Source organism: Procambarus clarkii, chromosome 80 (genome assembly GCF_040958095.1).
Source record: "Procambarus clarkii isolate CNS0578487 chromosome 80, FALCON_Pclarkii_2.0, whole genome shotgun sequence".
NCBI lineage: Eukaryota > Metazoa > Arthropoda > Malacostraca > Decapoda > Cambaridae > Procambarus > Procambarus clarkii.
Window position 1 is genome coordinate 25,419,231 of NC_091229.1, and position 72,089 is coordinate 25,491,319.

The 72,089-nt window shown below is 42.0% G+C and overlaps 1 protein-coding gene across 1 annotated transcript; it reads right to left on the bottom strand.

The window, feature by feature from the left end:
- Positions 1–26,873: 26,873 nt before the first annotated feature.
- LOC123746345 (zinc metalloproteinase nas-4) lies at positions 26,874–37,871 on the bottom strand. Its single transcript, XM_045727800.2, has 8 exons — positions 37,593–37,871; positions 37,017–37,187; positions 36,754–36,844; positions 31,841–31,958; positions 31,070–31,268; positions 30,702–30,857; positions 29,411–29,591; positions 26,874–27,610 (listed from the first exon to the last, which is right to left on the bottom strand). The coding sequence occupies exons 1-8, from the start codon at positions 37,698–37,700 to the stop codon at positions 27,492–27,494; spliced, it is 1,143 nt and encodes a 380-aa protein (XP_045583756.1). The 5' UTR covers positions 37,701–37,871; the 3' UTR covers positions 26,874–27,491.
- Positions 37,872–72,089: the final 34,218 nt, after the last annotated feature.

Here is a 72,089-nt window from a genome sequence, read left to right on the forward strand (position 1 = left end):
GAGAGGTTATGTTGGTCCAGATGTGATCTAGAGTCGTAGCAGTACTATCAGTGATTCTAGTTGGTCTAGTGATTAAGGGTATGAGGAAGCAGGAATTCATACAGTTGAGGAAGCTAACAGCAGTAGGGTGTTCAGGCTCGCAGAGGTCAATATTAAAGTCCCCTGCGATAATTAGATGGTTTTTGTTCAATCTGTTATCTAGTATTAGATTTCTAAGGTTTGAGTTGAATTCAGACACATCAGTGTTAGGAATTCTATAGACTGCACCCACAGACAGGACAGACTCGGCACCCTTGACTCTGAAACTGGCGAAGATATACTCCCCACAGCAGTCTCTAGTTCTAATTATTTTTAAGCATGTTAGTTCTTGGTGGTAGTAAAGAGCAGTACCACCACCTCTCTGCATTTGACGACAGTTGTGAATTGCCGAGTAGTTAGGCATGTTAAAGAGTTGAGTATTATCCTCTTTCAACCACGTTTCAGTAAGTATAATAAAAGAGAATTTGTTGTCAATAGTTTCAATCAAGGCACTAACATCATCGAAGTGTTTACCTAGGGATCTAACGTTCAAGTTGATTACAGAGATATTGAGATTATCTGTTAATACATTGTTTACATCATGTGCTGTAAAATATCAGCAATTTTGATCATTGAAGTGATGATTGTCATAGATAGTGGATAAGAGGTTTAGTTCTGGGTCTATACTTGTCTGCATAAAAAGGCTGATTGCAGGAAAACAAGGTAAGAATGGCAAATTACAAAATAGAAAACAAAGAAAAAAGTAGATTAAAAATTCTAAAGTAAAATAAACTTAATGGTAATTTTAAGTAAAAAGAAAAAAAAAAAACTTAATGGGAACTAGGAATGTAAAAAATTAACTAGAATAATTAATAACAATAGATGACCAAAAAAGTAAAAAAAAAACAATTATGAGATCTATAAGATGAAAAGCTTGCTTACTATGCTATTATAAGTACACTATAGTTGAATACTAAAGTTACACTAAAACAAACTGAGGTAGTTTAAATAGAGATACACTCAGGAACACTGGATAATGAAGTTAATACTAGAGGACACAGGCAAAGCCAGTGTACTATGGAACATGGGAGTAAAAAGAAAAAAAAGACAATAATAAAGATGACAACATTATTTTTTTTTTTTTTTTTTTAACTAAAGTTAAAACCTTTTGAAGGGAAAGGCAGAGCTAGAGTACACAAAGGTAGTTATATGAGATTATAATCTGAATTCAGGCTATACAGCAGCTATCCCACAGTCACTGAGGAAAGAATTAAGGTGAGCTTCTGTGGTTATTGAATAGGTTTTTCCAGTGTCAGTCCTCCTAGCTATAATTTTACCATCTCGCACAAAACAGTGTTTAATTGTAGGGGAATTTTTGCAGAAGCCACGCAGTTTAAAAAAGAGATTTTGCCTGCACCTGGTCAGACATTCATTCACATAAACAGTGGATTTACTAGCAACTGCAGATGAGATAAGATCAGTCTTGCGGGAGCAGCTATCTAATTTTAAACGAATTCGCCTATTATTAGTACCAGATGATTTGGTACCCACTCTATAAGCTGCTTTGATGTCATTTTTTTGGATCGAATAATTTAACTTATCCTGCAATACTTTGATCACAATGGCAGCACAGTCTTCACCATCAGTTTCTTGGGGAAAATCACGTGAAGAGATAATTATAGACTCAAGTAGTTTATGTTGGTCTGTCTCGTCTTGGGTAACAGTGTGTTGTTGTTGTAGGTTGTTCAGATGGTTCTCAAACTGTTGCAATATTTCTTCCTGTTTTTTAGTGGTTGCATCTGGATTAAAGTTTGTAACTGTGTTCTTGAGAATGCTTAATTCTTGTTCGAGGTTGACGACTTTGGTAGATAGATCTTGATTGTTCTTGTGTAAGTCTACAACTTCATTCTGCAAAGATAATAATGAGCCTTGCAGGTTCATTATTAAGGCCAACTGCTCTTTGATTACTGTCATTTGATCTTCATGTACTTGAGTTAATAACTTGAGCCAAGGGTTATCAGCAAAGCGCTTGAAGTCAGAAGTCAGTTTTTGACTTTGACAAGCGCTTGAAGTCAGTTTTCTTCAAACAACTCTTAGCCTTTATAATACCCACTGTCCTATGCTTACAAAACAAGTCACAACCAAAAGGCTTAACAATCCCTGGCTTACAAAGGGAATACTTAAATCTATTAATAAAAAACGTGACCTTGAGAAGAAGTATAGGTTAGGAATTGTCTCCAAAGAATTCTCAAAGAATTACTCATTATTGCTATCTAAGATAATTAGACGAGCCAAAACTAAATACTACGAAGATAAATTTACCCAAATAAAGAGCAACATTAAACAAACTTGGAGAACAATTTCACAAATAATTGGGATCAAAGAAGTCTATAAATAACAAACCGACTCTCCTGTCTAATAACGATGGTCAGCTTTCAGCCTCTGATTCTGCTATTGAGTTCAATAGGTTCTTCTCTTCCATTGGTTCATCCCTTGCTAATGATATTCCATCTTCCAGTACTGACATTAAGGACTATCTTACAGGTAACTATCCACAGTCTCTGTACCTAAAGCCTATTAATTCCATTGACGTCAATGAGATAATCCTTTCCCTTAAAACCAAGTCTGGTGCCCTTGAGGAGATACCAACTTTAATCTACAAAAAAGCCTCCAGATCTTTAGCCCCTGCTATTGCTTTGCTCTTCAACAAGTCACTTGAACTCCAAACCTTTCCAGATATTCTAAAAAAAGCGAGAGTAACGCCTGTCCACAAATGTGGTGATCTCACAGATGTTAACAACTACAGACCTATATCAATCCTGCCAAACTTGTCAAAAAATTTTGAAAAACTAATCTATAAGCAGCTTTACTCATATCTAGCCAAACTCAATATACTTAGCCCTTGCCAATATGGCTTCAGGCCCAAAAAAAGCACTAACGATGCACTTATTAGTATGCTTAACTCGATTCATACAGCTCTTGATAAAAATGAGTTCCCTGTTGGGTTATTTGTGGACCTGCGTAAAGCTTTCGATACTGTCAACCACCAAAACCTTCTTCTTAAATTACATCATTATGGTGTCAGAGGACACTCCCTGCAATACCTCAAATCCTACCTTACTGACAGGCTCCAATGTGTTTCTGTGAATAATACAATTTCTCCCACCCTACCCATCAACATTGGTGTTCCCCAGGGCAGCATACTTGGCCCTCTCCTCTTTCTCATCTACATTAATGACCTTCCAAATGCCTCCCAACACCTCAAACCAATTCTATTTGCTGACGACACAACCTTCATTTACTCCAGTCCTGATCCCCTTGCTCTAAATGCCACAGTAAATACTGAGCTTAATAAAGTCCATCTGTGGCTAACTGCCAACAAACTCACCCTTAACATTGACAAAACTTTCTATATTCTGTTTGGCAATAAATCCTCTAATCAAATAAATCTCAAAATAAACAATACCCAAATTTGTAACAAATTAGATGGCAAATTCCTTGGCATTCTCATTGACCTCAAGCTGAATTTCCAGGGACACATTCTAAATATATCAAAAAAAGTTTCAAAAACTGTCGTCATTCTTTCTAAGATCAGATATTATGTACCACGCCCTGCCCTGGTGACTCTCTATTACTCCCTTATCTATCCATATCTCAACTATGGTATTTGTGCTTGGGGCTCTACTACCCAAAATCACTTACGTCCTCTAATTACTCAACACAAAGCTGCTATTAGGACAATATCCAATTCTGGCCCCAGACATCACTCGGTACCCCTACTCAAATCTCTGAATATGTTAGACATTAAGCCACTGCACATTCTCTCATGTGTATTATACATATATAAAACGCTAAACTATAATGCCAATCCTGATCTCAAAAGCTTCATAGAAGGTTGTAACAGAACCCACGAGCACCACACCAGAAATAAATACAGTTTTGATATTCCTAGAGTACGACTTAATCAAACCAGAAATGCTCTACAAATCAAGGGGCCCAGAATGTGGAATGACCTTCCCAACCATGTTAAAGACTGTACCTCTCTCAACCAGTTTAAGTTAAAAACGAAGCTATACCTAATAAATTCCCTGTAACCTACCTTACCCCTCTATTGTCAACCCATGTATGTTTTTTTGTGTTTTTTTGTTTTTCAAATCAACGCTGTTTGAATGTAATTTTCTGTAATAATTTGTATTTGTATATGTGCTGCTTTTTCAACAATGTTCCCCCCTCTTTTACCTCTATTTTTATTTGTACTCAACACATCTTATTCTTTTTACCCATTAGTTTTAAGCTTTAGTCATTAATGTTTTTCCTGCCCGAAACGCTTTGCGTAATAGTGGCTTTAGGCATTGTATGTACTAGCTCTATCTATAAAGCCAACAAACTTTGTAAAATCTCTTTATGTATGTACCTTACCTAAATAAAAATTATTATTATTATTATTATACTAGGTACGACATATATATATATATATATATATATATATATATATATATATATATATATATATATATATATATATATATATATATACCATGCTTCATGGTACCCATGTAAAAGTTTGCAAACAGAACACCTAGGGGAGAACCCATGGTGATCCTTTAGTCCAAATGGACACATGTATAAGCAAGTAGATGGGGTCGCCATGGGTTCTCCCCTAGGTGTCCCGTTTGCAAACTTCTACATGGGTACCATGAAGCAGAGGGCCTTAGTTGACATGGACTTGAAACCGGCCATATACTGCAGGCATGTTGACGACATTTTTATGCAGGTACCTGATGTCAGACGTCTGCAGCAGCTGAAGGAGGCATTTGAACAGAATTCTTTGTTGAGTTTCACGTACGAGTTGGAGAATGATGGGAAGCTGCCCTTTCTAGATGTAACAGTCACGGAATGGAACGGAGGCTTCCTCACACTGCAATCTACACTAAGGAAAGAAACATAGGAATGTGCCTCAATGCCAATAGTGACTGCCCAGGCAGGTACAAGAGTAGTGTTGTCAACGCTTATGTCGACCGTGCTCTCAGCCACAGCTCAGGATGGAAGCAAGTCGACGAAGAACTCTGGAGGGGAAGGCAGGTCCTAGTCAACAATGGCTTCTCTAACGGTTTTGTTGAAGACGTCATAAAAAGAAAGGTGAAATGCCATGCATCCTCTGAAGAGTCAACTAACATAACACTTGTACCCCCCTATTAGACTGTTTTTACAGGAACTTTTTTTTCGACGACTCATAAAATGGAGGATAGGGTCCTGAAAGACATTACTGATAAGAACGTTATCCCTACAGACAAAAATCAGAAAATCCAATTGACAGTTTACTACAAAAACAAAAAAACGACTAATCTACTCATGAAACACTCCCTAGATACCAAACAGAACGCCCTGAAGGAAACCAACGTCGTCTATGCCTTGACATTCCCGCTTGGGGACTGTAAGTCCCAAAGAACTCAGTATATAGGCAAGACAACAACGTCTCTTTCTAGGCAATTAACTATGCACAAACAACAGGGCTCCATCAAGGAACATATAATCTCTTCTCACAATCAGACTATCACCAGAGAAATCTTAACAAGCAATAGAGAAATCATCGATAAATACAGCGATAGCAGGAAACTCAACATAATCGAGGCACTACACATCAAAAAGTCAACATCAGCTATCAACAGCTAATTAATGCACAACTATATTCTACCCACTTCAAGACCCTGAACCAACATAGAAGCAGCAAGAGGAAGTATGGGCCAATAGGCCTTCTGCAGTTACTTCCATTCTTATGTTTTTCATACCCAATTTGTACCCATTGTTTCGTGTTCTGGCATATGTTCAGTCACCTCACCCAAAACTTTTGTACCATATCACCTCACCCAAAATGAGTATAAGTATGATGTATTTTACGTGTAAACTAAGTCTTTGAAAATGTAATAAGCATTACGAAATGTAATAAATATTACAGACCAGAAATAAAGAATGAATTTTGGAGAGTTAATTTATCAATTACCCTCGGCAGTGAAGAAGAACGTAAGAAATATTGAAAACATTGGTGTTAGAATTATTAATCTTACCCTTTCGGTCATATTCAACAACATATGTTTACAAGGAAGACTGCTACCAAAATATACTAATCCAACTCAATATAGCTCCCCCAATACCATGAGCCTCTATCTTTTTAATCAGGTTTTCATGTGGCACTGTATCAAAATCTTTGCTAAAGTCAAGGTACACAACATCGCAAACCTTACTACTATCAACTGCCTTAACTATGCTGGACTAAAAAGATTGCAAATTTGTTAATCATGAACGGCCATTTGTAAAACCATGTTGTGACTCGTTTATTAATTTATGTTTTTCAAGATGAAGACGAATGGTATTTGTAATTATCGATTCAAGTAACTTATAAAACAATAGACGTTAGGCTAATTGGCCGATAGTTTGATGCAAGTGATCTATCTCCTTTCTTAAAAATTGGTACCACAATAACAACCTTCCACGACTCTGGCACTCTGCCTGACTATAATGATTTATTAAATATGGTATACAATGGCTCGCAAAGCTCCTCTTTGCATTCTTTAAGCACCCTGGCAAATTCTTCATCCGGCCCTGGGGATTTGTTTGAGTTTTACTATTTGTTTAATAACATCATCCCTGGTAACTGTTACACTAGTCAACCTGTCCTCGTCCCCACCCACATAGACTTGTTCGGCTGAAGGCATAGAGTTAGGTTCTTCTTTAGTAAATACAGAGACAAAATATTTATTAAAAATACTACTCATCTCTTCGTCATTATCCGTTATCTGACCTGTCTCGGTTTTTAATGGACCTATCCTTTCCCTAACCTTTGTTCGATATAACTGAAAAAAAAACTTTAGGATTTGCCTTTGCTTGGCCTGCTGTACGAACTTCATAGTTTCTTTTTGCTCTCCTTTTCTCTTTTTTAACATTTCTAACCAGTTGGGAGAATTCTGGTTCTTAACTGACTTCCCCATTCTTAATCCTTTTGTACCAAGCTTTCTTTCTACCTATAAGGTTTTTCAGATCCTTTGTTATCCATTTCGGGTCATTTGTATTTGATGTATTCAATTTATAAAGTATACTACGTTCCTGTGCTTTGCATGGAATACTTGTAAATAAGTTATATTTTGAATCCAAATCGAAATCCTCCTTTACATCACACATCGCTGAGTTCACGTCTTGCTCCAAGACCGGCCCACCACCTATGCCCAAGACTTTCCAATCTATTTGACCCAAACAATTTCTTTGGATATTAAAATTAGCCTTACGAAAATCTGGCACTAACAGAATTTTCTCCTACAGATCTTTTCCATTTTATGCTAAATCTGATTTCTTTGTGATCACTGTTCCATAGTGCACTCCCAATTTCGATGTCATTAATCTGTGTTTCCCTATTAGTTAACACTAAATCTAAAATATTATTTTCCCGCGTTGGTTCCTTAATGTGTTGCGTAAGAAAGCAATCGTCAATTAATTCTATAAAATCTTCTGCTTCGTTATTCCCTGTTCTGTTAATTCAGTTTATTCCACTAAAATTAAAGTCACACATGACACAAATACTTTTAGACCTAGATGTTCTAGACATTTCATCCCATAGATGCTTTGCTTCCATTCTGTCTAAATTTGGTGGCCTATATATAACTCCTATTATATGATTATTTGCTTTTTCGTTTAATTCTATCCAAATAGTTTAATTCTGTGTGTGGCTCAGGTTTGATTCCCTCTTTGAGACTACATTTCAAATTGTCATTAACATATATGGCTACTTCCCCTCCTCGTCTAATATATCTATCTGTGCGAAATAGTTTAAATCCATTTATCTGATATTCAGCTCATAGTTCTCTATTTTCTACATTCATCCACGTATCGGTAAGTGCAATAATATCTATTTTTCCTGTAGAGACAAGAGCATTTAATTAGTTTATTTTGTTTCTTAGACTAATACTGTTAGTGAAATATACCCTAAGTGTATTGTTATTTTGAGGCCCTTCTCTTTCCCTGATCATTTTGCCAATTTCTCTCTCCCACAAACACATACTCCTTCCTCCATATCAATTCCCATACCACTACCTACTAACAGTTTAAACCGAAACAAATGCCTCCAACCACTGGTTCCAACGAGTTCGCAACAGCAACAACCCCAGCCCTCGATAGATGCACCCCATCCCGAGCATACATTTCATTTCCTCCATAGAAGTTTTCCTAGTTATCTATGAAAGTGTTCCCAGTTATCTATGTTTAAATTCTTACTAATCATAACTCCCAAATCCCTTTCGCAATCCGACTTCGCAATCTCAACACCATCTAGCTCGTATCTTGTAACTCTATCATCATTACTTAGCGTCAGAATTTTACCTTTATCAGCATTAAACTGCATCTGGCAATCTTTTGACCATTTCAAAACCCTTGTTAGATCAACTTTTAGTAATAGTGAGTCTTTTTCCGTGTTAATTTCCCTACCGATTTTTGTATCATCGGCAAATTTGCAAATGTTGCTACTCAAACCTGAATCTAAATCATTTATATATATTATAAACAACACAGGTCCCAAGGCAGAGCCTTGAGGCACTCCACTTACAACATTTTCCCACTCTGATTTAACCCCATTTATACTAACTCTTTGTTTCCTTTGGTATAGCCATGCCCTAATCCAACTTAATATAGCACCCCCAATACCATGAGCCTCTATCTTTTTAATCAGTCTTTCATGTGGCACTGTATCAAAATCTTTGCTAAAGTCAAGGTACACAACATCACAATCCTTACCACTATCAACTGCCTCAACTATGCTGGACTAAAAAGATTGCAAATTTGTTAATCATGAACGGCCATTTGTAAAACCATGTTGTGACTCGTTCATTAATTTATGTTTTTCAAGATGAAATGAATGGTATTTGCAATTATCGATTCAAGTAACTTTCCCACAATAGACTTTAGGCTAATTGGCCAATAAATTGATGCAAGTGATCTGTCTCCTTCCTTAAAAATTGGTACCACATTAGCAACTTTCCACGACTCTGGCACTCTGTCTGACTAATGATTTATTAAATATGGTATACAATGGCTCGCAAAGCTCCTCTTTGCATTCTTTAAGCACCCTGACAAAAACTTCATCCGGCCCTGGGGGATTTGTTTGGTTTGAGTTTTACTATTTGTTTAATAATATCATCCCTGGTAACTGTTAGACTAGTCAACCTGTCCTCGTCCCCACTTACATAGACTTGTTCGGCTGAAGGCATAGAGTTAAGTTCCTCTTTAGTAAATACAGATACAAAATATTTATTAAAAATACTACTCATCTCTTCATCACTATCCGTTATCTGACCTGTCTCAGTTGTTAATGAACCTATCCTTCCCCTAACCTTTGTTCGATATAACTGAAAAAAAACCCTTTAGGATTTGCCTTTGCTTGGCCTGCTGTACGAACTTCATAGTTTCTTTTTGTCCTCCTTATCTCTTTTTTAACTTTTCTAACCAGTTGTGCGAATTCTTGTTCTAAACTGTCTTTCCCATTCTTAATCCTTTTGTACCAAGCTTTCTTTCTACCTATAAGGTTTTTCAGATCCTTTGTTATCCATTTCGGGTCAGTTGTATTTGATCTATTCAATTTGTAAGGTATACTAATTTCCTGTGCTTTGCTTAGAATATGTGTAAATAAGTTATATTTTTAATCCAAATCGAAATCCTCCTTTACTTCACACATCGCTGAGTTCACGTCTTGCTCCAAGACCGGCCCACCACCTATGCCCAAGACTTTCCAATCTATTTGACCCAAACAATTTCTTAGGATATTAAAATTAGATTTACGAAAATCTGGCACTAACAGAATTTTCTCCAACAGATCTATTCCATTCTATGCTAAATCTGATTTCTTTGTGATCACTGTTCCGTAGTTCACTCCCAATTTCTTTATTATTGTTACGACCCTGGGTTCTTATTTGAAAACCAGAGGGCAAATTGAGTTTAAATAATTACTATACATTAATTGTTAGGATTTGATCATGTGAGAAGGATATTTAATTACAAAAACATTTACATTCATAGTGCCTGGAATCCTGGGTGCAGCTTTGTTTCCATCTTCCTTGACAGACATAAGACGAATCTTGTTACTCACAAAACATTCAGACTCTGAGCTTGTTGATTATTAAATATAATATTGACCTAATTATCAGCTATTCTTAGAATTGTTAAAGTAACTAGTAATGAAAGTCGGTGAAGACTTGTAATGATTGTGGCTGTACGATCAGTTAGGTACCTTCCCGGCAGCATACTTAAGAGAGCTCGGAGGCTATTCTCTTCCTTCTCTGGGTGGCTGCTGTTGTGTTTACACCTTCCCTGTGGGTCTGTTCTCCTCCTCCTTTCTTCTCTCTCTATACCCTATGTCCAAGTACCTTTCTGTATTGTTACCATGCTATTGGCTAGGTGTATGTGTAATTATTTGTGTAGACTAAACCAGTGTTTGGTATCTCTAAGTGTACTCTAGGATGACTAGTGAAACCACGTGTGCTAAAGTTTACCAAGGCTACTTTAAGCCTTTACAAGTGCCTTTCAAGAAAGTAGTCTTTACCCTAGTTTGCAATTATAAACCTTGCATCCTGCTTATGTGGGCCAAGTATTTAAAGTAAAGTAGAGTGGTAAAGTGATTTATTGTAGTTTGTATATAGGGGGTTATTAGAGGGTTTAATAAATAAGTTTAGAGTTTTTGGGAGTAACCGTTCATCCTGTTGAAGTGGAGTAGATGATTACCTACTAGACTGCAGATCTTACTTTAATGCAAGTATTCATTGCTGTGAATATTCTTCCCTGGAGAATGGGGCCTATCTATTGTCCACTATTTTAGGAACTCCTTTCATTTTAACTATTGGCCCTCTCAGTACAACCACCTGCCCCCCCTTAACAGTCATTAATCTGTGTTTCCCTGTTAGTTAACACTAAATCTAAAGTATTATTTTCCCGTGTTGGTTCCTTAATGTGTTGAGTAAGAAAGCAATCGTTAATTAATTCTATAAAATCTTCTGCATCGTAATTCCCTGTTCCGTTAATCGAGTTTATTCCACTAAAATTAAAGTCACCCATGACGCAAATACTGACGTATATGGCTACTCCCCCATCTTGTTTAATATATCTATCTGTGTGAAATAGTTTAAATCCATTCATTTGACGTTCGGCTAATAGTTCTCTATTTTCTACATTCATCCACGTTTCGGTAAGTGTAATAATATCTATTTTTTCTGTACAGACAAGAGCATTTAAATAGTTTATTTTGTTTCTTAGACTCTTACTGTTTGTATAATATACCCGAAGTGTATTGTTATTTTAAGGCTCCACTCCTTCCCTGATCATTTTGCCAAGTTGTTTCTCCCACAAACACATACTTTTATTACCTCCTTTCTCCATATCAATTCCCATACCACTATCTACTAACAGTTTAAACCCAAACAAATCCCTCCCACCACTGGTTCCAACGAGTTGGCAACAACAATAACCCCAGCCCTCAATAGATGCACCCCATCCCTAGCAAACAAATCATTACTTCCATAAAAGTGTTCCCAGTTATCTATGAAAAATATTGCATTTGATTTGCAATATTTTTCAAGCTGGCAATTTACACCAAGTGCTCTCGACAACCATTCATTTCCAACTCCCTTTCTTGGAAGAATGCCGCATATGAGCGGGATTCCTCCCTTGCTCCTAACTAATTCTATGGCTTTTTTAAACCTCTATATCAGTTCCTCACTTCTAACTAGTCCAACATCATTTCCACCTGCACTGATGCAAATAATGGGCTTGTTCCCATTTCCTGCCATAATATCATTCATGTTGTTAACAATATCACCAATTCCAGCTCCCAGATAGCAAAACCATAACCTGTTCCCCCTATCTCTGGCACAAAACGTTCTATCCAAATACATTACCTGGGTGGCATTAATAGGGTATTAATTTCATCAACACAAGACAGAACAAGAGGTGGCATTAATAGGGTATTAATTTCATCAACACAAGACAGAACACGAAACAATGGGTATTGAATAGAAGTGTTTGTAGAAAGCCTATTGGTCTATATTTCTTGATGCTTCTATATTGGAGTCTTGAGGTGGGTAGAATATAGTTGTGCATTAATTGGCTGTTGATTGCTGGTGTTGACTTCTTGATGTGTAATGCCTCGCAAACGTCAAGCCGCCTGCTATCGCTGTATCTATCGATGATTTCTGTGTTGTTTACTAGGATTTCTCTGGCGATGGTTTGGTTGTGGGAAGAGATTATATGTTCCTTAATGGAGCCCTGTTGCTTATGCATCGTTAAACGCCTAGAAAGAGATGTTTTTGTCTTGCCTATATACTGGGTTTTTTGGAGCTTACAGTCCCCAAGAGGGCATTTGAAGGCATAGACGACGTTAGTCTCTTTTAAAGCGTTCTGTTTTGTGTCTGGAGAGTTTCTCATGAGTAGGCTGGCCGTTTTTCTGGTTTTATAGTAAATCGTCAGTTGTATCCTCTGATTTTTGTCTGTAGGGATAACGTTTCTATTAACAATATCTTTCAGGACCCTTTCCTCCGTTTTATGAGCTGTGGAAAAGAAGTTCATGTAAAATAGTCTAATAGGGGGTATAGGTGTTGTGTTGGTTGTCTCTTCAGAGGTTGCATGGCGTTTCACTTTCCTTCTTATGATGTCTTCGACGAAACCATTGGAGAAGCCGTTGTTGACTAGGACCTGCCTTACCCTACAGAGTTCTTCGTCGACTTGCTTCCATTCTGAGCTGTGGCTGAGAGCACGGTCGACATATGCGTTAACAACACTCCTCTTGTACCTATCTGGGCAGTCGCTTTTGGCATTTAGGCACATTCCTATGTTCGTTTCCTTAGTGTAGACTGCAGTGTGGAAACCTCCGCTCTTTTCCATGACTGTTACATCTAGAAAGGGCAGCTTCCCATCCTTTTCCATCTCGTAAGTGAAATGCAGCACGGAACTCCGATCAAATGCCTCCTTCAACTCCTGCAGATGTCTGACATCAGGTACCTGTGTAAAAATGTCGTCAACATACCTGCAGTATATGGCCGGTTTCATGTTCATGTCGACTAAGACTTTTTCCTCGATGGTACCCATGTAGAAGTTTGCAAACATGACACCTAGGGGAGAACCCATGGCGACCCCATCTACTTGCTTATACATGGGCCCATCCGGGCTCAAGAAGGGTGCCTCTTTAGTACAAGCTTGGAGTAGTTTCCTTAGAATGTTTTCTGGTATGTCAAGAGGAGTACAGGCTGGATCACGATACACTCTGTCGGCTATCATCCCGATATATATATATATATATATATATATATATATATATATATATATATATATATATATATATATATATATATATATATATATATATATATATATATATATATATATATATGCGAACAAGCCTGAATGGCTTGTTCGCATATATATATATACTAATATTATATATATATATATATATATATATATATATATATATATATATATATATATATATATATAATATTAGTATATTTTGGTAGCAGTCTTTCTGCTACCCCCAAAATAAATAAAGCACCCCCAAAATAAATAAATAAATAAATAAATAAATATATATATATATATATATATATATATATATATATATATATATATATATATATATATATATATATTTATTTATTTATTTATTTATTTATTTATTTTGGGGGCGCTATATTAAGATGGATTAGGGCATGGCTATACCAAAGGAAACAGAGAGTTAGTATAAATGGGGTTTAAGTCAGAGTGGGAAAATGTTGTAAATGGAGTGCCTCAAGGATCTATATTGGGACCTCTGTTGTTTATAATGTATATAAATGATTTAAGTTCTGGTTTGAGTAGCAACATTTGCAAATTTGCCAATGATACAAAAATCGGTAGGGAAATTAACACGGAAGAAGACTCACTATCACTTCAAGTGATTCTAAATCGGCTTTTGAAATAGTCAAAAGATTTGCAGATGCAGTTTAATGCAGATAAATGTAAAGTTCTGAGGCTTGGTAATGTTTATAAAGATACGAGCTAGATGGTGTTGAGATTGCGAAGCCAGATTGCGAAAGGGATCTGGGTGTTTTGATTAGTAAGAATTTAAAACCAAAGGATCAATGCATGAATGTTTGAAGTAAGGCAAATAGGACACTAGGATTTATTAATCGAAGCGTTAGTAACAAGACACCTGGTGTTGTTCTTCAGTTATATCTTACTCTGGTTAGGCCCCATTTAGATTATGCAGTTCAGTTTTGGTCGCCGTACTATAGAATGGATATAAATTCACTTGAACGTGTCCAGCGTAGGATGACAAAGTTAATTCCCCAAATTAGAAATCTTTCATATGAAGAAAGATTAACAGAGCTTAAATTGCATTCACTGGAAAGGTGAAGAGTTAGGGGTGACATGTTAGGGGTTTACAAGTGGATGAATGGACATAACAAAGGGGATATTAATAAGGTATTAAAAGTATCAACATGTCACATGAATCCCCTGCATAGCAGTGGAACTTCCTTTTCCCCTCACTTTCAATGCCTCTGCACTGGAAGTATACATCTACACCAGCTCAGATGAGTCATCAGCACCAGTTAACCCAGTGAGCCAACTGCACGCTGACTTTGTCTCCAGTAGCACAGAGCATCACCTTCACTCACCAGACCACTCCACAAGTGATCATTTTGAATTTCATCATGGAATTCCAATTGAATTATAATCGATCCAGCAATGCTGCTCAGTGTAGGAAAAGACCATCGATACGGGATACAAGTTCTGAAAGTGACGGCGAGTGGCATCACGTGAATAAGGCAAACAGGATAAGCCACTCCATGACGACCCATCGCCCATTAATCTCTCCAGCTTCTCCAGCTCTCCCAGCGCCTCAGACTAGATCTACGCTTCCAATCTTCAAAGTGCAGCACACCGAAGGTAAGTCTTCCTACGCTACTGTAGTGGACCTGGAAAAAGAGTCCCCCCAGCTCCAGGTCAGAGCAAAACCTAATCTCAGAGGAGAATACATTCTGAGGCCTAAAGACGAGTCGGCCGCTACGATTCTAAAAAATTACGCAAAATGTGAGGAACTGAAACCAGAGGATAAAATAAGTAAAATCATTGTCCTCCACTATCCCTTGCATATGGCCCTTGGCCATCTCGAAAAGCTGAACTATGTGGTGTCAGCAGAGAGATGCCAAGTACGAACCACAAAACAGGAAACTCGACAAGTCCTTCTCACAGTAAGAGGACGGATCCCAGAGAAACTTGACCTTGGAATCTGGGGCGTGTTCCAACACAGGCCTTACACCCCAGAACCCCTAAGATGCTTCAGATGTCAGAGATTCGGGCATCACAAAGATAGCTGCCAACGCCCAGTGAGGTACGGAGTCTGCAGCCAGCCCCATGACAAAAACATGTATTGATAAACTCAAGGCAAACCACCCTGTTCAGGCAAAATGCCCAAATTGTTCCAAGGCACATCATGCCTGGAACTTGAAATGCCCTGAAAGGCTCAAAAGGCTTCAAACGAACCCCACCACGCCTACAGCGGAGCCGAAACCCCCACCAAAACGAATACCAGCTCCCATGCCCACTAAAACCGCGTGGGGTTTACCCATTCAGGAAGAGGGGGCACACGGCCCTTCGCCATCGGTCATGGTGAAGGGTGAGAAGACAGTACAGGAATGTACTGTACAGTACAGTACAGTACAGGACAAAAAGAAAGATGGAGGACACAAGAATCATGTTCAAAGCAGTCGGCCTCCCATTTCATCCAGCAAGCACACTGGGGCCAATAGGAGTAGCAATTCCAGTGTCAAAGTTACCACCAAGAAGGGTCTAAAAGCTACTAGGCCCCAAACCTGCACAGCATTAAATGGTGCTCCCACTGAACTGGACGCTCTCTGGCCAATGCTCAAAACTTTGGTCACTGAGTTGACCGAAAGTCTGCTGTCATCACATGGAATCAAGCAAACCACAGAGACTCGGAAGACAATTGAGCACAGGCTCAAGAAATTCGAAGATGTAATATCCACACCGTCAAGACAGCAGGGCAGGAGACACCCCCATAAAAAACAGATAGAGTCCAGCTCGTCGGAAAGCGACATTGATGAGTCAGTTTCAGGTCCACTAAGAACCTATACACCAATTGCAACTTCCATGGCGTGTTCATCAGACTCCATGGATACCACGGAATTATCAGCAAATTCCAAGAACCTACAGGTCTAAAGATCCTGCAATGGAATGCGCAAGGACTGCGCACTAAATTGCAACACTTGCAATGCATAGCAGCAACCAAGGGCATAGACATCCTGATACTACAGGAGAGCTTGCTTCGAGCCGGATTAGAACCTAAAATCTCAGGCTATCGAGGCTTCTTCCTTCCATGGATCAATGGGCAATCCAGGGGATGTGCAATCTATGTAAAATGTGACCTGAACTCCAAGTCCATAACCAGCCCACCCAATTGTGGAGCAGGGACAGAGGTAATGGGAGTCACCATTGAGCTAAGACACGACAAACTTGAAGTGTTTAATGTGTACAGGTCTCCACAAGCCGAAATGGATCTCTCTGTGTTATTTGGACACGCGACAACAACAAACACAATCATTTGTGGAGATTTTAATGCCCATCATCGATTGGCACTGGGCTCGAACACAACAAATGAAGCCGGCATACACATTACACATCTACTGGACCAGCTTCCAGAAATACAAATCCTAAACAAGAATGAACCTACCCACATCCAAGGAGGCAGATTAGACCTAACCTTCGTTTCAGCCTCCCTAAGAGATGCAGCAACATGGTCAGTTGAGCCCACACTCACAAGCGACCACTATGGGGTCCAAATTGATCTTCAGTTAGACCTACCCACCCCACCTCCGCCTCCATCTGAAGCCTGGAACTTTGCTTTAGCAAACTGGGACCGATTTCAAAACCTCATTTCAGAGTGGCAAAGAAACTATGATCTTCCCGAAGACATTAATCAGGCAGAACAAGAATTTGTCAAAGCGATTCAAAGTGCAGCCAACCACTCAATCCCACTGAAAAAACAGTCCACCGGACCATAAAGATCATTGGTACTATTGCGAACGTGTCAAAGAACTCAACCATACACTCAACAGAACAAGAAAGCTATACAAAAAGCAGCCAAGTGACCGCAACAGGATCTTACTTTGTGAGGTCAAGGAACATGTGCATCGAGAGACCAGACAAATAAAAGAACAAAAGTGGCTGGAATGGTGTTCACACCTGAATGAACACACCTCTCTCGGAGAGATGTGGCAGCAAATTCACCGAGCCAAAGGGAATAAAACACCTAAAGCTCCACACCCAAAGGATCCTCAACAGGAAGCCGAAGTACTGGCAACCAGGTTTGCAGAGAGAGCAGCCAGCAATCAACTTCCACCAGATGTATTAGCAGTACAGACCGGACTAGAGGAAGAAAGGTGGCACAGAATCCTTACAGCATGTGAAGAAGTCTCTGACACTAATGCCCCCTTCACACTGGATGAGCTCAATCGGGCTAAGAAAAACTCCAAGGATACATCCCCTGGAGCCGACAAAATAACCTATAAAATGATTAGAAACCTCGGCCCAGAGGGAGACGCTGCATAGCTAAGTTTAATAAATTTAGCCTGGACTTCTCAAACTATACCTTCTGCTTGGAATAGAGCAGACATAGTGTCGATCCCAAAACCCAAAGATCCAGCTAATCCCAGGCCCATCTCTCTCCAAAGCTGTGCAGCCAAGACGGCTGACAGAATGGCACTCAACAGACTGGAGTAGAAAATGCCTAAACTGCACCATGATATGTATGCCTATAGAAGAGGGGTTGGCACAGTGGAATGTATTACAACTCTGTTAGCCCACTTGAATGACAGACCAGGAATGCTGATATTCCTGGACCTCGAAAAAGCCTTTGAACTGGCTAGCGCCCCAGCTATTCTCTGCTGCCTCATTGACAAAGAGGTCAGAGGCAACCTGCTCTCCTGGACCAAAAACTGTCTCATAAACAGAGAAGCAAGAGTAAAACTTCATGGCACAGTCTCTGAGTACAAAAGACATGAAAATGGTACACCGCAAGGAGGTATTCTCAGCCCTCTTCTCTTCAACTGTTTAATGGAAAGAATAATGAGGTTGAAACTCCCACATCAGTGCAGGCTGCTAAACTACGCGGACGACTTTGTCATCATCATAAAAGGAAGGGATGCGGCGCGCCTTGCACGCAAATGCTTAGACTGCATCAGTAAAGAGGCAAAACAGATTGGGATCAAACTCAACCCCTCAAAGTCAAAGGCCATGCCCATAAAAATAGCGAAGCCCAACATCCAACTCACAGTACAGGGTCAACCAATTGAATGGGTCGACACCTATCAGTATCTAGGAATCATCCTGGACACACACATGAATTTTAATGCTGAGGTTGCTTACTTGAAAGAGCGAACTGCGGCCCGGACGGCAATTCTCAGGTCGCTAACTTCCCTTTCTGGAGGAGCCAATCTGCAAGTCCTTCGCACATACTATGTACAGGCAGTCAGATCAGTGATCGATTATGCCGCACCTGCACTCACAAATCTATCACACCAACAGTGGAAAAAGGTTGAAGTTGCCCAAAACAATGCTATGAGAGCTGCACTGGGAGCCCCCATGTGGACCAGGCTTGAAACTCTTAGACTGGAGACAGGTTTGCCCTCTCTAGAAGAAAGAATATCACAAAGGACAGCTACAATTATCAGTAAGATAATTATTTCTTCTGATCCAATCCCAGTACGGCAGGCCTTGGTAGTTGGACTAGGCCAAAACAGTGGAAATTCTTGGGCTGCAAGAGCAGGAAAAGTCCTAAACAGACTACATTTAAAAAGCCTGGGAGACTGGGAGGAATAGTATCATCAACCCAAACTGAGCTGTTTGCCATACAACAGGCATTCGCATATGTGATTGCACAAAACACTCAAAATGAAATCATACACACAGACTCAAAAGCTGCACTTCAAATACTAGGACAAAAACAGTGGAAATATAATGTGGAAATAATTACCACCATTTTGTATCTTGGAGCAGTCGCTAAAGGCAAACGACTCAACATAACTTTAAACTGGATCCCATCCCATATTGGAATCCCATTAAATAAAAAAGCTGATGAAATTGCTAAATTGGCAACTCGTCATCCAGTGATACATAAACCAATTCAACCCAGCCTAGAGAACATAAAAAACATCATCACCAAAAAACTCTTACATCTCAACAAAGCCGACCTGCACCAGAGAATAGCTGAAGGTTCGCCATCTGCAACATGGTATCTTCAGGCAACCAAATTAGAAAGGTTAAATATCCCAAAAGGAATCCACAGGGAAATAGCAGTTACGTTATATAAACTACGTCTAGGTTACAGATGCAACTGGGAGATTGGTGAACCCCGACAGAGAGAGTGCATCTTCTGCCAAACTGTCACATGAAAGCCATTACTTCACTATCTTCTGGAATGTGAAGCAACCAATTACCTTAGAAGAGCTTTAAGAGTTCCTGAATCATGCAGTGGCCACCCTGAAGCCATCAACACAGCCACTCTCCTGGTCAACAAAGGTGTTCAGCAGCTGGACACCCTCATAAAGACTGTGAAGCAGTATCCTCCCCCGCGATAACAGCTTGATGGTTAAATGCAAACTCAGAATACTGAGAAAAAAAAATTGTACCACTTACGGGCTATTCATGCCCGTGCCACCTCTTGGGTGGCTTAATCTTCATCAATCATCAATCAATTGAAAACTTTGCTGTGTACTAACCCTATTCTCGCCTCTCCAGATGTGAAACAACCCTTCATCCTTAATGTCGATGCCAACAGCACCGGCATTGGGGGCTGTCCTGATGCAGCAAAGAGGGAGGAAAGTCCTACCAGTCAGCTACTACAGCTACAAGCTGAAGCCTCACCAACAAAACTACAGCACTATAGAGAAGGAGCTACTCGCCATCGTCCTATGCTTGCAACGATATAAACCTTACCTTCAAGGACACCAACTCATCACCATCTATTGCGATCATAATCCTCTTCGTTTTGTACAACAAGCCCAATTCTCCAACCAGCGTCTACTTCGTTGGGTCTTGTACCTACAAAACTACAACGTTCAGATCTTCTACATTAAAGGATCAGACAACATAGTTGTCTGATCCTATCAGATCCTATCAGGACGCACTATCACGTGTTCATGAAGTGGAACCTTCCGCTTCCACACTCCTTCCAGCATCGACATCTCAGGCATTAGGAAAAGGCTTCGGGGAGGAGCTGTCACGTGAATCCCCTGCATAGCAGTGGAACTGCCTTTTCCCTTCACCTTCAATGCCTCTGCACTCGAAGTATACATCTACACCAGCCCAGATGAGTCATTAGTCTTGCCACTTCTCCATACCCCCCAGGGCCTGGCACGGCCTGGTACGACTCAGAGGCAAGCCGAACGCCACTGCTAACCGGTAGTTTGCCCCCACAAACAAGCAGTTAGCCACCTTCAACTGGCAGTGGTGCAGCTCAACACAAAGGCACCGCCAGCCACAACGAGCATTTTGCTAGTTGACCAGATGTCCATCTTGCGTTGACACTAGATGAGTCATCACCGCCGGACTATATAAAGGGCGCTGCCTCCCTGGAGAGCGTCTACGGGCTCACCATAGCCTGTGTTACTTGGAACTCTGTCCCAGGTAGCGAATCTTTAACAACAACAACCCTGGAGAGCAAGTCTCTCCCTTAGTCCGTCGTCCGCCTCCAGCCAACGTCGTGTGACTGATGCCATGGTGGTATGGTAGCGGTCTTCAGTACACCAGTATATCTTTATGCTTTTATTCATTGCTTATACCATAGTTTATTTTTGTATTAAAGTCATATTAACTTGTTCACCTTTGCATTACATGATAGCCAAGTATTTTCAGGGGCATTTATGTTCATTAATATTTCAGTAAATTGTTTAATGATTTATTTGATGATTTTCATTTGTTTCCACCTACGACTTACTCACTGCAAGGCCAATAGCAGCATTTTTTTTATTTATGTGAGGGAGAGCCATACCATCTTGGTTCAGTATAGCTGCGATACCACAACCCGTCACAAACACAAGACAGAACACGAAACAATGGGTATAAATTGGACAAGTTTAGATTTAGGAAAGACTTGTGTTGAGGCTTTGTGCCGAAGAACGTGTTGGTGACACAGAGACCATGAAGGCAGCAGAGAACTCTGCTGCCGTCATGAGTGACCTGGCCGGTCACCACCCTATTATACACTCTGCTTTATAGCCCCTCACCACTCACTCCTACAATGCGACCATCCGGAGGCTTTGTTATCACCATAAACAACAGCAGTACAGTTCTTATATATAACAGCAGAACAGAACACACAGTTCTTCCCTGTACTCACCTAGTTGTACTCCCCTAGTTGTGCTTGCGGGGGTTGAGCTCTGGCTCTTTGGTCCCGCCTCTCAACTGTCAATCAACAGGTGTACAGGTTCCTGAGCCTATTGGGCTCTATCATAGCTACACTTGAAACTGTGTATGGAGTCAGCCTCCACCACATTGCTTCCTAATGCATTCCATTTGTCAACCACTCTGACACTAAAAAAGTTATTTCTAATATCTCTGTGGCTCATTTGGGCACTCAGTTTCCACCTGTGTCCCCTAGTGCGTGTGCCCCTTGTGTTAAATAGCCTGTTTTTATCAACCCTGTCGATTCCCTTGAGAATCTTAAATGTGGTGATCATGTCCCCCCTAACTCTTCTGTCTTCCAACGAAGTGAGGTTTAATTCCTGTAGTCTCTCCTCGTAGCTCATACCTCTCAGCTCGGGTACTAGTCTGGTGGCAAACCTTTGAACCTTTTCCATTTTAGTCTTATGCTTGACTAGATATGGACTCCATGCTGGAGCCGCATACTCCAGGATTGGTCTGACATATGTGGTATATAATGTTCTGAAAGATTCCTTACACAAGTTTCTAAAGGCCGTTCTTATGTTAGCCAACCTGGCATATGCTGCTGCTGTTATCCTCTTGATATGAGCTTCAGGGGACAGGTCTGGCGTGATATCAACCCCCAGGTCTTTCTCTCTCTCTGACTCTTGAAGTATTTCATCTCCCAAATGATACCTTGTATCTGGTCTCCTGCTTCCTACCCCTATCTTCATTACATTACATTTGCTTGGGTTAAACTCTAACAGCCATTTGTTCGACCATTCCTGCAGCTTGTCCAGGTCTTCATGAAGCCTCAAGCTGTCCTCCTCTGTCTTAATCCTTCTCATAATTTTGGCGTCGTCAGCAAACATTGAGAGGAATGAGTCTATACCCTCCAGGAGATCATTTACGTATATCAGAAACAGGATAGGTCCAAGTACAGAGCCCTGTGGGACTCCACTGGTGACTTCACGCCAGTCTGAGGTCTCACCCCCTCACTGTAACTCTCTGCTTCCTATTGTTTAGGTACTCCCTTATCCACTGGAGCGCCCTACCAGTTACTCCTGCCTGTTTCTCCAGCTTATGCATCAACCTTTTATGGGGTACTGTGTCAAAGGCTTTCCGACAGTCCAAAAAAATGCAGTCCGCCCACCCTTCTCTTTCTTGTTTAATCTTTGTCACCTGATCGTAGAATTCTATCAAGCCTGTAAGGCAAGATTTACCCTCCCTGAACCCATGTTGATGGGTTGTCACGAAGTCTCTTCTCTCCAGATGTGTTACTAGGTTTTTTTCTCACAATCTTCTCCATCACCTTGCATGGTATACAAGTTAAGGACACTGGCCTGTAGTTCAGTGCCTCTTGTCTGTCACCCTTTTTGTATATTGGTACTACATTAGCAGTCTTCCATATTTCTGGTAGGTCCCCCGTTTCCAGTGACCTACTATACACTATGGAGAGTGGTAAGCAAAGTGCTCCTGCACACTCTTTCAATACCCATGGTGAGATTCCATCCGGCCCAACAGCTTTTCTCACATCCAGCTCCAATAGGTGCTTCTTGACCTCATCTCTTGTAATTTCGAACCTATCCAAGGTCACCTGGTTTGCTGCCACCTCTTCTAGCGCCGTGACATCTCCCTGTTCTATTGTAAAGACCTGGAACCTTTTGTTGAGTTCTTCACACACCTCTTTGTCATTCTCTGTGTACCTGTCCTCGCCCACCCTAAGTTTCATCACCTGTTCCTTCACTGTTGTCTTCCTCCTGATGTGACTGTGTAGTAGCTTTGGTTCGGTCTTGGCTTTATTAGCTATATCATTTTCATACCTTTTCTCAGCTGCTCTTCTCACACTGACATACTCGTTCCTGGTTCTCTGGTATCTCTCTCTACTTTCTGGTGTTCTGTTATTACGGAAGTTCCTCCATGCCCTTTTGTTCAGCTCCTTTGCTTTCATACATTCCCTACTAAACCACGGCTTCTTCCTTTGCTTCTCTGTTTTTTTCCTGTCGGGCTGGGACAAACCTGCTTACAGCCTCCTGACATTTTTGGGTGACATAGTCCATCATGTCTTGTACGGACTTGGTTCCGAGTTCTGTGTCCCAATGTATATTCCATAGGAATTTATTCATTTCCTCATAGTTTCCCTTTCGGTACGCTAGCCCTTTGGTTCCCAGTTCTTTTTTGGGGGTGATAATTCCCAGCTCAACCAGGTACTCAAAGCTCAATATACTATGATCACTCATTCCCAATGGGGCTTCCAACTTAACTTCCCTTATATCCGACTCATTTAGGGTAAATGAGTCGGATATAAACAAGGCTGGTTCATCCCCTCCTCTCATTCTTGTCGGTCCTTTGACGTGTTGACTTAGAAAGTTTCTTGTTGCCACATCCAGCAGCTTAGCTCTCCATGTGTCTGGGCCTCCATGTGCGTCTCTGTTCCCACAATCTATCTTCCCATGGTTGAAGTCTTCCATGATTAGAAGTCTGGATCCGTTCCTGCTAGCCACAGAAGCTGCTCTCTCTATTATATTGATGGTGGCCAAGTTGTTTCTATCATATTCCTGTCTGGGTCTTCTGTCATTCGGTGGGGGGTTATATATGACTACTACTATAATTTTCTGTCCTCCAGTTGCTATAGTGCCTGATATGTAGTCACTGAAACCTTCACAGTTCTGAATTACCATCTCTTCGAAACTCCAACCTTCTCTTAGTAGCAAAACTACACCACCTCCTCCTCTCTTTCCTCACTACATAGTAGCCCTGTGGAAACACTGCGTTTGTTATGATTTTCGTTAGCTTTGTTTCTGTGAGTGCTATTATGTCTGGGTTTTCTTCTAGTGCTCATTCTCCAAGTTCACTTGTTTTATTTGAAATCCCATCTATGTTAGTGTACAACACCTTGAAGCTCACTTTCTTCTGTTCATTTTCATGTCACTTTCTTGGCGAGCATTCTGCTGGTGTGGGAAGCTGTTCCGTGGGTGAGAGGATCTATGAGGTGGTTTGCAGGGTCTCAGAGGATTTTGGGGTGGGGGGTGGGGGTTTAAGGGAAGGGGAGACAGGTAGGGTGTGGGTTAAGGAGATAGGGGGGACATGGAGGATACGGGGTGAGGGGGGAGGAGGGATAGGGAGGGTATGGGATGAAGGGGGAGGGGGGACAGGGGGGAAAGGTGGGAGGGGGGACATGATGGGAATGGGGATGGGGTGTCAGGATCAGAATGGGGTGGGGGGGGGGGAGGGTAGGGTGGGGGCAGGTAGGGTGAGGGGAAGGGAGGGTTTCTATGCAGAGAGGGGTGGTGGTGTTGCCCTCCCCTCTGGTGTTGCTGGGATGCTGGTTTTGGGTTCCCCTCTTGTCTCTGGGACTGTTGTGTTGGGGGCTGTGATTTCCTGGTTTGCTCCTCTCTCCCTGCGCTTCCTCCTTGCCTCTGCTGCCCTGGCTCTCTCCTCCTTCGTCCTGTCCCTCTGCAGGAATACTTTTTTGAATCCCTCCACATGCTGCAGACGACTCTTCCTTTCGAGAATATCCTCCTTCGTGGTTTCGTTTGTAAACACCACCTTTACAAGTCGGTTTCTGTCCTTGTTGTACCAGCCCAACCTGAAAACCTTCTCAATGTTATGTACAGCCCCTTCCATCTGTAACCCCTTCAGTAGCCCATGTACTGCCTCTCTATCCTTGCCATTCCATTCTTGCCCGTTGGATCCTTCCTGTTCTTTGATGCCTACAACTACCACTGATCTTTTTCTCTCCAGCAGTTGAGTGGTGCACCTTGCTGCTTCCTGTGACGTAGCTGCTTGCATCGCTACCTCCCTCACTGTGTCCATTGCTTCTGAGCTCTTTTTCAATATGTTCGCAAATGTTTCAGGTACAGAGGCATTTCCTTCCAATGTAACATTCCCACCTTCCCTTTGGATGATAATCTGATGCTCGGTCTCTATATTTTTCTCTGTGAGAGATTTGATCTCCTCCCTTGCTGATGCCAGCTCACTTTGCAGATTGTTAATTGTAATCCTCATTTCATTCATCTCCTTCCTGAATTCTTCCAAAACTTGGGTTAGCAATTCCTTCGTTTGATCACCCTGGCTGCTTCCCGTGTCCCTGTTGCGGCCTCCTGCCATTTTGCCCCTTGTCAAGAGAGAGAGCAAGAGAGAGAGAGAGAGCAAGAGAGAGAGAGAGTAAGGGAGAGAGAGAGAGAGAGAGAGAGCAAGAGAGAGAGAGAGAGAGAGCAAGAGAGAGAGAGAGAGCAAGAGAGCAAGAGAGAGAGAGCAAAAGAGAGCAAGAGAGAGCAAACAAGAGAGAGAGAGAACAAGAGAGAGAGAGAACAAGAGAGAGAGAGCAAGAGAGAGAGCAAGAGAGAGAGAGAGAGAGAGAGAGAGAGAGAGAGAGAGAGAGAGAGAGAGAGAGAGAGAGAGAGAGAGAGAGAGAACGTGTGTGCGCGTGGGATGGGGTTAAGAGGTGAGGTGTTCAGCTTACGGCAGATAAGAGAGGGGGTAAGAGAAGGGGTAAGAGAGGGGGTGGATTATGAGAGGTTTTATCTCCTTTCCATGAAAGGTGTTAATCCCTTCTAGCCTGTGTGTGCGTGCATACGTACGTGGGCTTGAGTGCGTGCGTGCGTGTGCGTGCGTGCGTGTGTCACTAGTTCCTGTAAGTGGTAACTTCTACCCAGAATAAGCCACGCTGAGATTTTAAATATATATACTATCCTGAACAAGAATTTGATAATATTTTACCTCACACTGTACACCTGATTAATTGACCAGAGAGGGGGTACATACCAGTCTGTTTCCCGCTCACACAACTAGATGAGTAATGATGATGTATGGGTGACGATGGTGCTCCGTCGTCGCCTTCCACTTGGTGATTCTCTAAGTGCTAGTAGATTGACGATGTCGGTTCTTCTCTACACAAATCTCTGGAGTCACAGTCACCACCCAACAAACACAGTCAGCAGTTCCACGGCGGGCCGTCCCACCTGGCCGTCAGGTCAGGTCGCTCTACGCGGTCCTCCACACTGTATGCACCGGTTATTCCACTAGCTACACTTTGGTTTCTTTGCACTATCGCTAGACTATGCTATGTAGCACCCTGCTAGCTACACACTGCGAGAGGCCAAATACTATGATCTAGCCTCAATAATCCTTCAATGTCACGAGAAATTGATGAATTTCCACAGACCTCGCTAATCGCGTGTGTCTCCTACCGTCGCTGGCCTACTACTACCTGTGTGACAGCAGAACTGCATTTATCCAACCAAAACAATATTTTGTGTCTATGTAATGTGAAAAGTCCATCTATCAACATACTGTCTCCCCCCCCCCCCCCCCCAATTCTTTTAATGCTCCTCGTTTAATTGTTGATGCTGTTTTGCCACCAGATAAATACAATTCTTAAAGGAATAATAGTTTAATCAAAGTCATCATAATGTTTTTATATATATTCTGCTACATCGAAGAGTTTGCAGCGTTACGATAACATGTAACATACATACATACGAGGTCAATACCTGTTGTTCTAATTTACCATTCACTGAGTTCCTCAAATTTGTCTGTCTGTCTGTCTGTCTGTCTGTCTGTCTGTCTGTCTGTCTGTCTGTATGTCTGTATGTCTGTCTGTCTGTCTGTCTGTCTGTCTGTCTGTCTGTCTGTCTGTCTGTCTGTCTGTCTGTCTGTCTGTCTGTCTGTCTGTCTGTCTGTCTGTATGTCTGTCTGTCTGTGTGTCTGTCTAAAGGTTGGAGGCCAAACGCTTGGGGCTAGTCTAAGTAAATATTATTTTGTTGTGGTAAGACCTGATGAAAACTAAATGCGTCTAAAACTAATGTTAACCTTTACACTGTTCCTGTTTCTCCCTCACGATTGATTTTTGTAGTTGTCATTTGCTCAGTTTAATGAATTACGTGTTACCTATATTCTTCAGCAGGTACCAGATGCGTGGGTGGTAGCACCTAGCAGGTACCAGATGCGTGGGTGGTAGCACCTAGCAGGTACCAGATGCGTGGGTGGTAGCACCTAGCAGGTACCAGATGCGTGGGTGGTAGCACCTAGCAGGTTCCACAGGCCCGGCCACAGAACACAAGCATGTAGCCCGGGTTACTCTGGCACTCGCCCACACTCGCCCACACGCCGCAGTACGCGTTCTCGTCACGACACACCTGAGGCTCTGCTCGGCCGAGAGAAAGATCAATGAATTAATGAGTCTGCCATCATACAAAGGTTGCTCGACCCCTGACACTCACCACACAGGTTGCTCGACCCCTGACACTCACCACACAGGTTGCTCGACCCTGACACTCACCACACTGGTTGCTCGACCCCTGACACTCACCACACAGGTTGCTCGACCCCTGACACTCACCACACAGGTTGCTCGACCCTGACACTCACCACACTGGTTGCTCGACCCCTGACACTCACCACACAGGTTGCTCGACCCCTGACACTCACCACACAGGTTGCTCGACCCCTGACACTCACCACACTGGTTGCTCGACCCCCTGACACTCACCACACTGGTTGCTCGACCCCTGACACTCACCACACAGGTTGCTCGACCCCTGACACTCACCACACAGGTTGCTCGACCCCTGACACTCACCACACTGGTTGCTCGACCCTGACACTCACCACACTGGTTGCTCGACCCCTGACACTCACCACACAGGTTGCTCGACCCCTGACACTCACCACACAGGTTGCTCGACCCTGACACTCACCACACTGGTTGCTCGACCCCTGACACTCACCACACAGGTTGCTCGACCCCTGACACTCACCACACAGGTTGCTCGACCCCTGACACTCACCACACTGGTTGCTCGACCCCTGACACTCACCACACTGGTTGCTCGACCCCTGACACTCACCACACAGGTTGCTCGACCCCTGACACTCACCACACAGGTTGCTCGACCCCTGACACTCACCACACTGGTTGCTCGACCCTGACACTCACCACACTGGTTGCTCGACCCTGACACTCACCACACTGGTTGCTCGACCCCTGACACTCACCACACTGGTTGCTCGACCCCTGACACTCACCACACTGGTTGCTCGACCCTGACACTCACCACACTGGTTGCTCGACCCCTGACACTCACCACACTGGTTGCTCGACCCCTGACACTCACCACACAGGTTGCTCGACCCCTGACACTCACCACACAGGTTGCTCGACCCCTGACACTCACCACACTAGTTGCTCGGCCCTGACACTCACCACACAGGTTGCTCGACCCCTGACACTCACCACACTGGTTGCTCGACCCTGACATTCACCACACAGGTTGCTCGACCCCTGACACTTATCAGGGTCAAGCAACTTGTGTGGTCATTGCAGAAGACTGAATAAGGCTGACAAACTCATCTATCGCACTTGGTTGGATATTTGTGACTCATGTTTTTTGCAACAGTGGTTACATCCTGCAAGATCGGCAACTTTCTGCAGCACTAGGAAGGCAAGTAGTAGTAGGGTTGCAAAGAACTGAATCTTATTCGCTTTTAATCCCAGATACGTATTGTACTGCTCTCCTTCGTAGTCTGGCAGCTCTGGACCGTTGTGTTACGTGTTCCAACACACAGTCTCAGACCTTCCTTACATCCTCAACTGTCACCCGTCCAGTCATCCGCTCACTCCCCAGATAAGGTTGAGTCACCTATCTTCCCCCCCCCCCCCCCCCCCCCCAACACTTTCTTACCGAGTGCAAGACCAGGAACGCGTGCGAAGTTCTTGCAGACACATGTATGACAAGTTAATTGCTATATAACTAGTAAAATTATAATATTTTGTAATTTATAATCATATTTGTTAAAAAGTATTTAGAAAATAATAGTTTTCTAATGCAATGTAATTATAGTTTTCTCCGAACTTTCCCTTTCAGCTTTATCATTATTTTTTCTTATTTTTCTCGTCTTTTTCCCTTTTTCCTTATTTCAGACATTATCGTGTGTGGCAACTCACCGCACGTGTTGCAGGACATCTTGCAGTTGACGTCCATGTAGGCGTTGTTGGTGCGGCACCAGCCCGAGGCGGCCCACGCCCCACACTGCTCATACTGGTCGACGCAGGACTCCGGGGCTGGCGTGGACTCCCAGCCGTCGCTGCCGCACTTGTACAGCAGGTTGAGGCCCCTCGCGTCCAGCTGCGGCGTAGAACCAGAATAAATATACATTTGCAATGGATAAGTTTATATGTTGCAGGCGATGAGTCACAATAACTTGGCTAAAGTATGATGACCAGACCACACACTAGAATGTGAAGGGACGACGACGTTTCGGTCCGTCCTGGACCATTCTCAAGTCGAATCGACTTGAGAATGGTACAGGACGGACCGAAACGTCGTCGTCCCTTCACATTCTAGTGTGTGGTCTGGTCATCAAGTTTATATGTTGTTTGTGTGTCTTCGCTTTCAAGAGGAGTTTTGCTACCCTGGTACAAGCTCTATGGACTTCACAAAAATAATCTAGTGTTTTCTAGAAACTTTAAACATACACGGAAGCGAACGGAAATAGAAGATTCAACGAGATGTCACAGAGCTGAGAGGGGTAAGCTACGAGCATTGACAGAAGGTGCAGCAGACGTCTAAATGCAAAGGAAGTCGTCTATGACAATCTAATAGCAGCCTTGCTACTTGCAAGCGCCTTGGTCTGGGTTTCAGTCCTGGACACGGAGGATTTATTGAGCGCTAATCTGTAGCTGTTCACTCCTTGTCAACCAACGCTCGTTACGGACCTGGTTGTTAACCGATTGGCGAGACATGTTCGTCGCTGGAAGACAGAAGAACTTGGGGAGACATGATCACCACATACAAGATTCTCAGGGGAATTGACAGGGTAGACAAGGATGGATTATTTAATACGGGTGGTACACACACAAGGGGACACAGGTGGAAGCTGAGTACCCAAATGAACCTCAGAGACATTAGAAAGAACTTTTTCAGTGTCAAAGTAGTTATTAAATGAAATGCACTAGGAAGTGATGTGGTGGAGGCTGATTCATACACAGTTTAAAATGTAGATAATATAGAGCCCAGTAGGCTCAGGAATCTGTACACCAGTTGATTGACGGTTGAGAGGCAGGACCAAAGAGCCAAAGCTCAACCCCCGCAAGCACAACTAGGTGAGTACACGTAATCTGCCCATTTGTTCTATAATGAAAATGTAAAACGAAAATGTAACTGACCTCTGATGGTGATACTGATCACATTCATGAGTCGATCGTTAATCTGTCAAAATGTAATTTTGACACTGACCTCAGACAAGCCCGTGCGCTGGCCAATGTTGACCCCGCTCTGCTTGGGCAGAATGGTTGGGGCAGAGTAGCTGCTGGCGAAGGCGAAGGCGTCGTAGTGCATGACAGATGCGTAATCGTAGGCCAGACCCAGGTCCGTGGTGATTGTATTCGACTTCTGCATGTGTAGAAATCTTTCTTTAGTCCAGTGTGGTGTTCATTGGTTTGTATATTATATTATAATTAAGAAAATGTTAACCAATAAAATCCCTTAAACATTTGTGCTTTTTTCAAACTTTTGACCTTTGTTAAAACTGTACATAACAAAAAAGTGCTAATAGTTCATATCAAACTTATTTTATGGTTGTCTCGCCATAATGTGCTGCTTACCTTTTCAAAGTTGTACTCTTGTCCTTGAATGATGTTGGACCAGTTGATGGTGACGTACTGGTCTCGGTCGTATCTGGACTGCTCGTGCCAGAAGCCAGCGGCGTGCATGAGCTCGTGGACGACCACACCGTGTTGGACGCAGCCGGCGCCCAGCGACACCACCTGAGGCCCCCCTGACCGACCCACGGCGCTCGAGCACCTTCACCAGTCACGGAGTAATATATCATAAATAATGCTTGCATAAAATCATGCTAATAAGGTAATTATCGGGAGAAAACACTAAGCCAGCATGACTATATTGTACAACTATCCTGCAATAACACATTGGTTTGAGTTGAAGGGAGGTGATTAATGTTGCTATACATGTGTGAGAATGAATAGAAGACATCTATAATATGATGGGGGTGGGGGGTGACATGCTAATATAAATGACGTGAGCACTATAAAAGCATTGTAAGAGCTGTACGGAGATGAAAGAAGGACCGTCTAATTGTAGCTTGAGTTTGTATCGTGCTTTAGTACTGGAATTTGAATGAAAGGCGTTATAGGGAAAATGGAGAGGGAAGAGAGGCCCTCTGAGGCCTCTGACAGCCGCTCCCAGACAAAACGCCGATATCCAAAAGATGAAATATTATGTAGAATACAAATCAAAATTCAGATGCATCCTGAACTTACAAAACAAACAGCAAATACTCACAAATTATCAAAAGGGTCTACATATGTTTGAGTAATTAGGCTCAGTGACAACAAACTGAGAGACTCAGTACTCACCCTTGTCCCCTGAGGATGTGAACATAGTCTGCCTGTGTAACCCTTTCCACGAAGCGAATACAAGTTTTCTTGTGGAACTCAGCGACGGCCCCAGCAATCACAGAGCGTTCCCACGAGGCTGTCATAAAGCAAGTTAAAAAATTCAACTTCTTGCATTTATCTTTTACACAAAAAATTAAAGCATTTAGGAACATGAGCATTGCGACAATTATATATTTCATTGTAAATTACAGCTAAAAGGTGCTACACTAAATAGCGTTTCATGTGTACTTCTTTATTTTGTTATACAACGTAATGACGAAATTTATTCTTAGAATGTAGTAATGAACTTGGAGGCAGATTTTGGTTGTGTTAAAAACTACCAGCTGCTAAAGGAAAGTATGAAACTGGAAACCTATCTATACAAGATCAAGACGGCTAACGAGACAGGTGCGGTCATCGGCAAGTAGGGCATGAAGATTGAGACAGAAAAGGTGACGCGGCAGGTGGTGGAGTTGTCCGTCAGAGCTCCGGCAGCGTTCTACAGGACGAGTGCTGCCTCGAGGACAACCTTGCTAAGGCTGCAGTAAATAAACACAGTATTGAACGGAATCTTAAGTTATCAAATAGGTCCCTTAAAAGTGTCATTAGACGAGAACTCCTGGATGGATTTGAAGAAAGTAGAACTGTGCAAACTGGAACTAGTAGGTCCATTGTTCATCACAATGAAATGTGTGAAGTAAAACATGTGTATGGGGCAAGTAACAAAGTCAGTAGACTAACAGATGTTGTCACAGCTCGTATAAGACTTGGCTACAAGTATCTCTGGCAGTTCGGCTTGTATAGGGATCTAGATGAAGTAAAGTGTGTGAACAAAGACAGGGACACACACTCGAACACTACATCTTGGATTGTAGTAAAAATGAGCCTTTTAGAGATAAATCTAAGCTCACTCTGTATGATATGGCAACCTATCTTATTACCATGGTTAAATTACCTGAAATCCTTGCACTGTACCCACATTTCGCTTCCAGTAGATGAACGACATATGAGATTCAGAAACAAGTAGTGTATTGTGAAGACTAGTAATAAACAGAAGCTTCCCTATGACTCTATAATATCCCCATTGGTCAAACTATTATGTATTAGCGATAAGACCTACCATTAATGTATGATGACTTACTGTAAATATATAGCTCTTGAAATAGCACTTTCTCTGTAACTAGCTGACATTGTAACTATAAGGTGTGAAGGATAGATGAAATTGTTTATGTAATAATCTAAGATGAGGTCTGATAAAGACCTTTTGTGCCCTCTATAATGCTTTTGCGCTACCGCTCACAGGATGAGTATGGGGTGCACAATAAACCTAGCCGCCTTCGGCGGCAACAATAAAAAAAATTGGGGACAGCCAAAATAAGATTAATAATTCACTCTGTCGGGGGACAGGAAGCCAGAGTGTATTCATACACGTTAAGCTTTTATCGAGGTCACCCCTTCTCCCCCCCCCATCCCAGGATCGAATTACTAACCCCGCACAGGAAGCAACCACACAACACCTTTGAGAGAATGGTGCTTAATAGATTATTGTATAGAGTTAAAGAGCACATGTCACCTGATATCAATGGTTTCACACATGGTAAAAGTGTACACAACTGTATCACAACCTTTCTTACTGTTCATGGAGATAAAAGGCACAAGTACAAAACATTTCTTGATTTAAAAAATGCCTTTGATATAGCTAATAGGGAAGTGATTATGCATGAATTAGCAAGAATGGATATAGGGGGACATTTATTACAATGGATACGAGGCTATCTTACCAACCGGAAGTCCTCTGCACTGTTCCAAGGCTACAAGAGTGAAACTAAAGTAATGCAACTAGGCACCCCACAAGAAGGAGTACTTAGTCCTACCTTGTTTAATGTTCTAATTAATGCTTTACTAAAATCAACCCCAACTAGTCCGGCAAACATCACTATCAGCTATGCAGATGACATCCTTGTGCATACTAAAACCCACCGTGAAATGCAGTCTTAAATTGTATACATACAGCTTGTGAGAGCCTTGGTCTTGTAATCAACGCTGCTAAAACTAAGGTATTTAACAGACAAATTGGCAACCGCAAAAGTGGACCACGAAAACTTAAGATAGATAACACACCAATAGACTATGTCTCTTCTTTCAAATACCTTGGTGTCTCTGTCCCTTGTACCTCAACTGCAGTCAATAAGTTACATCAACAATGTAGAGACAGACTCAAGGCTCTCAGAACTGTAGTGGGGTACAGCCCGAAATATGGTGTTAGTATTAGAATAGCAAGAATGATGTATTTAGCGTATATAAATAGACTATCATGCACCAGCTTTGGTCCTGCAAAATGGCAAAAGTATTGATAGACTGGAAAAAATGCAAAATGAAGCACTCAGAATTATACTTGGCTGTCCTATAACTACCAAAGTTCTCAACATACGGAAAGAATTAAATATACTTAGCATTAGAGATAGAATATTTGAAATTAATCTTATGATAGGACTAAAGCTGCTGCGTGATAACAAAAACAACATTGTGTCAGTTGAACTGTTAGAACACATACGAAATGGAACCAGCGAGTCTAAATAGATTCAAAGAACAGCCACTCATATTAAAATGATGGGACTGCAAGATGTATATACAGATGAAAGAGTACAGCACTTCCTTCCAGCCTGGCAGATAGTACCTTTTGACATCCTGACCCCTGCATACCCCACCAAGAAACTAATCACAAACAACCCTCATGCTCAGCTTGCTGCTAAATTAAGGACCATAGAACACATTCATAATATACAAGCTGAAAACAACATTGCACAGGCCATATACACTGACGGATCACTCAATACAGGTACAGGGAGGGCAGGAAGTGCTATTATTGCTCATCAGCCCGATGGCAGCACAATTCAAAGGAATATCCGAATTAGTAACTGGGCGTCCACAATGCAAGCCGAGTTGGTAGCGATACTGGTAGCACTCGAAATTATTGACAACACTGAAGTAGACAGCTTAATTATTTCTGACTCCCTTTCCTCACTACGAGCAATAAACAGTTTGTAATCAAGTAATAACGTGCTTGTCTTGGAAGCTAGACGTAGATATATAAGAATACTTAGCAAGAGGGTATATATAAAAATGTTGTGGATTCCTTCTCACATTGGCATGCAGGAACATGACAAAGTTGACGCCCTTGCTAAGGCTGCAGTAAATAAAGACAGTATTGAACGGAATCTTGAGTTATCAAATAGGTCCCTTAAAAGTGTCATTAGACGAGAACTCCTGGATGAATTTGAAGAAAGTAGAATAGTGCAAACTGGAACTAGCAGGTCCATTGTTCATCACAATGAAATGTGTGAAGTAAAACATGTGTATGGGGCAAGTAACAAAGTCAGTAGACTAACAGATGTTGTCACAGCTCGTATAAGACTTGGCTACAAGTATCTCTGGCAGTTCGGCTTGTATAGGGATCTAGATGAAGTAAAGTGTAAAGTGTGTGGACAAAGACAGGGACACACACTCGAACACTATATCTTGGATTGTAGTAAAATTGAGCCTTTTAGAGATAAATCTAAGCTCACTCTGTATGATATGGCAACCTATCTTATTACCATGGTTAAATTACCTGAAATCCTTGCACTGTACCCACATTTTGCTTCCAGTAGATGAACGACATATGAGATTCAGAAACAAGTAGTGTATTGTGAAGACTAATAATAAACAGAAGCTCCCCTATGACTCTGTAATATCCCCATTGGTCAAACTATTATGTATTAGCGATAAGACCTACCATTAATGTATGATGACTTACTGTAAATATGTAGCTCTTGTAATAGCAGTTTCTCTGTAACTAGCTGACATTGTAACTATAAGGTGTGAAGGATAGATGAAATTGTTTATGTAATAATCTAAGATGAGGTCTGATAAAGACCTTTTGTGCCCTCTGTAATGCTTTTGCGCTACCGCTCACAGGACGAGTATGGGGTGCACAATAAACTACCGCTCACAGGATGAGTATGGGGTGCACAATAAACTACCGCTCACAGGACGAGTATGGGGTGCACAATAAACTACCGCTCACAGGAGGAGTATGGGGTGCACAATACACTACCGCTCACAGGAGGAGTATGGGGTGCACAATACACTACCGCTCACAGGATGAGTATGGGGTGCACAATACACTACCGCTCACAGGAGGAGTATGGGGTGCACAATAAACTACCGCTCACAGGATGAGTATGGGGTGCACAATAAACTACCGCTCACAGGATGAGTATGGGGTGCACAATAAACTACCGCTCACAGGATGAGTATGGGGTGCACAATAAACTACCGCTCACAGGATGAGTATGGGGTGCACAATAAACTAACCGACTTCGGCGGCAACAATCAAAATAAAAAACAAGCTGACTAACTCCAGAGTACCCATGTGCTGCTGGGTGAACAGAGCCATTAGGTGAGAGGAAATGTGCCCAACAATTTCTGTCCCGCCCGGGATTAGAACCCGGGATTAGAACCCGGGATTCTCGATTGTGTGCAAGAACGAACCCGACTGTACTACCGGGACCCCTTGTGACAAGGTGTGACAAAATCTGACAATTATGGGAAGAAAATGTTAATGCTCAGTAATTTATGAAATATATATCGATATATGTAACTTAGGTTACATATATCGCCCATAGTTTTTGTTACAAGAATAAATGGGATACATATGGGCTTCCCTGGGACTGGGAAAGATGCCATACAATAGGTCGGACAACATTTTGAGTGATGACGGAAACCATCCTGGTGACTGCCTCAAAGCAGGACGAAATGGTGGGGAAAAAATTACTTGCTAATATATTCTATTAAAATATTTGATGTTTAGAGAGTGAAGTACTCAATCACGCGAGAGGGAAGACACTCACAGAAGGCACTGGAGATTACGTAAGGTATTTGAGCCTCTGGCCACATCTTCTGCGGGTTCCTGACGGCGCTCAGCTGGTCCTTGGGGTCCCCCTGCAGGACACCACCACCAGACATAAGTGTTATTGCTCATCACTGTAGCATTACCGCTAGTTTTAGTATTAATATTATTGTTATTATCGTGAAGACTGCATGTGTGATAATGTGTAACACTGTGTTCATAACATCAAGGAAAGAAAGAGGGTAAAGGGGATGGGGGCAGTACCAGGATGATCTGGTAGAGGTGGTCCTCAGAGGTGACCATAATGTCTCCTTGGAAGTACCCGGAGCTGGTGATGGGGTCATTCTTGGTTCTCAACTTCTTGGTGGAAGGTCTTCTCAGGCTGGTCTTGAACTCCTCCGCGGAGAGCGGGGCCCCCAGGACGTCACTTATCGCCTGTGGGGTTAACAGTGACACATATACATGAAATAATGATTACAAATCTTTTAATTTTCTGCTTCTATGATTTGCATTAAGTTTAAAAGGTAATATAAATGTTTGCAGCTAGAGCTGCTTGCACCACAGCTTCAGTTTATTAGACTTGTCATTGTGAACTATATTTTCTACGTAGTGAGCCGACTGGGTTTGCATTGTTTGGGCTGTCAGTCATTAGACTCTTTTGAGTATGCGGGTGTAAAGCACGAACTTTATGACATGAATTAACATTGTCAGAGCTGCAACTTAAGATTACTTCGGAAAGGTCTTTGACATCTTCAAAATTATGATAAGAATCAACAGCCATATTAAGGGAAATCTTGACAGCTTCCATCACAGCCAGGCTATGTGATACGTGCTACTCACGTCGTTTGGGTCTCCAATGATGATGTTAGGAAGGTTGACGTGGGTGTCGTCCCCTCCTGCTACCACACACACCATGACGGCCAGCACAACACTCGTCTCGCACCTCATGGCAGCCTGCGCCTCTTGCCAGCTAACACTTGAATGTAAAAGTTACTGAGGGTTTTAATCTCACCGTGCCAAGATAACTCCAGAAAGTAGTTCTCTCACTACTCGGGAACGATTACCGGAGCCCGGTCCTGGAGGGTGGAGGCCGAGGGAGAGTGGAGGCCAAGGGAGAATGAAAGTCCACAACACTCCAACCTTTATATGAGCGATGACCGGAAACTAAGGGTGACCGATGTCAACATTAGGTGTATAAATCCCGCTTCTCGGTATTTATATATATGTCGTACCTAGTAGCCAGAACGCCCTTTTCGGCCTACTAAGCAAGGCCCGATTTGCCTAATAAGCCAAGTTATCCCGAATTTATATATTTTTTCACTGTTTTTTTTATTATGAAATGATAAAGCTATACATTTCATTAGGTATGGTTAATTTTGTTTAAATTTGAGTTAAAACTAACGTAGATATACGACCGAACCTAACCAACCCTGCCTAATATAACCTAACCTATCTTTACCTAACCTAACCTAACCTAACCTAACCTAACCTAACCTAACCTAACCTAACCAACCCTGCCTAATATAACCTAACCTAACCTAACCTAACCTAACCTAACCTAACCAACCCTGCCTAATATAACCTAACCTATCTTTACCTAACCTAACCTAACCTAACCTAACCTAACCTAACCTAACCAACCCTGCCTAATATAACCTAACCTATCTTTACCTAACCTAACCTAACCTAACCTAACCTAACCTAACCAACCCTGCCTAATATAACCTAACCTATCTTTACCTAACCTAACCTAACCTAACCTAACCAACCCTGCCTAATATAACCTAACCTAACCTAACCTAAACTAACAAAATTAAGTCAACAATTTATGTTCTTAATATAATATAATAATAATAATTCACTAATTGGGAACAATTTATTGAAAATAAAGACAATCACTCGGCCTATTAGGCAAATCGGGCCTTGCATAGTAGGCCGAGAAGTGTGTTCTGGCTACTAGGTACGACATATGTCTATATATATATATATATATATATATATATATATATATATATATATATATATATATATATATATATATATATGTCGTACCTAGTAGCCAGAACTCACTTTTTGGCCTACTATTCAAGGCCCGATTTGCCTAATAAGCCAAGTTTTCCTGAATTAATATATTTTTTCTAATTTTTTTCTTATGAAATGATAAAGCTACCCATTTCATTATGTATGAGGTCAATTTTTTTTTATTGGAGTTAAAATTAACGTAGATATATGACCGAACCTAACCAACCCTACCTAACCTAACCTAACCTACCTTTATAGGTTAGGTTAGGTTAGGTAGCCAAAAAAGTTAGGTTAGGTTAGGTTAGGTAGGTTAGGTAGTCGAAAAACAATTAATTCATGAAAACTTGGCTTATTAGGCAAATCGGGCCTTGCATAGTAGGCTGAGAAGTGCGTTCTGGCTACTAGGTACGACATATATATATATATATATATGTCGTACCTAGTAGCCAGAACGCACTTCTCAGCCTACTATGCAAGGCCCGATTTGCCTAATAAGCCAAGTTTTCATGAATTAATTGTTTTTCGACTACCTAACCTACCTAACCTAACCTAACCTAACTTTTTTGGCTACCTAACCTAACCTAACCTATAAAGGTAGGTTAGGTTAGGTTAGGTAGGGTTGGTTAGGTTCGGTCGTATATCTACGTTAATTTTAACTCCAATAAAAAAAAATTGACCTCATACATAATGAAATGGGTAGCTTTATCATTTCATAAGAAAAAAATTAGAGAAAATATATTAATTCAGGAAAACTTGGCTTATTAGGAAAATCGAGCTCTGCATAGTAGGCTGAGAAGTGAGTTCTGGCTACTAGGTACGACATATATATATATATATATATATATATATATATATATATATATATATATATATATATATATATATATATATATATATATATATATATATATTATTAAATATGACCGAAAAAGTAAGATTAATAATTCTAACACGAATTTTCTCAATCTTTCGTACATTACGCTTCACTGTTGGAGGTAAATCAAAAATCACTTCTCCAAAATTCATTTTTATTTCTAGTCTGACGCGACACGGGCGCGTTTCGTAAAACTTATTACATTATTACAGCCAATTATTGCACAACTATATTCTACCCACCTCAAGACTCCGCTCCAATATAGAAGCATCAAGAAATATGGACCAATAGGCTTTCTACAAACACTTCTATTCAATACCCATTGTTTCTGTTCTGTCTTGTGTTGATACTTTTAATACCCTATTAATATCCCCTAGTGTTCTGTCTTGTGTTAATGCCACATCACCCTTCCCACCTCACTCAAATGTAATGCCACATCACCCTTCCCACCTCACTCAAATGTAGATATAAAATCAGGGAAACGCAAGTTCTAATCAGTTGTGTATTTGTGAAGTCTTTGAAAATGTAATAAGTTTTACGAAACGCGCCCGTGTCGCGTCAGACTAGAAATAAAAATGAATTTTGGAGAAGTGATTTTTGATTTACCTCCAACAGTGAAGCGTAATGTACGAAAGATTGAGAAAATTCGTGTTAGAATTATTAATCTTACTTTTTCGGTCATATTTAATAATATATGTCTACAGGAAAGACTGCTACCAAAATATACTAATATATATATATATATATATATATATATATATATATATATATATATATATATATATATATATATATATATATATATATATATATATATATAAATATATATATAATATGTATATTATATATACATATTATATATACATATAATATATATTATATATACATTATATATACATATAATATTAATACATATTATATATATAAGGCCAATTTTTGGCCTTAGGTAACTGATATGAGCAAAAAGCGACGTTCTTAGTAGGAGGACAGGTTGCTCAAGAATAACACTAATGACTGGACAGCCAATCATTGCAGCTTTATGTGAACAGTTAAGTTGTCTTGGTCAAAATAAAGGCCGTGAAAACATTCGTTTTCTTTATTTAATGATCATCAGAATGGTAGGTTAAACAAGCCGTATTATTTGGCCAGACTCGTGGGTGCTGCGGACACATTAGACGCGCCCCAGGACACATTAGACGCGCCCCAGGACACATTAGACGCACCCCAGGACACATTAGACGCTCCCCAGGACACATTAGACGCTCCCCAGGACACATTAGACGCGCCCCAGGACACATTAGACGCGCCCCAGGACACATTAGACGCTCCCCAGGACACATTAGACGCGCCCCAGGACACATTAGACGCACCCCAGGACACATTAGACGCGCCCCAGGACACATTAGACGCGCCCCAGGACACATTAGACGCACCCCAGGACACATTAGACGCTCCCCAGGACACATTAGACGCTCCCCAGGACACATTAGACGCACCCCAGGACACATTAGACGCGCCCCAGGACACATTAGACGCACCCCAGGACACATTAGACGCTCCCCAGGACACATTAGACGCGCCCCAGGACACATTAGACGCACCCCAGGACACATTAGACGCACCCCAGGACACATTAGACGCGCCCCAGGACACATTAGACGCGCCCCAGGACACATTAGACGCGCCCCAGGACACATTAGACGCACCCCAGGACACATTAGACGCGCCCCAGGACACATTAGACGCACCCCAGGACACATTAGACGCGCCCCAGGACACATTAGACGCGCCCCAGGACACATTAGACGCGCCCCAGGACACATTAGACGAGCCCCAGGACACATTAGACGCTTCCCAGGATACATCAGACGCATCCCAGGACACATTAGACGCTTCCTATGACACATTAGACGCTTCCCAGGACACATCAGACGCATCCCAGGACACATTAGACGCATCCTAGGACACATTAGACGCATCCCAGGACAAAATAGACGCATCCCAGGACACATTAGACGCATCCCAGGACACATCAGACGCATCCTAGGACACATTAGAGGCTTCCCAGGACACATTAGACGTGTCCCAAGAAACATTAGACTCGTACCAGTAAACATTAGACGCGTCCCAGGACACATTAGAAACCCAGGACACATTAGACGCGTTCCAAGACACATTAGACTCGTACCAGGAAACATTAGACGCGTCCCAGGACACATTAGACGCATCCCAGGACACATTAGATGCGTCCCAGGACACATTAGACGCGTCCCAGGACACATTAGACGCATCCCAGGACACATTAGATGCGTCCCAGGTCACATTAGACGCGTCCCAGCACACATTAGACGCGTCCGAGGACACATTAGATGCGTCCTAGGACATATTAGACGCATCCCAGGACACATTAGACGCATCCCAGGACACATTAGATGCGTCCCAAGAAACATTAGAAGCGTCTTAGGACACATTAGACGCATCCCAGGACACATTAAATGCCTCCCAGGACACATTTGACGCATCCCAGGACACATTAGATGCGTCCCAGGTCACATTAGACGCACCCCAGCACACATTAGACGCGCCCGAGGACACATTAAATGCGTCCCAGGACATATTAGACGCATCCCAGGACACATTAGACGCGTCCCAACACACATTAGATGCGTTGCAGGACACATTAGACGTGTCCCAGGACATATTAGATGCGTCCCAGCACACATTATATGCATCCCAGGACACATTGGACGCGTCCCAGGACACATTAGACGCGTCCCAGGACACATTAGATGCGTCCCAGGACACGTTAGACGCGTCCCAGGACACATTAGACACGTCCCAGGACACATTAGATGAGTCCCAGGACACATTAGATGAGTCCCAGGACACATTAGATACGTCCCAGGACACATTGGATGCGTCCCAGGACTCATTGGACGCGTCCCAGCACACATTAGATGCGTTCCAGGACACATTGGACGCGTCCCAGGACAATTTAGACGCGCCCCAGGTCACATTAGACACGTCCCAGGACACATTAGACACGTCCCAGGATACATTTGATGCGTCCCAGGACACATTAGACGCGTCCCTGGACACATTAGATGCGTCCCAAGACACATTAGACGCGTCCTAGGACACATTAAATGCGTCCCAGGACACATTAGACGCGTTCCAGGACACATTAGACGAGTCCCAGGACACATTGGACGCGTCCCAGAACACATTAGATGCGTCCCAGAACACATTAGATGCGTCCCAAGACACATTAGATGCGTCCCAGGACACATTAGATGCGTCCCAAGACACATTAGATGCGTCCCAGGACACATTAGACGCGTCCCAGGACACATTAGACACGTCCCAGGACACATTATATGCGTCCCAGGACACATTATATGCGTCCCAGGACACATTATATGCGTCCCAGGACACATTAGACGCGTCCCAGGACACATTAAATGCGTCCCAGGACACATTAGACGCGTCCCAGGACACATTAGATGCGTCCTAGGACATATTAGACGCGTCCCAGGTTGTTAACGCGGGTTGTTCCCGGGTTCGGCCCAGTTGAGAGCTTCAGTGAATTAATGCGACTCAAAATGTTGCTTTTCCCATTAGGAGCTGGTGATGCCGGGAGAACGGACCACGATAAGAAACGTTTATTTTTCATATACTCATACCCATCTCGCCCGTGGGATGGGTATGGGGTCCACTACCGCCCGCGGGATGGGTATGGGGTCCACTACCGCCCGCGGGATGGGTATGGGGTCCACTACCGCCCGCGGGATGGGTATGGGGTCCACTACCGCCCGCGGGATGGGTATGGGGTCCACTACCGCCCGCGGGATGGGTATGGGGTCCACTACCGCCCGCGGGATGGGTATGGGGTCCACTAACGCCCGCGGGATGGGTATGGGGTTCACTACCGCCAGCAGGATGGGTATGGGGTCCACTACCGCCCGCGGGATGGGTATGGGGTCCACTATACCGCCCGCGGGATGGGTATGGGGTCCACTACCGCCAGCGGGATGGGGATGGGTATGGGGTCCACTACCGCCAGCGGGATGGGGATGGGTATGGGGTCCACTACCGCCAGCGGGATGGGTATGGGGTCCACTAGCGCCTACAGAATGGGTATAGGGTCCACTACCGCCCGCGGGATGGGTATGGGGTCCACTACCGCCCGTGGGATGGGTATGGGGTCCACTACCGCCCGCGGGATGGGTATGGGGTCCACTACCGCCCGCGGGATGGGTATGGGGTCCACTACCGCCCGCGGGATGGGTATGGGGTCCACTACCGCCAGCGGGATGGGTATGGGGTCCACTACCGCCCGCGGGATGGGTATGGGGTCCACTACCGCCCGCGGGATGGGTATGGGGTCCACTACCGCCAGCGGGATGGGGATGGGTATGGGGTCCACTACCGCCTACAGAATGGGTATAGGGTCCACTACCGCCCGCGGGATGGGTATGGGGTCCACTACCGCCTACAGAATGGGTATGGGGTCCACTACCGCCCGCGGGATGGGTATGGGGTCCACTACCGCCCGCGGGATGGGTATAGGGTCCACTACCGCCCGCGGGATGGGTATGGGGTCCACTACCGCCCGCGGGATGGGTATGGGGTCCACTACCGCCCGCGGGATGGGTATGGGGTCCACTAGCGCCTACAGAATGGGTATAGGGTCCACTACCGCCCGCGGGATGGGTATGGGGTCCACTACCGCCCACGGGATGGGTATGGGGTCCACTACCGCCCGCGGGATGGGTATGGGGTCCACTACCGCCCGCGGGATGGGTATGGGGTCCACTACCGCCCGCGGGATGGGTATAAGGTCCACTACCGCCCGCGGGATGGGTATGGGGTCCACTACCGCCCGCGGGATGGGTATGGGGTCCACTACCGCCCGCGGGATGGGTATGGGGTCCACTACCGCCCGCGGGATGGGTATGGGGTCCACTACCGCCCGCGGGATGGGGATGGGTATGGGGTCCACTACAGCCCACGGGATGGATATGGGGTCCACTACCGCCCGCGGGATGGGTATGGGGACCACTAACGCCTCGTAGCCTGGTGGATAGCGCGCAGGACTCGTAATTCTGTGGCGCGGGTTCGATTTCCGCATGAGGCAGAAACAAATGGGCAAAGTTTCTTTCACCCTGAATGCCCCTGTTACCTAGCAGTAAATAGGTACCTGGAGTTAGTCAGCTGTCACGGGCTGCTTCCTGGGGGTGGAGGCCTGGTCGAGGACAGGGCCGCGGGGACACTAAAGCCCCGAAATCGTCTGAAGATAACCTCAAGATACTTCAATCCAGTTCAGACTTATTCATGAACTACAATCGCATATACATGTATACATGGGCAAAGTTTACCGAAACAAAGAAGCCCTTCACTTTTAGCTCAATTCGTGTACAATACAGCCTTCACGGGGGAGGTCATTGAAGGTCAGAGGTCTCGTCCCACGATTATATCAACATCTCTTGCGGTAAACTCGTACACACAAATTTCTAGATTTCAATGTTTATTACAGAGCTTCTGGTTTTGCCGAGACTGAGGCCGGACATTGTATAACACATCCGGCCGAGCCAGCCAACAGAAACATTAGCCTTCTCCATCCACAGGAAAGCGTTACTGGGTGATAAGACCGTGAGAACCTGCCGGTCCCTAGAGACCGGATAAGGTCACAGTTGTCCTAGTCTCTCCCATGCCTGGCTTATGTAATGACAGGAAATTAAGGAAAAGTTTTTGTGAAGATTCCAAATTAAAATGTAGGATGGTTACAAAACCATCCAATTTTAAAAGTAAAAATAAAAGCAAAGATTATGTTAGTTCATAAGGCTGATTCGTACGGTAAGAATAATACATATAATGCCTCAGTAATTGCTTCTTTCTTTATTATGCACCCCATACCCCATCCCGTGGGCGGTGGTGGGAAGGGTTACAGAGGCACATAATGGGTTCAGGAACTGAACCCCATAGTTCGTTTAGCTAAGCAAGTGACAATCTTTTGATGCTAGTTACACAATTGGTAATGTTATATATACATGCACATATATATACAATCATTTACACAAATATATATACAAATTGATAATCTTTTAATATTACAAGTGGTTCAACATGAGGCTCACAACAGTCACTATACAAGGCACTTTACATCTATGGTGAGTTACACCATATTCTATTCTATAAATTCATAAACAACAAATTGCAGGTAAAGGATAATATTCAGAGGTTGAAAATGGGAAATAGATTCACGGAAAGTGAAAAGGAAATGTGTGAAACATTAAACGAAAAGTTTCAAAGTGTGTTTGTATAAAATGAAAACTTCAGGGAACCAGACACAATAACCGGATAAGAGGTGCCATAGGCACAATCAGAGAACACTGTATAAACATCAGAGGTTCACGGTTGTTCAACGTCCTCCCAGCAAGCATAAGAAATATTGCCGGAACAACCGTGGACATTTTCAAGAGGAAACTAGATTTATTCCTCCAAGGAGTGCCGGACCAACCGGGCTGTGGTGGGTATGTGGGCCTGCGGGCCGCTCCAAGCAACAGCCTGGTGGACCAAACTCTCACAAGTCAAGCCTGGCCTCGGGCCGGGCTTGGGGAGTAGAAGAACTCCCAGAACCCCATCAACCAGGTATCAACCAGGTAATAAGAATTCCACACAACATAGAGCGTATAGAGGTGTCCAGATATGAATTGGAAAATATGCTAAAGGAGCTAAGTAAGAATAAAACAGTTGGCCCAGATGGAGTTTCACCATGGGTTCTGAGAGAATGTGCATCTGAGCTCAGCATTCCACTTCACCTGATCTTTCAGGCATCCCTGTGTACAGGAGTTGTAGCTGATGTGTGGAAAAAGGCTAACATAGTTCCAATCTACAAAAGTGGAAGCAGGGAAGACCCCCTTAATTATAGACCAGTATCATTGACTAGTGTAATAGTGAAAGTATTGGAAAAACTAATCAAAACTAAATGGGTAGAACACCTGGAGAGAAATGATATTATATCAGACAGACAGTATGGTTTTCGATCTGGAAGATCCTGTGTATCGAATTTACTCAGTTTCTATGAATGAGCAACAGAGATATTACAGGAAAGAGATGGTTGGGTTGACTGCATCTATCTGGACCTAAAAAAGGCTTTCGACAGAGTTCCACATAAGAGGTTGTTCTGGAAACTGGAAAATATTGGAGGGGTGACAGGTAAGCTTCTAGCATGGATGAAAAAATTTCTGACTGATAGAAAAATGAGGGCGGTGATCAGAGGCAATGTATCAGACTGGAGAAATGTCACAAGTGGAGTACCACAGGGTTCAGTTCTTGCACCAGTGATGTTTATTGTCTACATAAATGATCTACCAGTTGGTATACAGAATTATATGAACATGTTTGCTGATGATGCTAAGATAATAGGAAGGATAAGAAACTTAGATGATTGTCATGCCCTTCAAGATGACCTGGACAAAATAAGTATATGGAGCACCACTTGGCAAATGGAATTTAATGTTAATAAATGCCATGTTATGGAATGTGGAATAGGAGAACATAGACCCCACACAACCTATATATTATGTGAGAAATCTTTAAAGTATTCTGATAAAGAAAGAGATCTAGGGGTGGTTCTAGATAGAAAACTATCACCTGAGGACCACATAAAGAATATTGTGCGAGGAGCCTATGCCACGCTTTCTAACTTCAGAATTGCTTTTAAATATATGGATGGCGATATACTAAACAAATTGTTGACGACTTTTGTTAGGCCAAAGCTAGAATATGCAGCGGTTGTGTGGTGCCCATATCTTAAGAAGCACAGCAACAAACTGGAAAAGGTGCAAAGACATGCTACTAAGTGGCTCCCAGAACCGAAGGGCAAGAGCTACGAGGAGAGGTTAGAGGCATTAAATATGCCAAAACTAGAAGACAGAAGAAAAAGAGGTGATATGATTACTACATACAAAATAGTAACAAGAATTGATAAAAACAATAGGGAAGATTTCCTGAGACCTGGAACTTTAAGAACAAGAGGTCATAGATTTAAACTAGCTAAACACAGATGCCGAAGAAATATAAGAAAATTCACTTCTGCAAACAGAGTGGTAGACGGTTAGAACAAGTTTGGTGAGAAGGTGGTGGAGGCCAAGACCGTCAGTAGTTTCAAAGCGTTATATGACAAAGAGTGCTGGGAAGACGGGACACCACGAGCGTAGCTCTCATCCTGTAACTACACTTAGGTAATTACACTTAGGTAATTACACAGCTACTAGTCTTGCTCCACACCCACCTAACTGGGCGGCAGCTTTACAGTCAATTGCAGGCTGCACCTACAGTAAGCACATTTTGTATTCTTCGCTAAGATTTCCGGCAGTACATTATTATGAATGAAGTACTTACACATTTCTTGGACTCCGCTGATGGTGAATTCCGCGATTTTTTCCCATTCCAGTATATAATGATGCAAGGTATGCGAATAGTTCTGCTGACAGAGTTTACATTTAGTCAAGTCTACATCTGCAGATCTTACAAAATCCCAAAGGTACTTGTAGCCGAGCATAAGCCTACCAGTGGTAACCTCTAGACGTCTACTAACCTTATTGGATGACCCATAGACATGCGGTTCTTCCTACATAATAAAATGATGATAGATGTAACAACTGGAGTGAATTTTATTTTGCCTTAAGTCTACGAGATTTTGTTGATGTTCCCAGAATATTACTGCCCTCAGGCTGTTGAAAGGCAGTCCAAGATGGTAATAAATTCCATCTTTATAAGCAAAAGTCTTGGCTAACGCATCAGTTTTCTCATGCATTCGGCGACCAATATGGGGTCTGTCGAAGGAATCCACAGGAGACAAATTCTGACTCTATCATTGATTATTTCACCATATCTGTGTCTAGCTTCAGAGACAAGCACGTCACAGTTATGCGTTGGGGAGCTGAGGGCAGTCAAGAATGACAAGGAGTCACTTACAATTAGCGTGTCAACTTTGGATTCATATACGCGCTCGAGTGCAAGGATTATGGCAACCAATTCTGTTTGAAGAGTGGAGGCCCAGTTACCTAGACGCGCTCCACACTCATGGGAGAAGGAGCCATCTCTCACTGTCACAACAACTTCACTTCCAGCTGCACCATAGGTCTGTTGCAAGGATCCATCAGTGTAAATAATCTGGGAAAGGGAGCGCTCACTGACTAAAGCATCAATTTGGCTTAAGGCCTTGTACTTTGCTTCTTGATGAAGCAAGGCTTGTTTTTTAATCAGCTTCTTGGGTGGGAAAGGGGGGGGCATTAATTTGGAAAGGAGTGATCTCCCATGGGGCAGGAAAGTGTCGTTGTTGTCTCCCGTGGTAGAGGTGATGAATATTATACATTCTGAGCACAGTGGCGGTTTTGGTAATCCATTTGGAGGGATGCTGACCTTCAAGGGAGAAGGCTTGGAGGGCTTCAGTGCAGGGGTTAGGGTGGGTTAGCCTAAGCATCTTGATACCAATTAAAGCATTAATTTCAGTGATACGATCACTTATACATGAAATATTTAGTTCCTTCCTCATGTTTAGTAATTTAGTTGTACGGGGGCATCCGAGGATAATTCTCATGGCTTTGTTTTGCATCTTTTCCAGCCCTCCAAGCATTCTCTCAGGCACTAGAGCAAGCATGGGTGCAGCATAATCGGTTAGAGATCTAATATATGAGAGATACACCATTTTGCCAATTCTCACAGTTGCGCCATAGCTTGGATGGAAGCCTGCCACAGCCTTGAATGCACCGAGCCTCTCTCTACATTGACGACCCAGTCTAGCTACACTATTGTGGTATAGTGGAACCTTAAGACCAAGGTGTTTAGTCGAAGATCAAGGTTACATAGTGGAGCAGAGAGTCATCATGCAGCCGCATCTTGCGAACAGCCGCATCTTGGGGCGTCTGTTCAGGATCTTTGCTGTCTCTACTAAGATGACCAAGCCTAGTTCTTGACATGTGTGCAATACAGAGTGCAGAACCTTCTGGGTGTTGGTATACCCATTGGTGTGGATCAGTATATCATCCGCATCCGATGTGTTCGTCTCGCCTCCTAGTTACAGAGTTTAGAAGTGGTGCAGGGATTAACACATTGAACAGAGTACGATTGAGGACACCTCCCTGTGGAGTGCCAAGTTCAAAATCTCTTGTTACACTCCTATGCCCTTGGAACAGTACAGATGGTTTCCTATTGGATAGATAGCCTCTAATCCACCATAGTAGCTATCCTCCAACATTCATTTTAGCAAGTTCGCTCAGAATGACCAGTTAGCAATGTCAAAGGCTGACTTAAGATCTAGGAAAGGGCTATATGACTTATCAGTCTGCAGTGTGAGGAAGGCGGTAATACAGTGATGTACACTCTTTCCATGCATAAAATCATATATTTGGGAGACAACAAGTTATTAATTCTGTACAGGAGACGGTAAAGAACCATCCTCTCAAGACACTTACAGAGACCACTAGTAAGGGAGATTGGGGAAAAGCACTCTGCTGATTAGGTTTAAGAATGGGAACAATAAGGTTTTTGGTCCATGACTTTGGAAGCTCCCCAGTTACATAGCTCACATTATACAATTCAAGCAAGGGATTCCCTGGAACTAGCAGAAGCATATGCAGTATGCCGTAAGTAACTCCATCCTCCCTGGGGTGATGTAGCTCTGCCTTTATGTAGAGCAAAGTCTAGTTCGTATTCAGTAAAAAGCATGTCACAGTCATCCTCTTGATGAAGTATGAAGTCAAGGAGCCTTGCCCTATCAACATATCTATTATTTAAATCATTCTCTGTGGGTAGAGGAAGACTGTCATAGCTGGAAGCTGTGGCCCAAGCATCAACAAAGTCATTTGCTCTGTGCAGAGGATTAAGGTGCGAGATCTCTGCAGCATTTTCCGCTTTGATCATGTTGATATCCTTCCATGCCTGGCTTACTGGCGTGTGAGAATTGAGACCACTGACAAAAGTTTCCCAATCTGTCTGCCTCAGCTCCACCATACGTTCCCTGGCCTCAGCCAGAGCCGTTTGAAAGAGCCTAAGCATTTAAGCAGTGCGGGTCCTTCTATAAGCTAGTCCAATTCTTCTGGAAGTGCGTTTAAGTGCATATGATTTGGTATCATTATAATAGGCATGAATGTATGACCAATATAATTTGGGTTACGTGGCCTTGACAATGGATCAAGTGATTCTATGAATTGTTCGATATAACCTGTGAGTTCATTGTTAAAATCTTCAACTGAAAAAGTATCAAAGGAACTGTACCAGTCTGACACATGAGCAACAAAATTGTCTCGTTGATCGATGAGCACAGCCAGCCTCTTCTGCTTGAACATTCCGCCGGGGAGGGTAGAGCTTCCGATGCTTACAGTGGCTAATATGGCCAGATGATCAGACGCCATATCTGCCACTATAGACGAGGCGCAAACGGTGTGGGAGACGTGGAAACCGAGACATTGATAAAAAAATCCTCCGTAATATGAGTCGGTTCAAGGTCACCCACAATCTGTGCATCATCGTGACTATCTAATAGTAACACAACAGTTTGTTGCTGTTACGATTACTGAACTGCGAATTACCAATATTGCTATGCCTAACGTTATAATCAAGTATAATGATTTGGCTCAGTCTGAATACAGATAGGAAGGTCAGTATAATTAAACTTATCACTAGGGGCATACAGGTTAAAGATATTGAAGGCAGAGTTCCCCACGTAGATCCTCACACCATGATACTGAAGCCCTTCAGTGGACTTGGCTGGGAGTGACTGGTGAGGAAGGGACTTCTTAACATACAAAATACAAGAGTGACTGAATTTAAGGTTATAGAGAACAAAGGAGGATTAATACTTCAGTAAGGCTCAGAAAAGTGTACAATGATAATATAAACTTGTACATTTCATATTTAGGTAAAGAATTACATGTACCGTGCAAACGTTAGCTACAAAAAAGGAGCCCCCTCCTTAAGAGGCTTCAGAGTGTGCTCGAGGCGAGGTACATGTCCTCTCAAATGAGGTCGTGCAGGGAACCCATTACCAAGGAAGGCAGTAATTATTAAATGAAGATGGTCAGCCAGTACGGCTATATCGAACCATTGTAACACCCATGACCCCACCGCTGCCACCATTTGTAACACCAGTAATTGTAACACCGCTAAAAAAAGACACCACTAAATTGTACCACTAAAATTATTCTAATTCGATCTATCCCTACATTTGATGGTGAGAAGTAAAGCAGAAGGAAGGGAGGGAGGAATAAAAGAAGAGAGGGGAGGTGGAGGAAAGCGTGGACGGGAGGGGGAGCTCGTCTGTGGGGTAACAGAAGACGAGGGGCGCACGGGAAGAGGAGAGGTAGGAGGAGGAAAGGAGCGGGATAATGAGGAGGAGTAGGAAAGAGTAGGAGGAGGAGGGAAGGGAGGTGGAAGGGAATAGGGAGAGTAAGCTGATAGATGACTAATATATATACTGAGTAACCGGAACCAAAGGTACATTGCCAAGGAAATGCTACACAGGATTAACTACACTGCCACCATCTGCCTTGTCCATTAACTATATCAAGCAACGAGGCAAGAAACATTGACTTGGAGAGTCCGCTTTCCTTAACTGTCATTAATTATGGGACGGTTGTTAGCAAACTATATCCAGAGGCTAAGAGGATCCAACAATTGACACAGACAGAAAGTTTAACATGAGTTTACTGAGAACAAATTATGCTATTCACACTATAAATCCTACTCTAACACTGGCCAATAGTTAAGAAATTTAGACATGGAACAAAACCCTCAGAGATCACACTTTACCGTAAGACCCCCTGTCTCTCCCTCCGGTGGATTCACCCTGTCTCTCCCTGGCTGTGTGATGTTCTTCACAGACCCACTCTGGACCCTGGTGTCCAGCACTCTCCCTTAACACTCCTACAGGGGGCAGATATATACACACACCAAAAGGGGGAGGGGAAGATTTGCTGTTGATACCTTCACCGAAGATGCAAGAGGTCGGGCCACACGTGCACAAACACTCAGGAATTTTTCCATTAAGTTTGTGTGACATTCATCATACACTTCTTCAAGGAGGGGAATTGTTAATTACGTGTGTGACTGACCTCTGACCTGGCTAAAAGGGGGAGATCAATGGATGTTTACACATAAGAATCTGGGGAGTCTAATTCCATTACAATGTTTGACAGAGTATCATGAAATATTACATACTTGAAACTAGCTGTAGTAAACAACTCACAGCAGTTAATGGGGGACAAATTGGCATCTTGGGTCAGGCCACTATTAATTTTGAAATAGGTCATGATGGGTCGTACCCTCACACTTGTACAGTGGTTCAGAATCTTACTTATCCGAGTGATGTCTTGATTGGCATGGATTTTTTCCACAGGTTTTCATATTCTCTGTCTGCTGAGAAAGGGGCGAGACACTGCCGGTTGAAATTAGGCACTGTATCATACCCAGTTACATTGACCATCCACCTGTTGTAGCTTCCATCCAGCGGAAGCAGAAACATCATGCCAATTACGTGAAATTTTTGTTTTAGTCTCCTCCAGACAATAACAGGAAGTCGTGTATTTTACATGCTTTTGACAAGCAGACTTGCCCACCACGATCATTTAGGTTCCTTAGGGTGGCCGTGGGTCGTCATATCCAGCCTGGTTCTATCCTTCTGGTGGCTGGCAGGTTTGATAAACTGTTAATTCCCCACCACTTAATTGTTGTCCTGGATAAAGGTACCCTCGGGAAGTTTTGCCTATGTTCCCCACATTATTTGCGACGGTGACGCGATCAAATTGGGTTGTTAGACAGAATTGAGCACACCATTCCAACAGGTGATCACGAGCCCGTATACACGAGACAGTGGAGGCTCCCGGAACAGGCTAAGAAAACTATCAGAGAAGAGTGTCAGATGTTAAGACAGGGAGTTATAGAACCAAGTACTTCACCATGGTTGTCTTCGGTGGTGCTGGTGCGCAAACCGATGATAGTTACCGGTTTTGCCTCGACTATCGGAAAGTTAATGTAATTACAAAGGGGGACGTGTACCCCTTACCCCGGATTCAGGAAATTATAGATCAGTTCGCGGCAGTCAAGTATTTCTCCACTCTGGATGTTAAGTCAGCATACTGGGCCATTCCGGTTGCAGTTAGGGACCGTGAGAAAACTGCATTCTCTGATGGGGTTCACCAGTTTCAGTTTAAGCGCATGCCTTTTGGGCTCAAGACAGCCCCTTCATCATTTCAGAGGGCTATTAACTACATCCTCAGCCCTGTGCTAGGTAGGCATTCATTAGCATATCTGGATGACGTGGTTATCTACTCCAGATCGTTTGATGAACACCTCCGGGACTTGACTGAGACACTGTCATTGTTAGACAAGGCAGGTTTCAAATTAAATATCAACAAATGCACCCTGGCATCTCAGAAATTAAAATTTCTGGGGTTCCAGGTGAGCACAGATGGCATCCGCCCTGACCCAGACTCATGCCGCACCATTGCTGAGATGCCCAGGCCTTGGTCAGCAAGGGATGTGCGAAGGTTTCTTGGGGGAGCCGGATACTTCCGCCGCCATATTGAGGGGTTTGCTAGTATAACAGCGCCTTTAACTGACCTTGTAAAGAAGAATGCTAAATTTATGTGGACATTAAAACACGATGAGGCTTATACTAGACTCAAAAGTCAATTAATTACCGCCCCAGTATTAGCTGTGCATGATTTTGATAAGGAGTGGGAGGTGCATACAGACGCTAGTGGTATTGCCATAGGAGGGTGCTTAATGCAGCGTGATTCAGAGAACCATCCTCACCCTGTGGCATATTTCAGTAGAAAAATGAAGGGACCGGAGGTTAGATACTCAGCAACAGACAAGGAAGCGCTTGCTGTGGTTGAAAGTGTTCGTTATTCTGAGCCCTACTTATTCCAACGTCATTTTGTTATTTTCACAGATCACAGAGCTCTCACATACATTTTTAAAAAGAAAACAAAGTGTCCCCGGATGTCCCGTTGGTCTCACGAACTGTCGGCTCACTCTTTTCAGATCCTTTATAAGCCTAGTCCATCTCGTGCGGTCCCAGACACCTTGAGTAGGAACATCGCGTCACTGAACGTAAATGTCAACATTGAAACTATTGCAAGTGATAAAATGAGAGAATTTCATATGGGAGATCAGCGATGGAAGGAAATAATTGAATATTTGGAGGGTGGTTAATATCCTATGAAGAAAGGTAATTTTCCCCTGCAGAATTTTGACATTCAGAAGGGTGTATTCTATTATGTTAACGACATGACAGATCGTGCAGTTTACCAGTTAGTCATCCCCGACGCGTTAAGATCATCAGCCGCGAAACTTGCGCATGCATCTAAGATTGCTGGTCACCCTGGGGTCTTTAAGACCTATATGAGAGCAAAAACCTTATTCTATTTTCCTAGGATGTTGTCTTATATCACTAAGCTTGTTAGATCGTGTCCCAACTGCCAACGACGAAAAGGAACCCCTAAGGTACAGGCGCCACTACAAGAGTTCCCTGAAATTTTTGAGCCTTTAGATCGAGTGGGCGCCGATTTGATTGATTTACATAGTAGTCATTCTGGTAATGGCTACGTGTTGGTGCTAGTGGCCCATCTGTCCCGGTTCACTACCTTGGTTGCTCTTCCTCGTAAGGACTCGCAGACCGTTGCAGACGCTTTCTTAAGAAAATTTGTTACTGTGTTTGGACCACCTAAAGTATTAGTATCTGACAGAGGTCAAGAGTTTGTTGGTAAAGAAGTTTGTGAAATTTTAGAAACTACAACAGCCCTCACAACAGCCCTTTAGAAACTACAACAGCGGCTTACCATCCGCAAGCAAACAGTATGACTGAAAGAACCAATCGTACAATTAAGGATATGCTAGCAATTCTTGCAGAGAAGGATGCTGCCACCTGGGACGACCAACTCCCCTATGTTCAACTAGCCTTGAACACTGCGATTCATCAGTCAATTAATACACAACTACTGCTGCTTTTCATGGGGCGCTCATGTAATTTCCCATCAGGTCTGCTTAACAGACACGAGGTTGTGTACGGCGAGGATTATCCCTCAGAAATCCTCTCTAAAATGAGAAAGGCTTGGAGGATTGCTGCTGAGGCTTCTAAGACTGCGAGGAGCCGGTATGCGCACTATTATGATAAGAAGGTTCAACCGTTGACACTTAAAGAGGGAAGCTTGGTTATGAGGTTAAATGAAAAGGCGCCTGCCAATCAAAGCAGGAAGCTAGCACCTAGATGGCGTGGACCATATAGAGTAACTAAGAAGCTTGGCCCAGTTAATTTTCTGATCAGGGGAATCTTTGATGACCAGGGGGACACAACTATTCACGTCAACAAATCGCTATTGACGTGAATGACCTTGAAAACTGGTGATTCCCATTCCTGACCCTACTGAGTTGACTGACCCAGTTGGGCTTGTCCAGGATGAAGAGGAGGATCTTCTGTCAACTCTCATTGGTACCTAGGGTCAGCCTTGTCACCCCATGGTAACGAGGTCACGAGCGTGACCTCGTTACCAGGTCACGAGCGTGACAGGGAGAGTTTCAGTAAGTTGTCTTGTCCCTTAGTAGTATTTTTATCATTTTTGTTTTAAACTGGCAATTGTTGTGGAATTTTGTCATGGTTGTATTCAGAGAACAGGCCTTACCTGCCCTTGGGCTGTACCCTGTCACCAAAGCCCAGGGGAGAGTCCTTGCTTCCGCCAGTCGGAGTGTTATTCTGTCTTCCCCAGGTTTGCTTCTCCACATCACTGTCCCCAGTACCAGCTACTCGTGAACCAACATTGAGGCCAGAGGGGTCACCCCTTCTGGTACTGTGGAGAGGGACTTAGATAGGTAAGACTATAGGACTATCTTAGGGGTAAGATAGTCCTGAATATTAGTACTGGAAGATGGAATATCATTTGCAAGGGATGACCCAATGGAAGAGAAGAACCTATTGAACTCAAAAGCAGTGTCAGACGGCTGAAAGCAGACCATCATTATTTGACAGGAGTATTGGTTTGTTATTTAAAATCTTCTTTGATCCCAATATTTGTGAAATTGTGCTCCATATTTTCTTAATGTTGCCCTTTGTGTGGGTAAATTTATCTTCGTAGTATTTAATTTTGGCTCTCCTAATTATTTTAGATAGCAATGATGAGTAATTCTTCGAAAATTCTTTAGAGATGATTCCTAACTTATACTTCTTCTCAAGGTCATGTTTTTTATTAATGGATTTAAGTATCCCCTTTGTAAGCCAATGATTGTTTAGGCTTTTAGTTGTGACTTGTTTCGTTAGCATAGAACAGTGGGTGTTATAAAGGCTGAGAGTTTTTTGAAGAAAAGATTGCACTGCTAGGTTGATGTCCCCTATGTTACCTAATTCGGACTTCCAGTTGACATTAGCAGCAGCAGCTACAAAAATTGCCTATGGCAGTTTCATTGTGCAGCCTAAAGCTTATCTCCCTTGTCTTTAGAGGTGGTTTGTTAATGTTTGTTAGGAGAAATGTGGGGTAATGGTCTGTAGTGCTATCGATGATTATCCCTGAGGTAAGCGGAGAGGTTATGTTGGTCCAGATGTGATCAAGAGATGAGGCAGTACTATCAGTGAATCTAGTAGGTCTAGTGAATAAGGGTATGAGGAAGCAGGAATTCATACAGTTGGGGAAGCTGGCAGCAGTAGGGTTTTCAGGCTCGCAGAGGTCAATATTAAAGTCCCCTGCGATAATTAGATGATTTTTGTTCAGTCTGTTATCTAGTGTGGGAACCGACCTGTGAGATTTATATTTATTTAATTTATATGAATTTATATAGAATTCATATTTACGCTTATAAATTTCGATAGCAATTTGTATGATGTTAAGTGAACTGTATTTCTGCAATAATCTCACAAATCGATCCACTACACATTAGAGGGGGTTTATATTGAATTTATATATATGCAGCCAATCAAACTACAGTATTAAACTACATATTAGTGTACATTGAAGAGGTTCCTTATCTTATTTGTACAGCAGGCCTTAGTCCACCAGGTATAACTAGGATGTAGACACCAAATTTTCCTCGTGTGAGGTAGCCTCTATCACCCTAGTAACTGATACACAAAGCATGCTTCCTCGTCTTGACCTGTCAAAAGGGCACTAGCTATGAAGCCAGAATCCTAATATATGACAGATATATCAGAGAAAACACTGTACAATGAACCATAAAGACCAAGGCTTAATTACCTTGTTTGAGTCGATCATTTGTGATCTCAGCGGCTCACCCAATATCTACCTAACATTAATGGCCAAAAATGAATAGATAAACGGGTTTCGGAAAGACATCTCCCTTGTATTTGCTGACAGCGTGTTGATGATGGAAGACCACTACTCTGATCTTCGTCACACTTCGTCCAAGAGAATTTATAGGAGCAGTTACTAGTTCCAACGACTCTGGTCTTAAACAACAACAATGGCTGACCACTTTCTCCTCACTGACGCTACTGTTTTATTTGTCCAGATGTCAGTAAGTGATAGAAGGGTCACATTTACTCTATTTTAATATTGATAATTAAGTTAATTTATATGTGATGTTTTATGATGGTAAAGTCCAAAGACTAATGTATTTAAGAATAATTTCCAGCAGAATAGCTGGTGAATTTATAATAGTATGTGGCAATGATATTCCGTTTTCTATAGTCGGAAAATTCCACTACAAATTACATTTTCTATGGGTAACTTGTGTATACAATGGCAGCAATATTATCTGCCTGTATGTAATATTATTAAATGGTGTCGGATTTTCCGACATAATTCCCGGGGGGCTGCTCACGGGTCGAAACCCTATTTAGAACAGACGAACACCGATACTCCTCCTTTGAATTATTAGATTAATTTGATGTTAGTAGTTAGTAATCACACATTTGTGCGTCTATTCGTACAGGACGGATGTCCCGTACTAGAGTTGCAGGGGTTAAAAGTCTAATGCGATTTCATTTCCCTGTTAACTCTTGAAAGGCTAAAATTCAAGCCTAATTACATATTATTTAACCCAGAAGACTGGATGTGATCAAGTACTACACTCAAGTATGATTCAGGGACTGCAGTGAGATCAGTGACATTAGATATAACTTGAAGCTTGTTCAGGTAACGGGTCACTGATATATATACACTGAGGCCCATGGAATTCATCTTGATTAAATAATAAATGTATCAAAATCAGTCATCAGATTTATTGGGGTTTAATTTAGTTAATTGATTCAGAGGATTGAATAGCCCATCATTAAAGTAGAGAATGGTTCTGAGACTGCAGTGGGTTCAGTGACATTGATCACAGTGACTTGTAGCTGTTTAGGCTACTGTTCACTGATTTGCCACTGAGGCCTCATGAACTCATCTTCAGCTTTAAAATGATGATATTAACATCAACCTCTGTTACTATAGTCAGCTGTAATCTCCTTAGTATAATGCTACTGGAGAAATATTATCAGCTGACTAATTTAGATTTCTACTGGTATTGTTTATCTGCAGCCATAGGTCTCCTCAGGCTTGATACTGGCCCTGAGAGTAATTTATCTCCTGCAGAATTTAACATGGTTATGCCCTGATATTTAGTAGGGCTACCAATGAATTGATGGTAATAGTCTGTCCCCACAAGGAGAGCTATTTGGCATTTGATTTGCTCAAATTTACCTGCAGCTGCTTGATAATAGCTTTCCAGGTCAGCATAATCAACTTGAGATTGTTGTGACAAATCTTCACATTTCTTGATCTGTCTTCTTAAGTGGACTTTAAGACCTGCAAGGGTTCTTTTCATTCTCCCTGCATTATCCATATTGGCTACTTGGTAAAGCCTTGTGGGGCTTGTACTGGGGCTGCTCATAATACTGAACAAGTACTGATGGTAGCCTAGGGTAAAATTTCTGCGCTCACTAAGCTGTAATCCTACCTCTACTAGAGGTTAGCACTTAAAATTAATACACATTATATATATACAATCATACACACTAATGATTTGAGTGATAAACCAGTGTCACTGGAAATACCTTTAGGTTAGCTCTTCTATATCACCCTAGGATGGTAGAGACACTAATTAATCACTCAAAGGTGTAATGATCATAAGTAAATTATTATATATACACAACTCAACTCGAGTTGGTGACAATTATACCCAAAATAGGGTCTGCACCATTCATTAATGGTGCTAAGTTGTTCAATATAGTACAACTAGACTATGGTAATAATGGGACTATGACAAACACTAAATAGTTCAACTAGTCAATGGTAATATCCTACCCTGTTGTGAGTTGGCAATTGGTAAATATTATATTGAGAACACTAGTGCAATATATATTAAATAATTCTCTATTTTGGAGAAATAATATACACAATTATTGATAATAGCCTCTTAATTAGCCCTATGAAACTTCTAATATTATCAAGAGGTATTAAATATTATTAGTGACCTCGCGAAATAAACTCCACAAAATTCATGGATAATCTCTCGCGAAATTTAACACCACGAAATCCGTGAACAATCTCGAGAGGACACAGCCACTAATTTGGCTGGCTTCAATATAAGCGCTGTCATTTCACAAAATAACACGCCACCAAATCTGTGGGTGTGCATGAAACCGCTGATGAAGCTGGACTGAGCTGTGGGGTTCCTGAGCTGGTCGAGGGAGGCTACGCCGCCGGTCATTGACTGGCTTTGTATAAATCACACTGCACTAGTATATTTAATGAATCCACTGGTTAACTGGTTCATCCGGTACTAAGATGACCAAATAATCTGTCATCCGACTCAAAGATGACCAATAATGTGGGTTCAAAGGACCAATTAATCCGGTTCCTAAGGTCCAATTAATCCAGTTTCGAAGGACCAAATAATGTGAGAACCGACCTGTGACATTTATATTTATTTAATTTATATGAATTTATATAGAATTTATATTTACGTTAATTTATATATTTCGATAGCAATTTGTATGATGTTAAGTGGACTGTATTTCTGCAATAATCTCACAAATCGATCCACTACACATTAGGGGGGGTTTATATTGAATTTATATATATGCAGCCAATCAAACTACAGTATTAAACTACATAATAGTGTACATTGAAGAGGTTCCTTATCTTATTTGTACAGCAGGCCTTAGTCCACCAGGTATAACTAGGATGTAGACACCAAATTTTCCTCGTGTGATGTAGCTTCCATCACCCTGGTAACTGATACACAAAGCATGCTTCCTCGTCTTGACCTGTCAAAAGGGCGTTAGCTATGAAGCCAGAATCCTAATATATGACAGCTATATCAGAGAAAACACTGTACAATGAACCATAAAGACCAAGGCTAAATTACCTTGTTTGAGTCGATCATTTGTGATCTCACCGGTTCACCCAATATCTACCTAACATTAATGGCCAAAAATGAATAGATAAACGGGTTTCGGAAAGACACCTCCCTTGTATTTGCTGACAGCGTGTTGATGATGGAAGACCACTACTCTGATCTTCATCACACTTCGTCCAAGAGAATTTATAGGAGCAGTTACTAGCTCCAGCGACTCTGGTCTGAAACAACAACAATGGCTGACCACTCCCTCCTCACTGACGCTACTGGTTTATTTGTCCAGATGTCAGTAAGTGATAGAAGAGTCACATTTACTCTATATTAATATTGATAATTAAATTAATTTATATGTGATGTTTTATGATGGTAAAGTCCAAAGACTAATGTATTTAAGAATAATTTCCAGCAGAATAGCTGGTGAATTTATAATAGTATGTGGCAATGATATTCCATTTTCTATAGACAGAAAATTCCACTACAAATTACATTTTCTATGGGTAACTTGTGTATACAATGGCAGCAATATTATCTGCCTGTATGTAATATTATTAAATGGTCGGATTTTCCGACATCTAGTATTAGATTTCTAAGATAAGTTGAATTCGGACACATCAGTGTTAGGAATTCTATAGACTGCTCCCACAGACAGGACAGACTCAGCACCCTTGACTCTGAAACTGGCGAAGATATACTCCCCACAGTAGTTTCTAGTTCTAATTACTTTTAAGCATGTTAGTTCTTTGTGGTAGTAAAGAGCAGTACCACCACCTCTTAATTGGTCGACAGTTGTGAATTGCTGAGTAGTTTGGCATGTTAAAGAGTTGAGTAGTATCCTCTTTTAACCACGTTTCAGTAAGTATAATAAAAGAGAATTTGTTGTCAATAGTTTCAATCAAGGCACTAACATCATCAATGTGTTTGCTTAGAGATCTTACATTCAAGTTAATTACAAAGATATTGTGATTATGTGTTAATACATTGTTTATGTCATGAGCCCTTGGGGCTGTTTTGCAGCATATCACACTCGCAGAGCTCTGAGAGTGTTTATGGTGTGTGTATAGTGTGTGATACTGTACAGTGTGTAAATATATTATAAATATTCATAAATGTGCATGATACATTGGAAATATATGCAAGATATGTGAACACATTTGTGATGCACGTAACAGTGTCTTCGGACAGTACGGATGTTCTACTGCCATAATATAGTGTACATGCTCATTATACATAGGATAGACAAGAAAAACAAAACAAATGTATTTTGAACTGTGCGAAAAAAATGAACAAAAATTTATTTGTGGCAACTCGCCCATCTTGAACTGGGGCGCGACTGCCCGCCTGGGAGCCAACTCCAGGGGCAACCAGCAATTGATGACGCCATGTGACATTTTCTGGACCCCATTGCGGCCAAAGTAAGTACAATTTTGAGTTTGTTTTTACATTTCTGTAATCAGAGAAGGGTTTTTAAAACATTAAAAAAAAAAAACAGAAAATACCGAGAATTTTTGCACACAAAGGGGGAGGGAGGGGGGAACGTATTTGAGGGCGAGCAGCATAGAGGTTGAAATCCAGTGATATATTTAACAAAGGTTAAATATATCTAGAATATTATATCTAGAATATATCTAGAATATTATATCTAGAATATATCTAGAATATTCTAGATATATAGAATGTATAGATATATAGAATATCTAGATATATAGAATATATCTAGAATATTTAACAAAGGTTAAATATATCTACCCAAACACTCATAACTGAGGAGGAATTTCCTCGTATTGGCCTTCTGCAGTTTGATTCATGTTTATGTTTTATGTAAATATTGTTTCATGGTCGACTCACCTCCTTGGAGTAAAAATTACTTTCCTGTGGCTCTGGAGTCGAGTGGGGAAGCGAAGGAGGAGTGACCAAAGCAAGAAGACAAGATGGGGTAGATAGAGGCCAGCATCTCCTCCAACTGCTGGAAGGCCTCAACTGCTCCATCTTGGTCTGGTCAGCTGCCCCGACTGCCGAGTGGGGTAGTGATTGGCATGTGCAGAGACCCGATTCGTACATTGTTAGAGTTTATAACTACTCTTCAATATGAGTGATTTATGTATTTGAAGATGGTTTAGTACTGAAGTCTGACAACTTCCATAAAATTTGATTTACAACTCAAATTCCTCTTAAAGGGACATTCTATAGGTCTGTTAAACTACATTTTAAACTTCCTTTCAGCTTTCACATCCTGCAATTCTGCTTCAGATGTCAACTAGCAAGTTTTCACGATAGTTCTTGATCCTTGTGGTGTGTTTGGACCTGCTGCTACTCCTGTTGTAGTGGTGTATGGAGCTGCTGCTGCTGCTCCTGCTGAGGCATGGTAGTGTCGAGGAGCAGGTGGACGGTGGTGGAGGACCGCACTACCTTCGTGAACCGCTGACACATCACCTCCACGGCCGCCCCTACTTCCACCTCCACTTCCGTGCTCAGTCCAGCTGTGTGGTTGGCAATGGTCTCTAGAAAGTAAAAGTATATGTTATTATATGTTGCTATGAACGTCCCCCAAATATTAATGAACGCCAATATGGGAGCAGATTTTTTTAAATCTAGTGTTATGTAAAAAGTGCTATGTAAAAAGTGTGATTTAGAATACTATAAACATATTTGATGCAAAGGGACAGTTGAAAAGCAATTTTTTTTTAGAATTTTGAAAATTGGGACATTATACGATGAGATATATGCGTAAGGTGCAGTTTTCACCCCATTAAATATCTACAAGTGTGTGATGTGTGATACGCAACCTTTATCGGAAATAAGAATGCTCTATAGAAGCGTATTAAAAATGAGAAACGTATCTGTTAAAAGTTACTGTAAAGAACAGTTTATTATATGAAAAGTAAAAAATAAAGTGCATACCACGTGCAGGCAAAACAAACCCCAAAGGGTTTTTCCAGATATACTAAACAAACTATAGAAAGAAGACAGGTCCTTTAAAAATTTTTAAGTAACTTATAGTGGCTAAGAAAGAGTGGCTTCTAAATAAGCAATTTATTTTTAATAGGTAAAAACATTGTATTTTAACTACACCCAAACAAATCTCTGTAGGTAGTGAAGGGAAATGGAAAAATTGAATAGTTATCAGGGAAGATGTTATTAAACAGAAAAAATTCAAGCCTAACAAGTCCCCGAGGACGAAATGAATTCATTGTAAGGGTCCTAAAAAAACTGTCAAGACATGCTTAATAAGCAAGCCTTTAATCTTCATATTTAATAAAATCATAAGTGTCTTGCAAAATACTGTGATCGTAGTTTATAATGTTGTGAAAATCTTTAATATGGGAAGTAGATCCCTTGCGACAAACTATTGGCCAATTTATTTACTTATTTATTTATTTTTATATATACAAGAAGGTACATGGGATTGTGAGGATATATAGCATAGTAATTACATTTTTGTAAAGCCACTAGTACGCGCAGCGTTTCGGGCAGGTCAATGCCTGCCTTCGGGCAGGAATAGAAACATCTATTCTCATAATATGAAAGTTTTGCCTTTCTTATGATACTGGTAAGCATTGATGAGTACCTTTTAATTAATTCCTTTGTAACTAGGTCAATCCTTAGTTTCTTTTCATATTCATGTTTCTTGTTGATTGACTTGAGAATGCCACTTGTGAGCCATGGATTGTTTATTCTTTTGTCAGTTACTTGCTTGGTAAGGAGGGGACAATGAAGGTTGTAGAGGCTTAGAGTTTTGGAGAGGAAGATGTTAGCTAATGAACTTATATCTTGAGTATTATTGAATTCAGATTCCCAGTTAATATTGTGAAGTTCAGTTGTAAGGTTGCCTACTGCTGATTCACTGTGTAACCTAAATGTAAGTTTCTTGCTTTCTGGTGGTGTTAAGTCCGCGTTCGCTATGTCGCTATGAGAAAGGTAGGATAGTGGTCAGTTGTTCTGTCGTAGATTATACCAGATACAAGGGGAGCTGTTATGTTAGTCCATAAGTGATCCAAGGTAGTGGCTGATGTTTGAGTGACTCGGGCAGGTTTGGTGATTGTGGGGATTAGCATACAGGAGTTCATGCTGTTAAGGAAATAGTCAACTTGAGAGTAATTTTGTTGGCCCAGGTCAATATTAAAGTCTCCTCTCAGAATGATGTGGTTTTTGCTGAGATTGTTGTTTATAATAAGATTCCTTAGGTTGTCTGAGAATGAAGCTATGTTAGTATTGGGAAATCTATAGATGGCTCCAATAGTCAAGGAGGATTTAAGAGATTTAATTGTAAACTGAGCAAAAGTATATTCACAGTAGTCATCTTTATCACTAATGACAATGTTGCAGATAAATGTATCTCGGTAATATATAGCTGTGCCACCACCTTTTTTTATTAAGCCTACAGTTGTGAATGGCTTTATAACCAGCTAAGTAGTAGAGTTGGGTATAGTCTTTACTTAGCCAGGTTTCTGTTAAAATAATGAACGATGAATTAGTACCTAGTGCTGTGAGTAATGCATTTATATCGACAAAATGTTTACCAAGTGATCTAACATTTTGGTTGTAAACTGATAAGCAGGTGCAATTTTGGAGTTTGTTTTTGCCTGGTGTGCTGTGAAATACTTGCAATAGTGATGATCAATGTGCTGGTTGGTGTAGATATGAGACAGAAGATTTTGATCAGGATCAATATCAGTGTGCATAGAGATGCAAAGTGGTCACGATATAATAAGACAAGCAATTACAGAAACAGTTAAATACTAAATCTGCTGTAAAAACAAAGTAATTATAGCAAAACACAAGAATAGAAGCAAATACACATATAATAGTAACAAATTAAAAGTAAAATAAAGATCCCGTAGATAGCCAGGAAGAATACAGAAGTTAGGTAAAAAGAAAAAAACAAAAAATCAGTAAAGACTGACAATATAAATGTAAAATAAAAAATAATAAGAAAAATAATAATCATAAAGTAAAATGATCTTAAAAATAATAAAGATATCTTTTTATCAAATTATCTTTATGTCTGTTATGGGAATTGACTTAAATCGGTAATCACGAAAGTCATTCATCTACATCTTTAAAGAGAGTTTAATAAACGATTTACGAAACTATCACAAAGGCCACTAATGTTTCAGAATATAATTAAAATTTATAAATTTGAGGCAGTTTATAGTGGAAAAGATTGAGACGTGTGCCTTTACCTTATCAAAGTTTTTGATACTGTGCCTTACTAAAGGGTAGCTCATGATATCCCCCCACCCTCAAGTGGAATGAGGGGCATGGTTAACAAATGCAATTGCAAGATTGCTCCCCAGGGCTCTCCTTTGACCTTTAATTATAAACGATTTGGATAAGTTTGAACAGCAATTTTTCGTCCGTTTCAAAGAGCAATTCTTGACAGTATTCATGCTGTTTTAAATTATTTCCCTCCCTATTTTTTTTATAATCTGCAAATTTAACTGCTCCATCTTGACTGAATCTTATATATTTTTATACAACAGAGGTGCTCTGGGACACTCATTGCAACAGTTTGCCACTCTTGAATACTTTTTATATATATAATTCCGTTCCTTTTATCTTGAAGTTTTCACATGTCCACAGGCAATAGCTTAAGCAGAAGGTGTAACCTAACGGGTAGTCTATATATTATGCTTACTCAGAAGAGAAGTGTGAGCATAGGCAACAGCTTCTACTGAGTAGTTGTGGATATGTTAACAAGCAGTTACCGCCAGCTGCTTGTTACTGATCACATTGACACAGGACATAATGTCATCACCAGCAGTGGTATAAAAAGGGCCTCCTGCACCCACAGAAGCAGAAATATAAGAAAGAAGAAAAAAGAAGCACCACATAGAAGATAGAAGCAAGAAGAAGAAGAATGAAGACACCTCCTGAAGACAGATTGTCTCTGCCTTGAATGAAGAAGCACTGCTACTGCCGCCTTCTGACCCGTCTCCCAGCCAAGCCAGATGTTGGGATGTTTTCAGCATCGACTAAAGACACACAGCTGGGTCAAGCCCTGGCACTTTCTCTTCAACCTCAGTGTTTCCTCTCACCGACTTCCCTTCAGCTGTCCCCACTTCAACGCTCGTCCCATAAGCATCTTCTCCTGTATAATTCGATTCGATTCCACAGAAGTCAGTGTTTCTGGTACTCTTGGGGTCATCAAGGCTTCCTTCACCTACCGTCTGCTACCAGTCTACATCGTGTGTCAGATGCTGTGGTGGTATGGTGGATGTCTTCAGCTCACCAGTATAGTATTGTATTGTATTTATGTTAATTATTTTATTTTCTTGTTTTTGTTTGTTCTGGTATATCAGCCAAGTGTTTGCAAGAACCATTTTCTGTTATGTTAATTATTATTATAATAAAGTTTATTATTTGTTCATCTGCTTCTTGTTTCATCCTGCCACTTACACACTGCAAGGGCCAAAGCAGCATTTTTTTATTTTGTTTTATGTGAGTGAGAGCCACACTACACCAGCCCAGTACGCTGCTATGCTGCATCACATCACATAGAATGGGGGTCTGTCCTAGGAGCTGGTCTCAGGAACTGTCCCTAGCAACCTTTGCTTAATGTTGTGTTTAGTTGTTATACTTGGCTTTTATACTTGTTTGCATTTTTTTCAGAATTCATTTTGAGGTTTTCATACTGGTGACCGAACATATCTACTTTACAGGTGTAGCAACTTGTGATCTGTTTGATTATGTGACGTTTTATGTGTAAATTCCTGCTCGTAATGGTTAGTCTTCTAAACTATTGCTATATTCTAATTACCCACATTAATTTTGTCCCAACAAAATTAATGGTGACTCAATTAATTAAACAGGTGACCCTCTCAGAAAGATCACCCCCTCGGGTACTTAGATTTATCTTCGAACTATCATGTTCCACTTTGCATTACGAACTTAAGAGGAAGTATTGGTCTGAAGATCCTTTCGTATTCGCATCCAGAACTGTGTTGTACGTTCAGGACTTGTATAGGCATTCTCGTCACAGTGGTGACACTCTCTGCACTCCTTCCTTCAAAGTTCATGATTAACTGCTGAGGTAGGGGGTTTACTATTCCTTTACAGAGCACAAGGAATGGTAACTCTGCAGTTAATTAACTAGATTCCAGAAGAACAACTCTTGTCCTTATCCTCTTTAGAGTACAGGGTACAGATAGAACCCGTTCTCGCAAATTCGTAAACTCAATATTGACTTATTAACTACGTGCATAGGTGATATACTAAACATAATAGATACCCTTAAAAAGCATCATAGAAAACACCGACCTTACCTAACCTTGTTAGTATCTTAAGATAAGCATCTTATTGCTTCGTAATTACAATTATTACTTAACCTATACCTATAATAGGTTAAGTAACAATTGTAATTACGAAGCTATAAGATGCTTATCTTAAGATACTAACAAGGTTAGGTAAGGTCGGTGTTTTCTATGAAGCTTTTTAAGGGTATCTATTATGTTTAGTATATCACCTATGCACGTAGTTAATAAGTCAATATTGACTTTACGAATTTGCGAGAACGGGTTGCCAGATATCTCTACATCTTCCTCATATTTTATTAGCTCGAAATATTAATTTATATTGTTTATCCAAGTCCTTACTAAAGTTAAAGATTTAGTTTTATTTCAGGTTATCATATATACTACAGTAATTTATCTTGTAACTATATTGTAGGCATTCAGGATAATTACTTACGTAGTGTTGACAGTCATATAACAACCATCCGGACCGGAGCGGACAGCACGCTGGACTTGTGATCCTGTGTTCCTGGGTTCGATCCCAGGCGCCGGCGAGAAACAATGGGCAGAGTTTCTTTCACCCTATGCCCCTATTACCTAGCAGTAAAATAGGTACCTGGGTGTTAGTCAGCTGTCACGGGCTGCTTCCTGGGGGTGGAGGCCTGGTCGAGGACCGGGCCGCGGGGACACTAAAGCCCCGAAATCATCTCAAGATAACCTCAAGATAACCATTCTCGTGCCACATCACCTAGAAGGCAGTCTATTAATCCTCATTTACTGGCTCGCCTACAAGGTGCTCGCATTTTCTGCCATTGTTATTTTATTATTATTTGTCTTTGTACAATATTAATTATGTTTCCATTAGCCGCATTTTCTTCCGACCCGGAGGATGAGCTTGCTACTTTAATTCGTGCTAATAAAGCCGAATTACTAACATTATCTACAGAGTATTATATCTCTCCTCCCCATGGAGCCACCTAAGCTGAGCTCCAGAACATGATTCTAGACCATTTAGCTGACACTGATCTTATCACTTCAGAACAGCAGGAAAAACGTAAAGTTACTGATAAATCTACACTCACACTCGTGAAATTAAACAATTCCGGCTTCAAGAACAAGAATCCGCACTCCAGGGTGAACGTGAACAAGAACAATTCCGCCTCTACGAGCAAAAAGCTGAAGTAGAACGTGTACGTGAACAAGAGCAACTCCAGATCCAAGAACAAGAAGCTGCTTTATTGCATCAATGCCAAGAACAAGAACTGAACTGCAACGTCAACGCCAAGAACAAGAAGTGAACTACAACGTCAACAAACTAAATCCGCCCAAGTAAAACAGAAACAAGCAACACTTAGTGGGTCAGTCAGAGGCTTAGGGCCCGCGCAGGAATATCCCTGCAAAAAACAAACAAACAAAACATTGAAGTACAATGTTAACGCCAAGAACAAGAAGCTGACTTACAATGCCGACGGGAAGTAGAACGACTACAAAGCCTAGCTCAAGAACTTCAACTCAAGAGATAACAAGAAGAAAATGAAGCTTCCATCACACTACGCTTAGAATAAGGGAAATCAGACACCGCGCTCGAGTACTGGCGTGAGGTGTTGGAACTCAACCTCCTAAGCTTGTGTTACAAGTAAGTGTTCCCGCTACTGCTCTTGCTTTATTTGAAAGACATGTGTATCCTGGAACTGTCTCTGCCAACGGTAGAGATTCCGAAAGTACGAGTCCCATACGCATCTTGAGGGACACAGCTTCGCTGCAGAGTATTCTACTAAAAGCCGCTGCACCTCAAGTCACCGACACTGGAGAAACCGTCCTTATCACTGACCTCACTGCAACTACGCCAAACCCACTCGCCACAGCCTACCTAGAGTGTCCATTCATTCGTGGAAAGGTCCAACTCACAAAAAGGGGAAACCTTTCCTCATGCCAGGAATTCAACTTCTTCTGGGCAACGACTTGGCCAACCAGAAAGATTTCACCAATTTAATTATCTGTGACAAACACCAGGTATGTGACTCAGCCACGGAAGAAGACCCATCCCTGACACGAGAGTAGTTTCTTTCTTATCCACACTCTTAGAGGCATAGTTTGTGTATCACCCACGTTCCCATAATTAAAACTTATGTCTCAGCCACACTCCCAGGAGTGAAGTTTTTGCCTCTCTCTAGCTCCCTGAAGTATAGTTTCCATCCCACTCACGCTCCTAGCACTTCAGTTTCTATCTCACCCACGCTCCCAGGGTTAAAGTTTCTGTCTCACCCGAGCGCCCAAGCGTATATTTTCTGTCTAACCTACGCTTGCAGGAGAATAGTTTCTGTCTCACCAGGGCTCCAATGAGTATAGTTTCTATCTCACCTACGCTGTCAGTAACAAACTATATTAAGATCCAAGAAACAATATGATTCAGTTTCTGCCTCAGCAACGCTCCCAGAGTACAGTTTCCGTCTAACTCACGGCCTGAGGAGTATAGTTTCATTCCCACTCGCGCTCCCAGGAGAATAGTTTCTGTCTCACCCACGATCCCAAGATTATAATTTCTGGCTCACCCTAGCACCCAGGAGTATAGTTTCTGTCAAACCTGTCAGCCTTCAAACTGCAGACGGTTGGAGTGTAGACAACCACAAAGGCAATAGGCCTCTGATGTCCCGCACCATAGAGTCAGTGGATGCCTGCTCAAGTGGATGGCACCTGTTGATAGCCAGACCTGATAGCAGGTAGACTTTGGTTGTGCTTGGTTACTTCTATTACCTCACCCAATAAATACCTCAAGTATCTAAGTGTATCTACAACCCCAAAAAAGAGCTTTGACCATATCTCCAACCAACAAGCAAACGAGCAAAAACACTGGTAACAACTGTGACGCGAGAAAAAAATTTCTCATGCGGAAATTCAAGTTCCCACTCACGCCGCCACCGCCAGCCGCCACTAACACTCATTGTTCATCACACCAGCCTGAGGTCCGAGGTCTTACAATTCACCCTGCTCTAGTCAACGTTCACATAAAGTAAGGCAAGATAATTATTAACACGAAACATTTTTCATCAACGAGGAAAGAAGTCATACTCCCGCACGCCATTTGGAATCTCCGGTGCCCGCCACACACCACAAGCCACAAGCCCATGAAAAGATAGGTAATCTGAGGATTGCATTCTTATTTAAACAGGGAGTAGCACGAAATAAGGTCATAGTACTTTACGGTACTACAACTAGAGTAATCAGCATTAATGCAGAGCGTCGAGTTATGCCTTGTGAGTTCATTTGTGCTGTTCAAGATAGTTGCTGAGCCGGCTGTGCCTTCGTCGTCAATTGTCGCCTCTAGTTTCATTGCTTGCAAATGATGCAAGTGAGCAAAATGAAAAGGGAAAGTCTGAATGTAGTGGACAAATATCATAATGTGAGTCTAAAATATTAAAAAAAGATCGTTCAGCGGAGAAGAGTGTGTGTGTGTAAGGTGTATGAGGTGAAAAGAAAGTAGATAGATAATGCAAGTGAGTGAAGCATAGAGGGAAAGCCAAAATATAGAGTACGAGTATCAAAATGTATTGGTAAAATAACAAAATGATTGTTCACAGGAGATAGGTGTATGAGGTGAAAAGAAAACAGATTGATAATGCAAGAGAGTGAGTGAAAATAGAAAGTCAAAAAGTATTGGACAAGTATTAAAATGTACTCACCCAGTTGTACTCACCTCGTTGTGCTTGCAGGGGTTGAGCTCTGGCTCTTTGGTTCCGCCTCTCAACCGTCAATCAACTGATGTATCGATTTCTGAGCCTACTGGGATCTATCATATCTACATTTGAAACTGTGTATGGAGTCAGTCTCCACCACATCACTGCCTAATGCATTCCACTT

What these genes read in the sequence shown, in the direction of transcription:
- LOC123746345 (XM_045727800.2), bottom strand. Translation starts at nt 37,700, where the DNA reads ATGAGGTGCGAGACGAGTGTTGTGCTGGCCGTCATGGTGTGTGTGGTA. An exon ending in TCATTGGAGACCCAAACGAC is followed by an intron (nt 37,188 to 37,592) that starts GTGAGTAGCACG and finishes TTAACCCCACAG; the next exon opens with GCGATAAGTGACGTCCTGGG. An exon ending in AAGAGTACAACTTTGAAAAG is followed by an intron (nt 30,858 to 31,069) that starts GTAAGCAGCACA and finishes CTACACATGCAG; the next exon opens with AAGTCGAATACAATCACCAC.